The sequence below is a fragment of the Dermacentor silvarum genome, chromosome 5 (assembly GCF_013339745.2).
Source record: "Dermacentor silvarum isolate Dsil-2018 chromosome 5, BIME_Dsil_1.4, whole genome shotgun sequence".
Classification (NCBI taxonomy): Eukaryota; Metazoa; Arthropoda; class Arachnida; order Ixodida; family Ixodidae; genus Dermacentor; species Dermacentor silvarum.
Genome location: NC_051158.1, coordinates 57,191,186 through 57,257,952, shown reverse-complemented (window position 1 = coordinate 57,257,952; position 66,767 = coordinate 57,191,186). Strand labels below are relative to the sequence as shown.

Genomic DNA, 66,767 nt, shown 5'->3' with positions numbered 1-66,767 from the left:
ATAGTGCAGGTGGCCGCCGTCACTCTCGGTATCTATGGGTCGCAGCACCTTTACCCATTTCTCAGCGTGATTTTCCGCGAAAGTGCTTGTAAGACGAGCTTAAGTGATCAGGTGAATTTAAGTCCAAGCGTTGGTGGTCATGGAGTTTTTTTTGCAGTCACAGGGTAATTGTCGTTACGATGTAATTACAGGATAATTGAAAGACTAAATGGACAACTAGGAGTCATCATGAAGAAAGTCAGAGGAACACAGACAGTGAATTAGATGCAAACATCGGAAACAAATAGACCATAGGGATTTACAAAAATGGGAAGAAATAGAAGATAAAATGTGTACGATGACACGAAATGTACTGCTTTGCTAACTGACGCTAAGGACAGTCGCCTAAGGACATAAACATCCTGTAGCAAATATGCGCAAGAAGATGATGCATTCGCCTACTCCAATGAAAATACAGAAACACTCAGCACGTCATAATGGTGTGCGAAGCGATTCACCCAGTGAGACGCGTCAGTAAAATACACCTTCCACAAGCGGTTGGATTTAAAGTGGACTAAAGGATCAATCAGCCAGCAGTCGAGATAAGCAAGAGATGGTTAGAGTATCGGTGGACAAAAAATCTGGGGAGAGATTACCACGACCGGATCCGCTACAGGCATAGGTAGCGACACAAGGTACAAGAACAAGAAGGTTAAGGAGATGTATACAAAACTGCTAGAATGAAAAGCATGTATAGCATACCTGATTAACTCGAGCAGGCTTGGCGGCTATTTGTCACCGCCCGTTGGGAAAGGGCAGGCAAAAGAATGATCATCATCATTTTCATTCCTATGCAGCATAATAGGTGTTGAAACCTTGAGACAGACTGCCATGTTCACGGCTTTAGCAACAAACCTCATATTTTTATTCTCTTGGGATGGAAAATTCCAGGTATATTTACAAGTCATGCTGTCAAATGACGGTGCAGGCACGGTCTTATAAAAGTAATATCAGTAGATTCTGTGTTTTTTTTTGTTATTTTCTTGAGAATATTTTTAGAACGCCTCTAATTTTTCAGGCAGCGGTGTTACACACATAAATGAAAGAACATTATACATACGAGGAGAATTTTTGGTTCTCCGTGTTACTGATGATTGCTTACTTGTGGAACTTTTCAGTAGTAGTGATGGTAAGTACCATTTAGTGGATGCGCCTTTAGAAGGGCCTATCCTGTTTAATGTGAAATGGTAGCATTATAAAAGCATTCATTTCTTTTGTGTTAAAACCACTACTCTCTACATTGCCTGTTTAAATTGAAATGTTTTTATAACGAATGAAAGGTTTCGGTCATGCAATTTCATTATTTCCGGCTCCGCGATCTTATGCAGATAGTGTTTGCTTTCTTCTATTGTACAGAGATTTCAATGACCGGCATCCCAAATTTTATAGATTTTGTTCACCACTATGATAGGCGAGGTTACTTGGAGGCAGGAAGTGGTTGGTAATTATTCAGTACTACATCAGTTATTTTGATTGTAGGTCGCCTTCTTACAGACTAGGCTCATAGAAACAGCGTTTAGTTCAGCATGGGATGCACCTGGAGCTCCCCAGCTAGCTGTCACCTGCCAGTTCCTAGGTGTACTTGAGCTGAAAGGTGGGAAGGTACTCTAGCTTTCCTAATGTAAATAAAGTGTGCAAATAAGAAAATGTTATTGAAGACTGAAGCACTTTGTTTTGATAGATACATTTGCAATCATTCACAGAAATACCCAATTCACATCCTTTAACTAATTCAGTCACGAATACTTGAGCGTGAGAAACCACGCGAAGAGTGTATAATGGGCGAGGAAGAACTAAGCAATTACCTTTCGTCATAGATTATTTTTATTTCAGTTATCCTGAACAACAATATTGCTTTCGTATTCTTCCTGCGATACGTTTATGAAAGCTACCAACTTCTGGTCAACTGGATGAATAGGTTCGTGCAACGACTGAGCAAAACCAATCGTCATGATTTACGGGACCTAAAATAGTGAACGAACCTTAAGACACATGGTACAGTAAATAAATATGCGGATCCCACGCACTGTGGAAATCGATGTATGCGAAGCTTTCTATGATGTATGCTTATATTGACGATAAATATTTTATTGCGATAGCAATTATATGGACACTCAAAAGCAGATTTCTGCCGTCGGCGTCGCCGTTGCCGTCGCCGTCGCCGTGAGGTTCCGTATGACGTCAATGGAGATGAAATCGTCGCCGCGCGCCGAACGCTGTATCTGCGAGTGAAAGGGCGCGAGGGACGCGTGCTTTCACGGGGAGTGAACGCACGGCGGAGAACAAACGCGCTTTCTGCGCTGTGCTCCCTTAAGGGCTGCAGAAGTAGGCGTCTCTTTCCTCCTCTACAATCACCATATATGTAGAGCAAACGTGCCTTCTTCCGACGCACGAAAGGCCGTGGGGGGGGGGGGGGGGAGGGGGAGGGAAGGGAGGCGACGTTTACCTGCGGCACCAAGTGCCTATTTATATCAGAGGCTCCGGCAACAGTCACCAACGCCGCACGCATTTTCAGCGAACGCGGGCAAAACGCCGACGGCGTCGACAACAGTTCTGCGTGTTGCCGGTGCTGCTGCATGTCCAAGTTTATGCAGCTGATAAAGCTGCTATCATTACTCCGTATAGCTAGCTCTCTTCAAGTTTGCTATCGCAATTGATGCTTCGCCTTTCAGGTGAAACTGCGACAACTTTTTTTCTGCTTGTCGCGTCTGGTCGTGGTGCTCACCACGCTTGTCCTACATGGTAGCCACGCGTCGTTGCCTTTCCTCACGTCTTCCACCCAGCACAAATTCACGGTTTGCACCTTGTTTCGTTGCATAACGAAACGCTCCTGTTCCACGGAACGCTCCTTTCGGCCCTGGGTATCCTCGACGCTGTGTGCACGCTATGGAGCCATTTTTCTGGCGCTTGTTTACATGCTGCTTCTGCATATGTGGCCTGTACGCTGCTGAGGCGCTAGCTGCAAGCGCTCTCTTCAAGCTATGGACGATTGCAATGTTTAAGCCACGGCCGCTGGATAAAAACAAGGTGCGGCCTGCCACGTCGGGCGCGTTGCAATGGGAGCAAATGGAACAGCCGTAGTTGCATTGTCGGCTGCTTGACTGGGCCGAACGGCGCTAGCCATCGGCGATGGAACGCGTCGGCTTGCACGCGCGACGGCGTTCCAAGCGCGTTCCTGATGCATTTGCTATGCCGATGCGAGAAAACGGCCCCCGACGTGTGGCGCCGCGGCGGATCACACCGTTTTCGATGCACGTGGCCGGCCACACCTTTTTTTACCCAGCGGCCGTGTTTAAGCTATCACAGGCCAGCACGTGTCATCAAGAGCCCAGCACCTGCGTTTTTATGGCATTGGAAATTGAGGACAGCACGCGCCATACGCACAGACTGAAATGCTACCGCGGCGGCGCCGGCCGGCATGTTCGGCGGCGAGCGGCATCTGATGGTGTTGCAAGAAACTCAGCGGCACGCGCGGCAACGGAAGAAGAGGCCACCGAAGCTTCACTTTAAAAATGATTTATTAAAGGCAAATTAGTGTCCGCAGATCAAAGTTAGTGTACTTTGCTTATGATACGTATTCGATGCTGATTTCGACGCTCGATTCTAATGCATCCAACTAAATATCATTCATTAAACTCCAACGCTGCCGCCGAATGCAACTTTTCAGCACACGCGCCGGATGGAACTGGTTCCCACTTCAAGGGAATCCATCTGCTGCTCTCACCGCCTGGCCCCTGTTTACGAGCCGAAGCTGGTCTTCCAGGGTGGAACTGGACAGCAAGATCTTCCATCGCTCCCTAAGGGGTTGGATGGCATCGACTTCTTTGCATGTGTAGCGGTATTGCCATGAGACAGAATAATTCCGCAGTATTAGGCCGGCGCCGATGAAAAAGAAATAGAGGTTGTTCCTCGCCATCTTGGCTGCTGTTACGCCGGTGGTGGTCACCTTACTTATAAATATTTGTAAATATACGCTTTTTGTGCAACTTAAAGTAACCGCGCGGGTCTGGTACGAGACGCATGAGCACGATCTGACCAGCTGGGACCTAAACAAATAAAAAATAAGCAAGCCCCTGGGTGGTCAGCTAGCCGCTAAAAAAACTTGGCTCTCGCGCGCAGTCATCTACTGAATCCTACCTTTCGTATATTCAGGATAGTCTAGCGCTTTGCCGTAATGTTGACGGTAACATGTCCGAAGCCGATAAGATCGGGCACATACTCAAAGGTATCGCCGATGATGCAGTCAACCTCTTGGTATTTAGGAACTGTGTTACGGTGGAAACTTGTCATTCCTAAACGAAATCTCAACGCTAACATCTGAAGCCCCTTCAAATACTACGTACGCAGCAGGATTCATCAGCTTGTCTACGAGTGAATTCGAGAAAATGGTAGCCGTAGACCTTTTTCCTGCGCACGCTGATGAGCTTTGCCGTTTCTTGGCATCGTGCCGGGATATTTTTGACTTCCAGAACCGTCCACCTGGCCAGACAGCGGTTATAATGCATCGTATTGACAGCGGTGACGTAAACCTTAATCACCGACGTCCGTATCGCGTTTCTGAGACTGAACGGACGATTATACACAAAGAAGTCGACAAGATGGCCGAAAAAGACATTATAGAACCTCACAGTAGCCCATGGGCATCTCCAGTAGTTCTCGTCAAGAAAAAAAAGACGGCACCGGACGCTTTTGTGTCGATTGCAGACATCTGAACAAAATCACTAAGAAGGACGTATAACCGTTGCCAGGCATAGATGATGCCCTCGACTGCCTCCACGGAGCGAGTTATTTTTCGTCCATCGACCTGCGGTGTAGCTATTGGCAGGTTGCCGTAGATGCTATAGAAGACCGCATTCATAACACCTGACGGGCAATACCAATTTAAGTTATGCCCTTCGGTCTACGCACTGCGACAGCCACATTTGAACGTATGATCAATTCGCTCCTTCGAGGCTTCAAATGGCCGATCTGCTTATGTTACCTAGATGACGCTATTGTTTCTTCAACGACGTTTTCAAGCCATATTCAGCGGCTGTCGGCCATTCACCAGGTATTCCGCAGCGCCGGTCTTCAGCTCAACTCAGTCAAGTGACACTTTGGTCGCCGCCAAATAACAATGCTCTCTTGCCTTGTTAACTGTGTGGGGATCCGACCTGACCCAGAAAATGTTCGCGCCATGAAGCATTTCCCTGTACCTTCCTTAACCTAAGACGTTCGCTCCTTCAAGGGCTTGAGTTCTTACTTCCGTCGCTTTGTCAAAAATTTCGCTGACATCACTGTCCTGCTCACCGACCTTCTCAAGAAAGATAGGCCTTTCATATCGAGCCATAGAGAAGCGCATGCATTTTCTGTGCTTATCCACCTTATCACGACTTCTCCTCTGTTGGCGCACCTCGACCCATCTGCTCCTACGGAAAATCGGACATTTTTTCGCCGACAACAACGCACCAGACACCGCGACGACCCCACTTAGAGCCCAATCTACTTGGACTCCTGAACAAGAACAAGCCATAGAACTCGACCTATACCTCAAAACTGTTACTAAAGAAATTATAAGCCAATCCAAGACAGCTAAGCGACCTAAAAACATAACTTCATCACAGAATAGTATCATTTCAAATCTTAGTTGCCGGAACGACATTGTCATTAAGGAAGCAGATAAGGGTGGAAGTATAGTTATTTCGCCGATAGATAAGTACAAGCACGAGGCTTACAGACAGCTAAACAACCCTGAACATTACCGTAAGCTAGACAATGATCCGACGTTACCATACACACTGAAAATTACCAACAGGCTGAAATCACTTTTGGATGATGAATTGATAACACCGTCAGAATTCAAATTTCTTAAACCAAGCAACAAAGCTGCAGGACGCTTCTACCTCCTTCCGAAAATTCATAAAATTCCACCCACTGAACTTCACACCCCTAATATCCCAGGGCGTCCGATAGTATCGAACAACAACACCCCGACAGAAAGCCTCTCCACATTTCTTAACCACTTCCTTGGTGACTTTCCGAAAACACTTGCGTCATTTGTACAAGATACCCCCCATCTACTCAGAATTATAGAGGACATTAATACAAAAGGCACACTACCGCAAAACATAATTCTCGCAACACTAGACGTCACGGCCCTGTACACCAACATTCCAATCCCTGATGGTTTAAACTCGATAAAAGAAACGCTGTCCAAACAGAATGCACAACACTCTATTGAAGTATACTTGTCTCTTCTTGAACTAGTTATGACATATAATTACTTCGAATTTGAGGAAAATTACTATCTACAAATACATGGGACAAGTATGGGCACACCTTTTGCACCAACCTACGCCAACATATTTATGGGTACTCTAGAAACGGATTTCCTATCTCGTTGCACGCACAAGCCCCACACATACCTACGATACATAGACGATATATTCATAATATGGGAACATGGTCAGGAAAGTTTAGATAAATTTGTAACTTTCCTAAATTCTTTTCACACAACAATAAAATTCACATCGGAATCTTCAAATGAACGCATAAACTTTCTGGACACAACAATATATATTGATAATGGGACACTAAAGACAACGCTGTATAGAAAACCTTTTGATAAACAACAGTACCTAGACTATACAAGCCACCATCCCAGACATTGCAAACAAGGTATCTTTAAAGGCCAAGCCACACGACTTTGTCGCATTTGCGTTGAAAACCATGACTACATAGACAGACTCGATCACCTTCCGGAAACCCTATCAAGCAGGAACTACCCGAACACTGCCCTTCAGAAAGCCTACACCGCTGCAACCAAGCTTGATCGAGCCAAGGTCCTCAAACCCCGCCCTAAGATCACAAGGACAACAACGCCTCTTCTTACTACTAAATTCTCAAACGCACTCCCCAACGTGAACAATATCCTCAGGAAATACCACCCAATTCTCACCAGCAACCAGAAACTTAATAAGATCTTTCCCGACCCGCCCAGAGTAGCCTACAGACGGAACAGTAATTTCAAGGACATTCTTGTACACGCCAAACTAAGGACAAAGACGAAGCCAACATCCGGTCCCTGTGGCCGCTCAAGGTGTTCCACATGCAAACATATTCAATCTACTACTACAGTAAAAAGTACAGCGTCAGATTACATTCACAAGGTAACTGCGAATTTCACCTGCACGTCAAGCAACGTAGTCTACTGTCTAGAATGTGCCACTTGTAACAAGCAATACATAGGTGAGACTGGACAAGAAATGCACACGAGACTCAACGGCCATCGCGCAGATACAAAACACAATTTACCTAAAGCAGTAGCCAGCCACTTCAATGAGCACGGCCATATATTTGATGAAGCAAGACTCTATATACTACAAACAAATTTTCGTTCACCTCGCGAGAGAAAATATACAGAATCATACCTCATACACAAGTTTAAATGCCTGCACCCCACGGGGATGAATTTATCGCGTGGCAACTTAGAATCGCTAAAAGCAGTAACATAAACCTTAAATTGTTATACCATTAACAAACGCGCAAAACAAGTTAAACCTCCAGCTAATCTCGATGCTCAACCTCACCTATTCTTCCATTTCCAGTTCTTCACTGCATCTCCCCTACCACTCAATTTATTATCCTCCTCCATGCTTTTACTCATTGATAAACCATACGAACGCTTTTCCAGGTACACCTGTCCCCTCAGTGTTCATGTTTCAAATTATATTTCTTCCGCTGTCACTCACCTGTTCCGGTTTTTTTCCCCTCAACCTCACCTATTCTTCCATTTCCAGTTCTTCCCTGCATCTCCCCTACCACTCAATTGATTATCGTCGTCCATGCTTTTACGCATTGATCAACCATACGAGCGCTTTTCCAGGTACACCTGTCTCCCCCCCAGGTTTAAATTTCTAATTATATTTTTTCTACACTGTCACCCTCCTGCGCCGGCTTTTTTTTCTCAAACGCGCGTTTTCTTTTTTTTTCTTTTTTTGTTTTTTTTTTCTCCACACGAGATCCACACCGAGACAGTCCAAAATCCCAGACGCCAGGATACCTCTTTCGGCGCCTTGACCACACAAGGTCTCGCCAATTCTGTATACCGCCGCGACGACGCCTAGGGCGAACTAGTGAGGCTACCGTCCCTTGACGGACCAAGCTGCTCCCTGTCAACCACAAGATTACCCGATTCCTTGATGCTACGCTACTCAAGTCATGCTTTCAACTCGTATTGTGACCTGGGACCCCAAACGCACGCCGACCACGACTCCTCCGAACGCTCACTCGCCTCTCGCTCCCCCAACCCCTTCTGACGGTGTTTTTTTTTGTTTTTTTATATAATTTTTTTGCCACTTTCTCGCTCTCCCGCTCTTGTCCCCTCGTCTTAGAAACCGCGCCTAGCCAGTCAAGCGCCGGCGCTCATTTTCTTTTCAGTTTCTCCCTTTACAGACAGCCACAGCGGACATCGACGTGACGTCACTCCACTAACCCTTTAAAACTAACCCGCCGAGGATGACGAGGCCGCCTTTGACGAAAATAGGTCCTCCTATCGAAACGTTGGCCAGCCTTTCTGAGGCACCTTATCCCTGTTTATAATCCTTATTCCTCATTTGGAATGTTTTGTTTCACAGAATACAGGTCTTAGCGGTACTCTTCAATTACTATATACATGAAAAAAAAAACACTATACATTTGACGAACAGCACTCATATGGCCAAAGCCTTGGTGGTGGTTTATATGAAACGCTTGAAAACAGTGCAGCTTAGCGAAGGAGAAAACCGCTACAAAAGTTAGTGACAAATTGTTCACACCTGACCATTCACTGGCTCACAACACAACCACCTGAGGTTGAATATTATGGCGCAAGGGCGCCTTTGGCCAGAGAGTCCTATTCCACATATTAGTTTTACTTGCAGAAGGTGGGGTTAAAGACCCACTTTCCAAGCATTTCACCCCAGAGAAGCTGAGCCCCAGGCCAAGGCAAAGCTTGTACCTGTTGCATCATCGATGGGTACCTGGCGGCACAGGGGATAGAACTCCACACCTCCCGCATGCGAGGCGGCTGCTTAAACTACTAGGCCAGAGCTTTGGTAACAGAACCTGCTGAACACTTGGTAATGTTCTGAGTGAACGCATGTTTTGGACAATTCAGTGACAAGTAAATTGAGCACGAGTAATGTACCCTTTCAAATACTTTTACGTGAAAGGGACCTGGATTTTTGATAGATAGATAAATAAATAACTTTCAAATACTTTTACGTGAAAGAGACCTGGATTTTTGAAAGATAGACAGAACTTTAACTTATTGAAGACCGAGGGAGGAGAGCCGACTTTTACCCCGACCACCCTGCGGACCGCTCCCACGTTTGGACAGGCAGGGAGTACCTGCCCGCGGCATCGTGGGACCCTTGGATTGGGACCTGGATAGATAAAAAAAATTGTTGCCCCTTCCACTCCGTGAAGATGGATGCAAAGCTAAGCTTGTCTCTTTGTAAACCTAACCACCCCCTTTGCCATCAACATTATGTTTACTGGAGTGTGCCCATGGGATTAACGAGATGTGCATTGTGTGGATGCTGGTGACATCAATGAAGAAAAGCTGGCAGTGAAACACGTTTATTGAACATCAGAATATTCACCGGTCAATTTTGTGAAAGTGGGCAGAGTAGCCTTGTGATCACTGCGGTACACTGCAAGGGGTTCGGTCATCACGCGTCGCGCACAAATGAAAGCGCGGGAAACAGTCTCAGCAATGAGGTCATGAATGGGAACAGCCTTCGGCCAGCAAGTGAAATGGTTGACCGTGGTGAGTATATAACGGTAGCCTTGAGACACGGGTAGAGGGCCCACAATGTCGAGATGAACATGGTCGAAAGGATGCCCGGGTGGAAGGAAGGCATGGGAAGGCATGTTGGTATGACGGGAGACATTTGTCGTCTGGCAGGGCAGGCACATGCGCGTCCAAGCATGCACATCAGTGTTATTTCCGGGCCAGACATAGCGCTGGGTCAGAAGGCGCTGAGTAGCTCGAATGCCTGGGTGATATATGTCGTGGAGAGAGTGAAAAACAGTGCGACGTAATGAAGCCAGGACAAAGGGGCGGGGAAGGTCTGCTGAGACATCGCACCACAAGGGCTCAGGCAATCATGGATGTAGCCATCGTGCAGTGTAGTTGAGACGTGGCAGCGAGCACAGCCAAGCAGCAGCAGTGAGGGCGCCTGGGGAGCGTGCGTCAGCCATCGTGTAGTGGAGGTGAGACGTGGCAGCGGGCACAGAGGAGCAGCAGCAGTGAGGCGCGTGTGTCATCCATCGTGTAGTCGTGGTGAGAAATGGCAACGGGCACAGCCAAGCAGCAGCAGTGAGGGCGCCTGGGGAGCGTGCGACAGCCATTGTGTAGTGGAGTTGAGACGTGGCAGCGGGCACAGCCAAGCAGCAGCAGTGAGGGTGCCTCGGGAGCGTGTGTCATCCATCGTGTAGTCGAGGTGAGAAGTGGCATTGGGCACAGCCAAGCAGAAGCAGTGAGGGCGCCTAGGGAGCGTGCGTCAGCCATTCTGTAGTGGAGTTGAGACGTAGCATCGGGCACAGCCAAGCAGCAGCAGTGAGGGTGCCTGGGGAGCGTGCGTCAGTCCACTTGTAGTCGAGGGGAGACGTGGCAGGGAGCACAGTCAAGCAGCAGGAGTGAGGGAACCTGGGGAGCGTGCGTCAGCCATCGTGTAGTGGAGTTGAGACGTGGCATCGGGCACAGCAAAGCAGCAGCAGTGAGGGTGCCTGGGGAGCGTGTGTCATCCATTGTGTAGTCGAGGGGAGACGTGGCAGCGAGCACAGCCAAGCAGCAGGAGTGAGGTCGCCTGGGGAGCGTGCGTCAGCCATCGTGTAGTGGAGTGCAGACGTGGCAACCGGCACAGCAAAGCAGCAGCAGTGAGGGCGCCTGGTGAGCGTGTGTCATCGATCGTTTAGTCGAGGGGATACGTGGCAGCGAGCACAGCAAAGCAGCAGCAGTGAGGGCGCCTGGTGAGCGTGTGTCATCCATCGTGTAGTCGAGGAGGGACGTGGCAGCGAGCAGTCAAGCAGCAGCAGTGAGGGCGCCTGGCGAGCGTGCGTCAGCCATCGTGTAGTCGAGGGGAGACGTGGCAGCGAACACAGTCAAGCAGCAGCAGTGAGGGTGCCTGGGGAGCGTGCGTCAGTCCTCTTGTAGTCGAGGTGAGACGTGGCAGCGAGCACAGTCAAGCAGCAGCAGTGAGGGCGCCTGGTGAGCGTGTGTCATCCATCATGTAGTCGAAGTGAGTGGTGGCAACGGGCACAGCCAAGTAGCAGCAGTGAGGGTGCCTGGGGAGCGTGTGTCATCCATCGTGTAGTCGAGGTGAGAAGTGGCCACCGGCACAGCAAAGCAGCAGCAGTGAGGGCGCCTGGTGAGCGTGTGTCATCCATCGTGTAGTCGAGGGGAGACGTGGCAGCGAGCACAGTCAAGCAGCAGGAGTGAGGGCGCCTGGTGAGCGTGCGTCAGCCATCGTGTAGTGCAGTGCTGACGTGGCAACCGGCACAGCAAAGCAGCAGCAGTGAGGGTGCCTGGGGAGCGTGTGTCATCCATCGTGTAGTCGAGGTGAGAAGTGGCAACCGGCACAGCAAAGCAGCAGCAGTGAGGGCGCCTGGCGAGCGTGCGTCAGCCATTGTGTAGTCGAGGGGAGACGTGGCAGCGAGCACAGTCAAGCAGCAGCAGTGAGGGCGCCTGGGGAGCGTGCGTCAGTCCTCTTGCAGTCGAAGTGAGACGTGGCAGCGAGCACAGTCAAGCAGCAGCAGTGAGGGCGCCTGTGGAGCGTGCGTCAGTCCTCTTGTAGTCGAGGTGAGACGTGGCAGCGACCACAGTCAAGCAGCAGGAGTGAGGGCGCCTGGGGAGCGTGCGTCGGTCATCGTGTAGTGGAGTTCAGACGTGGCAACCGGCGCAGCAACGCAGCAGCAGTGAGGGCGCCTGGTGAGCGTGTGTCATCCATCGTGTAGTCGAGGTGAGTAGTGGCAATGGGCACAGCCAAGCAGCAGCAGTGAGGGTGCCTGGGGAGCGTGTGTCATCCATCGTGTAGTCGAGGTGAGAAGTGGCAACCGGCACAGCAAAGCAGCAGCAGTGAGGGCGCCTGGTGAGCGTGTGTCATCCATCGTGTAGTCGAGGGGAGACGGGGCAGCGAGCACAGTCAAGCAGCAGGAGTGAGGGCGCCTGGGGAGCGTGCGTCAGTCATCGTGTAGTCGAGGGGAGACGTGGCAGCGAGCACAGTCAAGCAGCAGCAGTGAGGGCGCCTGTGGAGCGTGCGTCATTCCTCTTGTAGTCGAGGTGAGACGTGGCAGCGACCACAGTCAAGCAGCAGGAGTGAGGGCGCCTGGGGAGCGTGCGTCAGCCATCGTGTAGTGCAGTTCTGACGTGGAAACCGGCACAGCAAAGCAGCAGCAGTGAGGGCGCTTGGTGAGCGTGTGTCATCCATCGGTTAGTCGAGGGGAGACGTGGCAGTGAGCACAGCAAAGCAGCAGCAGTGAGGTCGCCTGGGGAGCGTGCGTCAGTCATCGTGTAGTCGAGGGGAGACGTGGCAGCGAGCACAGTCAAGCAGCAGCAGTGAGGGCGCCTGTGGAGCGTGCGTCATTCCTCTTGTAGTCGAGGTGAGACGTGGCAGCGACCACAGTCAAGCAGCAGGAGTGAGGGCGCCTGGGGAGCGTGCGTCAGCCATCGTGTAGTGGAGTTCAGACGTGGCAACCGGCACAGCAACGCAGCAGCAGTGAGGGCGCCTGGTGAGCGTGTGTCATCCATCGTGTAGTGGAGGTGAGTAGTGGCAACGGGCACAGCCAAGCAGCAGCAGTGAGGGTGCCTGGGGAGCGTGTGTCATTCATCGTGTAGTCGAGGTGAGAAGTGGCAACGGGCACTGCCAAGCAGCAACAGTGAGGGCGCCTGGGGAGCATCCGTCAGCCATCGTGTAGTGGAGTTGAGACGTGGCAGCGGGCACAGCCAAGCAGCAGTAGTGAGGGTGCCTGAAGAGCGTGCGTCAGTCCTCTTATAGTCTAGGTGAGACGTGGCAGCGGGCACAGTCAAGCCCAACACTGCGGTGTTCCTCATAGTCCGCATGTTGCTTCATCAAGCGCCACAATTTAAAATAAAGGCCTAATTGCACTTGGCTTCACCCAGTGCACCATGTGATGCACTGCAATTTGTTCGTTAAGGGCAATAGGCTTGAGGAGGCGTTCAGACGGCTACCCAATCTTGACTTCGCTGCTTTAAGCTGGTACGATTTCATTCGTTACCCTGGAAAAGGCTCAACGCCTGAAAGCTCCGATTCAGACGTGCTGTTATCCCTTCCCAGGTTGAGGATGATTGGATACATCTGGTCACTAAAGCCACGCATCTCCCAGAAGTGTGTTTCGAGGCCCTTCACATGCTGCACAGCCTTGGCCCACTTCTCTGGTGTGGCTTTTTGCACTTCAGCAAGGAGAAGGTTGTATACATCCTTGGTCTTGAATGTGGTGTTCATACTGCAACTCCATCCCTAATCTGTGGCGAAATGAGTTCTATAGCGTTAAACTCAAAGTAATTTGGAGGGAACACAGCCAGCACTTTCAGCAGCAGCATCAACCCTGTACTTGATAAACTCGGTCTTGACGGTGGCCACAGTCTCAAGCAGCTGCACACAGTGTCCCGGCATGGCACGGGATCGCCTTCGAGGCTACCCAGTCGTGAATCTCGGCCTTCCGCCATGACTGCGGAAGGATTTCCTTCACGCGCCTGGAGTGGTACGACGCATTGTCCATGACAATGACGCTTCGCTGGGGCAGCCTATCGACAACCGAGCTGAACCATGTCTCCACATAGTTGCCGTCCATTTCCTCGTGGTAGTCACCTGCTTTCTTTGTCATGAACACATCTAGGCAACCATCAACAAATCCGTCCTCACTACCAACATGAGTCACTATCAGCCGCTGTCCATTTCCCGACGGCTGCTTAAGCCCCGTTGTCAAGCCGCGCAAGTACGCATCGCTTGACGACTTGACTGTCTTGTGAGCCCAGACTTTACTTACTGTGTGGCCAGCAGTGACCCACGTTCCATCAAGATAGAATATCTTGCGCTCTTCTTCCCTGTACTGAGCAATATCTTAAATATACTTGTGCTCGCACCGCAACAATACTTCGCGCTCGATGAGCAAGGAGTTCCTCCCATGTTTCTCGCTCTTGAAGCCGATGTCCAGGAGGAGGCGGCGCATGGTTCACGGCTGAAAGGTCGACATATCTTCTGTGTTAGCGGACGCTATTTCCGCAGCGATCTCTTGCATTGTGGAGATCTCGTTGCGGCGAAAAAAGCCGTGAACGCACTTTCTTAGTGCGGTCAGTGTGAAGCTATCATAAGTAGTGCAGGTGCCTCTTGCCACCTTCACTTCTAGGCCGCTTCCGTGGAGGCGTTCGTAGCTCTCCGTCCATATGGAAATTTTTAGATCTGAGAAGCACTGCCAAGAACATATGTTCTTGGCAGTGCTTCTCAGATCTAAAGATTTCCGTAAGCTTACACTGGTCAGTTCGCTCACCCTCTCGCATATCTGCGTGATCGCTACATCCTGTTGCTCTTGTCATGGCTTCATGTACACATTCAGCAAGATTTGCTGAACGGCACTGTAAAGGCATTGCCACTTGTGTTTCTCTTCAACAACTGACTCGGGGTCGTCGGAGTTGCCTGGCACGCCTGAGGTACACCTGATGACGGCGCAGTGGATGAAGGCGAACTCCATGACGCAGGAACGGCAGATGCGTTATCGTGCTCAGCCAGAAACGCTTCTCCAGGAGAGACGTCCATGTTGGAAACTGCAGTCTGACTGGAGTGTGTCTAAGCTCCAATTCGTTTTGTGCAGACAAATTCTTCGATAACATTGTAACCGATAATAATAATTATTGGATACAAACGTTTATTGTAAAACGTTACAGTATTTGCAACTTTGTACTAAACTGTGACAAATTGTGGCTTTTGCTTTTTGTGAAGATGTGTGCCGCGCGCCGGGTTTTTACGTGGCAAGCGTTTTATTTGACTTCAATAAAAATTTGGGTTTTCACCGTTCTACTATAATGGATGAGTGAAAACGTATAAAATTACGCGCTTATGCTTTTATTTTCGTAGTTTCCGTCTTATTTCGGTAAGAGGAAAAATTTGAAGTACGAACTATTGGCAGCCTCGCGGAGGAACCGTGACTGGCTATTATGAGGGCGTGGGCGGGGCTTCACTGCAGACTAAAGTTGTATCCGACTATACGCTGATTTTATAGGCTGACGGTACGAGGAGATAAAGTATTCTTGGAATGTTTCCAAGTTTGCAGAGTATTAACTTAGTTTTTTAGTGCTGCTGTGGATTAGGTAGTGCCGAGTAAGTGGCTCTAAGTACTGGCTCTCCTTGCACTGATTTGATTGCGGTATTCAAAGTACATGTATTTAAGCCAGTTTTCCGTTCCGTTGTACATGGTAAGGTTGTAGTACGGAATTTTATAAGTGCATTAGGACAAGTGTTTATATTGTTAGAATTAAAAATGAGTCTTACTGCCTTTCTTCGGACGTAATAAATTGTTCTTTAAAACTCAATGCGCTGTATTGGAGCTAGAAACTTGCTTGTGGGCCACAAAGGAGCTTTCAGTGCTCGCTTGAATTCATATTTTGTAAGAAAAGTCACCGCAGGTGATATTTACGCCTAAGAGCTAGGTGCTGTACGCATGAATAAAATTTGTTATTGAGATTATGGGACCGCCCATAATAATAAGTGGCTGGCAACCTAGATGTGTTCAGATGAGGTAGAATTGCTAAAACTATTTATTGTTGCCAATTTCCACACTGGTTTCCTTTTTTTCAGAAGAGAAAGTCTGCGTATTATGGACAACTGCTGAAAATATCGAGAACTCTGAAGGAAAATGTGTTGGTCTACATCAGTCATGTCAACGAGATATGCTAGATCTAACGGAACAGTTTAATAATTGCAAAGATTATGATGCTTCGGAAAAATACGCAGATGACAAAGCCAATGAGGAATTGTTAAATGAGCGTATTGGCGCTTCTAAACCGTAGTACATATTTGTGTTGGGCTGACTTTCTGGTCTAAAGCTGTATATTCGTTTGCGAGCACCAGCCTGAATTGGTCTGCGTTTGCCATTACTAAGTCTAGGTTGGACTGTTCTTGACTACCTTTACTCTTTCTCTCCTAAATTTGAGATAAATGCTGAATCCCACTAGCCTATGGTCACTGCACTTTACCCTACCTCTTGCATCTTGTTCTATGCTGGCATTGGTAGAAATTATGAAACCTATTTTATTTATTGTTTCTCTACTAGGCCTACTAGGTACACTTCCTGTTGCTACGCTTCCTGAAGTAACCATTCATTATTCGGAGCCTATTACTTTCCGCGAATTCTACCAACATATCACCTCTAGTGTTCCTAGAATCGATGCTGTAATTGCCAATTGCTTGCTCACCAGCCTGCTTTTCCCTAACTTTTGCATTGAAGTCGCCCATGACCACAGTATACTGAGTTTTCACTGTTCTTACCTCTAATTCAACATCTCCATAAAACTGTTCTAGTTCTTCATCATCGTGACTGGAGGTTGGGGCGTATAGGCTTGTACTGCCTTCATTCTATATCTCCTATGCAGCTTGATTACGACAACTGCTATCCTCACAATAAAGCTATCGAATTCGTCAATGTTGCCCGCTATGTCCGTAAGGACTAGAAACCCTGCCCCGAATTTTGTCTTACCTCGAAGACCTCTGCAGCAGAGGACGTAACCGTTAGTCAGCATGGTATGATCCTCACCAGTTCTTCTAATCTCACTAAGGACAATTATATCCCAAGCAATACCTGGTAATTCGTCAAACAGTCCGGCCAAGATAGCCTCTATCGAGAGGGTGCGCGTGTTGAACGTTGTAAGGTTCAGTTTCCAGTGGCAGCCTGTCCGGACCCAGATATTCTTAGCACCCTTGGCCGCGTCGCCGGTCTGACCGCTGCCTTGGTCCGGTGATCCAGCAGCCGCTGGGGACTGAGAGCCATGGGTATATTGCAGGAGTCATGAGGGAGGTAGTGGCCGAATGCTGCACCAGGCATGTCAATTCTTTTTCTGGTGAGGGAGTTCCTTTGTTTAAGCTTTGTTGAAGATAGGTAGATAGATAGGGTCAAAACACTTGATGTTGGTAACTAATTAAAATCACTACATTATGCGCCGTAAAATATATTGAGTAGCTGTGGTGCGGAGCCTAGCCTGACCTTAGTATTTCCTCAGCAAATATTATAGATAAAGTATGTGAGAATCTGTCTTATAACCCAAAGAAAGTTTCTGCAAAGAATGATTGATACGTTTTGATAGCGTCATGTTATTTTAAAAGAACTGCGCTTTAATACTCATTATCAGTGGAAAATCGAGGAATTTGATTATATTAAAAGCATCCTAAAAGAAATTACTGGTAAACGGTTATTAAAGTTTGAAGATGTATCAATATGACACTGAAAGCAATTTTATTCCAAGTTTCTTTAAGATAATAAACCACACACACAAAATTTTTGCCTTTGGTGGGTATTTGATACTCTAAAAACCTCCCTCATTGAGCAGGTTCTGTTGTCTAAGGCTGACCTTTACAAACGATAGGGGTCCCCTTGTAGAAACTAGGGGCCCTGGGTAACGGCAAAGTTTGAGGTGATTATTTCAATGTCAGTATCGAATAAAACAAAGAAGTGAAAATAAACTTCCACAGAACCTATCTCACGAATAATATTGAATGGAAATTTGACTACTTCCAAGCAATGTAGCGACACGCCGTAACGCCACCAGCCAAATGCGTCACGTGCGAGGCGTGTGTACAGCCTGGCTTTCCTCTCGCACTTCCCACTGGGGACGGCCTGCCATCTATCACTGCCGCCGGAAATATATTCAATCACTCTTGTCTGAAGAGACACAAAATTGTCTTAATATATTATCGCGATAGCAATGATATGGACACTCCAAGCGCATTCCTGCCGTCCCCGTCACCGTGAGGTTACGTATAAAGTCCAACGGCCACAAACTCGTCGCTGGGCGCCGTTAGGGTGTATGTGCGAGTGAAAGCACGTGAGGGACGCGCGCTTTCACGGAGAGCGAACGCAGGCCGAGAGCAAATACGACGTCTCTAGTCGTGCGAAAGGCCGTGGGGGGACAGGGGACGGAGGGAGGGGAGGCGACGTTTAGCTGTGGCACTAAATGTGTATCTTGCGCCTGGGCGCAAGGGGAACTGGCAACTCAATCTCCTACGCGAAAGGAGGAAAGCGGGAAGGCAGCGCGGGAGGGAGGGTGCTCGGCTTCTACTCTGCCGGGAATCGCGTAATTGTACTTTGCGCGGCTGAGGACTGTCGCGCGCACCGTATCTTGAAAGGGATCTCCACACGGCTCTGACCTTTGTATGCGCTGTATTTTCGCCCCTCAGTTTCCGTTGAAGCAATAGACCACACGAACCTTCGGTCACTGCTCCAACCACGCTTGCTCACGCCCGCATTTTGACAGTGCTTATCTACGGTCATCGAGTGAGATCGATTCATGTTTGCTTCAGCGCGCTGAAACTGTAGCGCCCACCGACGCCGCAGCGCGGAGCGCTTTGTTCGGCGCTCTCAGCCGGTGCCTTGGCGCCGGCTATCAAAGAAAGAAAAAAATAAAGAAGCGCAGCGCGTGCTCGAAGCGCAAGCTCGGCACGCGCAGTGTCGTTCTAAAAGCCAGCCACGCTGGTCGTCGCAGCCCCGTCGCTCGGCTCGCCGCCTTCGCCTTCTGAGTAGGGGACGACGGCACGGCTCGTACAGCCACCGTCACGTCTATCCTACATTGGTGACCCGGGAGAACGCGCGTTCCACCGAGCGACACGCTGCCATGGCTCACTGGCCGGAGCCGCAGTTCGACCCACCACTGCCTTCATTCTGGTCCAGCTACGTCGGCGCATAGTTCGCTCAGTTCGAGGCGGCTCTGGAGCTTAACCACATCTAGATCCAGGAGTTCAAGCACGCGGTACTCCTCGACGTCCTGCCGCTTGCTCTCCAGCTCCACCTCGGCGTTCCATTGCCTGGCCCGCGCCCGTACGACGAACTGCGGCAGCGCGTGCTCGACTTCTTCGGTGCTGTCTACCACCCTCTTCCAGAGGTAGACCGCGCGGTGCGCGAGTCATCTCTGCCGGCGCCCTCACCCCCAGCACCAGAATCGTCTGCTCCTGCGCCCGTTAGCCACCATCAGGCAAGCCTTCCTCCCTCAACTTGCCCCGATACCGTCTCGGCGACCACCCGATGCGCTACCGCACAGTCCCCGGCCTCCGGCTCTCTCCCGGGGTCTCTGTCGTGCGAGTACGCGCATCATGGCGTCGCCGAGGGTATCGTCGCGACCATGACACCGGCCACCTCATCGCCTTTCTCGCCCCCAATGATGGCGGGCGACAGTGGAGACATCACCGACCCAACGCCGGCTACCATGCCGCATGCCATCGGGCCTGTCTGCAATGCCATCGCTCCTGCAACAACGACACCCGAACCGTCCACGCGGTCCGCTGAGCCGGTCTCCGTGGCGGCGTGCGAGCTCGGCACCGCGCCGATTCCACTGCCTCCGACTCTGCCGGCTAACGCCACCGCGGACATGGGTCACGACCTTCTGCGACCCCCACTACATCCCACGTCAGGCATCCTCACCGAACCACCGGACGCTCCTGTGGCCCCTGAACCCACTTTGCCCTGCCGGCCAGTGGCTTCCTCACGATGCGCATCATCACCTGCTGCACTGGATGAATGTCGCCTCCCGACAAGGTATGCCACATCCCCGTGCAATGCACACGTCGTGGCCGGTTCAGCACTCCATCGCTCGGGCGCGCACCTTACACGCCACGCAACGGTGCGGTACGTGATACGGCGCCGACAACGCTCGCGCGGGTACCGCCGGCGCACCATTCGCCTCACAGGCCTCCCCGTTCCTCCTTCAAGACGCATGGGCCGATCACTATATCGTCGGTTGGACGCGCCCCTCCCAACAGCGTCCGTTCAGCGAGTCCCTCGACCCTTGCGGAGCTCCCAGTGCCGCCCGCCTGAATGGTGGCAGTGACCCGATGCCTTCACGTTGACGACTCGGACTGGCCACGGACGATTTTCAATCAGGACTCAACTGGCTCGCCATTTCGACGTTCCGTCTGGGCGTGGGGCCCTGTAGCGCCCACCGACGCCGCAGCGCGGAGCGCTTTGTTCGGCGCTCTCAGCCGGTGCCTTGGCGCCGGCTATCAAAGAAAGAAAAAAATAAAGAAGCGCAGCGCGTGCTCGAAGCGCAAGCTCGGCACGCGCAGTGTCGTTCCAAAAGCCAGCCACGCTGGTCGTCGCAGCCCCGTCGCTCGGCTCGCCGCCTTCGCCTTCTGAGTAGGGGACGACGGCACGGCTCGTACAGCCGCCGTCACGTCTCTCCTACAAAACCATGCTTGTTAATTCAGTTAGTAAGCCAATGTGACCAAGTTTATGCAGCCCATAAAACTACTATCCTTTATCCGTATACTGTACTAGTAAATTTTCTATTGCCATCGATGCTTCGCCTTTCGGGCGAAACTGCGACTTTTTGACGTCTTTAGGATTTCGCTGAGCACTTGGAAAACTAAATTTTTTTATCATCACAGAATTGGGCATACCCATCCACACAAACCCTGTGTCACATACCTGGTGACCCAAGTTGGCGTCACATATGTTCAGAGAAGAGTGGCACATACCAAGTAACACATGCGTAGAGACCCGAGTTGGCTTTTAAGATCCTCACTGAAGAGCGAATCATACCGACGGTCCCCATACCTGTCCATCCTTACCCAACGAGAAAACTTCCCGTCAGTGCGTCGGTCATTCCTGTAAGACGATCGTTTTCAAGATAGAGCCTGTAGCAGCGAGCGACTTTACCTTCGTGCTGCCTGTGGCTTCAACACGAATGAAGCGGCAAGAACGCAGCGCTCATGAATATCTCAGCGCAGCTTGCTCTTTCGCAGATCGCTTTGAAGATATGGACCTGCGCGTCTCTCTTTAACGTGAAGCGGAGAAAACATAGCGTGTGGAGCTACCAGCATTCGTCACTCTCTATCAGCTTCGCAGATCGTTTTCAAGATGCGCTCCGCGCGGCTATGCTATGGTACGTTTGATCAGTACGTGCTGCCACTGGAGTCATTTGAACACGGTTTATAATGGTTCGACACGGATGGACGAGGTTCTAAGAAGAGGTAAACTGCTTATGATGAACGGAACGCCCTCAGCACTCCTGGTACCACCATCTGCAGTAATTTGGTTGGGTTATCAATGCAGCTTCAGGAAGGGATATTCTACCATCAATTATGTCCATGTCATCAAACAGGTAACAGAGAAATCTGCGGAGTACAATCAACTCTCTATATGGCTTTCGTAGATTATGAAAATCATTTGATAGAGTAGAGATACCAGCAGTCATAGATGCATTGCGTAATTAAGGAGTATATGAGGCATACGTGAATATCTTGGCTAATATCTGTAATGATTGCATAGCAACCATGGTTTTCTACAAAAAAAGCAGCAAGTTACCTATCAAGAAAGGGGTCAGGCAAGGAGACACAGTCTCTGCAATGCTATTCACTGCATGCTTGGAAGAAATATTCAAGCTCTTAGACTGGGAAGGCTTAGGAGTGAGGATGAACGGCAAATATCTCAGCAACCTTTGGTTTGCAGTTGACATTGTCCTATTCAGCAACAATGGGGACGAATTGCAGTAAATGATTGAGGACCTTAACCGAGAAAGTCGAAGAGTGCGGTTGAAGATTAATATACAGGAGACAAACATAATATTCAATAGCCTTGCAAGGGAACAAGAATTCAGGATCACCAGTCAGCCTATAGAGTCTCTAAAGGAGAACGTTTATCTAGGTCGATTACTCACAGGAGACCCTGATCATCAGAAAGAAATTTACAGAAGAATAAAACTGGGTCGGAGTGCATACGGAAGGCATTGCCAAGTCCTGCCTGGGACCTTACCGCTGTCATTGAAAAGAAAAGTGTACAATCATTCCATTTTACCGGTGCTAACATATGGGGCAGAAACTTGGAGGTTAACAAAGAATCTCGAGAACAAGTTAAGGACCGCACAAGGAGCGATGGAACGAAAAATGTTACAACGTTATGAGACAGGAATAGAGTGGTGTTGATCAGACAGCAAGCGGGGCTAGCCGATATTGTAGTTGACATTAAGCGGAAGAAATGGAGCTGGGCAGGCCATGTAATGCGTAGGATGGATAAACGGTGGACCATTGGAGTTACAGATTGGATACCGAAGGAAGGGAAGCGCAGTCGAGGAGGCCAGAAAACCAGATGGGGTGATGAAGTTAGGAAATTTGCAGGCGCAAGTTGGAATACGCTAGCGCAAGACATGGGTAATTGGAGGTCGCAGGGAAAGGCCTTAGTCCTGCAGTGGACATAAAATATAGGCTGATGATGATGATGATGATGATTATGATGATGATCAATGCACCTTACTGCGCAGTCCACACCAGTTCGCGTCGCCGCAGCACTGTTGTTTGTCTTGGCTGGATCAAGTGTCATGACTAGAGACCGGATTTTAGGCAAATGCCTTTTTTGTTCCTTGCGCTCCTATCGCCCCACTTTGATATATGAGCATGAATTAGAGGTTAAGAAGGGCTTTTATACTGTTTTTATAGTGCCTATAAATGCCTATTTCGGCGTTTGTGCCTAAATGCCTATAAATGCCTATAAACGCCTATCTTCAATATCGGCGCCTATATGAACACTATTTAGCCTCAAGTTTCGCTTTCGAGTGCAGTTAGAGATCGTTATTTATGTTACCGGGCAACATTGACTGTTCGGAACTCTATAGGGTTCAACCTAGTTTTTTAGTTCAACCAACTCCCGGAAAAACTGCTAGCAGCATTGAAATGGGACGCGCCGGCCAGCATATGCCGCCGCGCTGACATCGCGCGAGCGGTTGGCGAATGCGAAACCACGGACAGCCGCCAGGAGAAAGGAGAGTGAAGAGCAAAAGAAGAAAGAAAAATATGATGTGCCCGCGGCTTTTGTTTTGCTTGTAATTTACTTTTTAAGGTGTTCACCGCCGTCGGGCGTTCCTTCTCAACTTACGAGATCATTCTCAGTGACCAGAGGCACAATTTTGAATCCAAAAATGTGGAGAAGCTGGTAGTTTGCTATTGTTTCCACAATCTTCACAGTGATTCTTAAACTACGTTCCGCGTACTCTCCAAATATATTTCTTCAAAAATGTGCACTTGAAATGGGCGGAAGTGTATTTGGCAGTGTTGGGACATCTGGCCTGTACTATTCGGATAATGTCATTGTATATGAGAAAATTGCGAAGAGATGTACCTAACAGTCCTCATGTAAGAACATGCTAATTTCTTAATAAATCGTAGTCTCTCTTGCATTTGTTATTTGTCTGTTTTTGTTGTGTCTTAATTTAATTGCGTCAGGCAGACATAAAGTATCAGTTTTTTTAATCAGTATTCCCAGCTGCGAAGTATTCTTTCTCATGCCTGTTTCACTATATGCGACGCTCGAGTACAGTGGCCATTCAACATGAATATGAGCAGTGTGCTTATTGAATGAAGCCAATTGATCGTCATTAGTCCAGCAGTTTTATGGGACAATTGCACGGCAATGTTCAACTGTTGGAGCCTTTGTGCCACCATAGACAATAACATTTCTTGTTTTCCTATCGTAGATATAGGCCGCGCACGTCTTCGTTTGAAATTATTTGTATTTATGTAAAAAATTCTTGTGCCTATATTTACGACGTTGGAGGTCTAAAACATTGTTTTGCCTGCCTAGTTTCCTCTGTGCTTCTCTGATTTCAAAAGAGGCCCAACCGATGTCACCCTGCACTGCCTCATTTGTAGTTTTTCGTGGGCTCCCAAGGCCAACCGGCCTATCGAGTTTTGGTTAATTTCAAACACCGACAAGATATCCGATTTTAAGCGTAGAATGGCATTTTCGAACGTTACCGCTACGACCATTACTACTTTCCAGATTCCCCGCACCACCCCACACTTATTAATTGGGCTAGCTTAAAAAGATGCTTATCACATTATGGTGCTGCGTATGCGGAGCTTAATTGAGGATGCATCTCTTCCCCTATACCACTTCCCGCCACAGACACACAGCCATCATTTCAATAAATTATTCTCTGTCTATCAGAATGTTGACGTAGTTAGTATTTTTTTGTTTAATTCTCTAATTCTACTCAGCAACGACCTCTTGTGGCGGGTGTTCTCTGCTGACGGTCTTCTGGGGCTTAATTAGCTCTTAGATGATTCCAGAAAACCTGTGTGTGTGACTATCTTTAAAGTTCTCAAGATTTATTAGCAACGTGCTTTTCAACATGTGTGGGATATGCACCCCGAGCTTTTTATGTATACAATTAGGCGCCTCTGTCCTTTTGAATATCAACGGCCGCTTGTTACGCAGCAAGTCTAGAGGAATCATATGAGAGGTTTTATATGACGATGAATTTATTTATATTAAAAACAGATTAAAAAGCAATGTGAGTGTGCTAGAGCGAGACAAACAAGTTCTTAGATTTACATGTACAATTATGTTCACTTTACTTAATTCTGTGTTGTTTTTCATTCCAGAGTTACAAAGTTTTCAATTTGATAGTTTCGCCTTCGGAAAACATGCAATTTAGTCAATTTTTATTAAACATTAACGACCTAAATGAAACATTTGCAACAGTCGCTACAGTTTAACAGTGGTTGGCGAGAAAAACGATTTGTCTTTTCCCATGTATTTAGATAGGAGGCCCCTAGCTCAAGCTTCTCAAACTAGCGATGACTTAACAGTCACTACTTGCGTTTTTGAACGACGCTCATCTTGCTCGGTCAATTGTCGGCAGCGAACAAGTGTCGATGTGCATTAAAAATGTTATCCTGTTCTCAGGCAACAGTATCGTACTGCGTGATCTGAAGAGACCTTCAATGTGCAACAAGTCTGCCTATCACATTACGATCTAAGGGAAACAGGTCATAAAGTACAATAAATGGATACGAGGCAATGCTAGAAGTCCCGGTAACGAGCGGCCTCATGAGCTGCCGAATGAGGTACGACTCCCGACTGATCTTCTCGCACCGGATACTATACGGCTAGTCCAGGAGTGGTAATGGTGCCGCCTCTAGGAACGTCGCAGAGAACACCACTTGGCTGCGATCATTGGACGGCACCGACTTTGTCCCCAGATGACTATCTCGAGGAGTAGAAGTCATTATAAACGCTTTAAGAGCAGGTCACTCCTTTAGAGACGCCATCACCATGTGTCAACGGAGATTGAAAGGAATCACCACGACCACCCGCAATAGCTTCCGCGAGTTAAATGTTATGCATTTTCAAGAGAGGGGCAACTTGAAATACTGATCACCTGTTGTGAGAAGGGGAAGCACTGAAAACATTACGGGATTTACTGGGCTATGGAGGGGACATTGTTCGGGGATTGGGTCCGAAAAAGAGCTAGTATAGCCCTTATGATATCTTAGAGGGTATGATACTGCGCTATTCAATCCTGGCCACGGCAGCCGCACTATATGGGGGTGGAATGTAAAAAAAAGCACACACGTGTACCTTGTATTGGCTGCACGTTCAGAACCTCAAGTACTCAAGAATATTGCGGAGTCCACCTCTGCAACGTGCCTCGTGATCAGATTGTGATTTTGGCACATAAACCCCCAGAATTGTTTTTATTGGGCTAGCACCAAGACAACAATTATCTCACTGTAGCAATGCGTGTGCGAAGCTTTGTTAGTGAGGAAACTTCTCTTCACCTCAATCACTTCTCCACACAGACCCATCTTTTACATAAATTATTCTCTCTCTGTCAGAATTTCGACATAGTGAGTACAATCTTTTCAGTTTATTAGTTACTCTAATCTTTTTTACTTTAGTTATCTGTGTGTACTCGGCAACAAGCTTGTCTGTCCGCTGTTTGTGGCAGACATTCTTATCGCGCCTAATTGGCCTGATAGATGATTCAAGAGGGCTTGCTGTGTGTGCTTTTCAACATATGTGGGATTTGCACATGTGCCTTTTATATATGCTGTTAAGAACCTTTGACCTCGTGAATATCAATGTCCGTTCTTAAGCAGCAAGCTTCGTAGAATCATCTCTTTGGTTTTATATGACTGCGAATTACCTCAATTTGAAAAAAAAGAAACGTATTAACGCCAAATACGAAAACAAGCCATTCAAGTACGACGCCACGTTGTTCACGTCGTTCTTACGCTGCTTAATTCACCTGGTAAGGTTGCGTGTTTCCGCACCATACGTGAGTTCCTAATCACAAGAAACCTTCTAAATTGTTTCACGAAGCTGGCAGGGCAACATCATATTCTTGGTCACAAGTTCATGGAAGCTTATATGGGTAGTGGGTGCACAATAAATACATTGTTTTGGCATGTGCCGACACGAAAACTGTTTTAAAACTGGCTCGAATGGGGAATCTCATCCCCCCCCCCCCCCCCCCGCACACACAAGCAGCAAATTTTCTGGAATGGACTACGAATATTTTGATTGTAACTTGTATTTTAGCGAAGAACGTGTAATCTTAACATAAGTTAAGCGGCGCAAGACCACCATGCTGTGCATATACCAAGAAATGCTATTGCTGATAACGCAAAGAGCCTGAATACACGAACAACTAAGACGGCGTGAGTTACCTGGTAATTCAGCCTAGATTTGTTTGGCCTTGAAACCACAGGAATGTGCTCAAAATTTACACGAAACTACTCCAATCAATGGTAAAGCCTGTTTTGCCAATCTGGGTACTTTGTTACGAATGGTCATTGTGAAAAGGTGTCAGTATGAAAAACGAAGCATGCAGTCTCCGGTTTCTGAGACGTAACTACTAAAACCAATTTAGGCTTATACCACATTGATGTTGAACATATTCAATTGTCTATCAACGTGCTGACGAATGTCTGGAGCATGTGCCTAGATTGAGTGCTGCTACGCGAGCACTTTCGATTAAAAATGTGCTCGTTACACAGCCAATAAATTGTGACCCAGCGTCTCGGTCACGATCATAGCCTCATATCTAAACAATCTTTTCTACGTGCAGCCAGTTTCTCCAGCGCTTCGGACTCGCTTAGAGAGTATTGGTACTCTAGAACTCACGCAAATTATTCAGTATTATTCGAAACTATACCAGTGATTATCAGCTATTGAAAAATTCAATCCTGATTAGGCTTAATTCGTAATTAAAAGTTTCCGTATAGCAGAAGTAATACGCTCCATGCTGCGTATTAGAAAACGAATTGCACAACAGAGATATTAAGGTCAATATAACCTAACATTTTGGAACCAGTCGCAATGCAAGCAACCGAAAATAAATATCTGTCGTCGTTATTGCCACATAACACTGTTTATGGTAATTTGGGAATATATTTTGGTGCATGACACTCATTAAAACACATCATTTTTGACACTACGCTGCCAGACCAAATATTTCAAAACACAACAGATCCGCCACAAGATAAAATATCGAGCGCGCGTTGAGCACGTATCAACCCTTGAGTGCAGGCAGCCACGAGCCCTCAGAGGCTCCTACACGCACAAGAACACAGGGTTTCGTTGATACCACTGTCGGCAATGATTTCCAGACAAAGTCAAATATATTCACAACAAATACCCCCACACCAGACTGACACAACACCGGCGGTAATGTAATATTGTACGCACGCGCACACAAGCAGGGAAACAAATAGCATGCCGAGAACGGTTCTGCGCAGCCATATATTGCATGTTTCTTTTTTTTTGCTCACGATGTACCAACTTTTGTTCCAAGAGGTCTTGTCCTACTCTTGAGAAAATTGAACAAATAGTTATGGCATACACCCAATGTTTACCATAACCAAACTATAAAACCAGGCAAAAAGGAGGCAGGAATCTTTGTAGCTTTGCCACTGCCAGCTAGCTCAGTGTGGGCTACTTATCGGCAGGCCGCTTGCGCGGCTTTTTCGAATCGCCCTTTATATGTCGTAAGTAATGACGGTTGTAAGCCGTGTTTGCAAATGTTGACAAAAAAAACGAAGCTTACTGGTGCATCTGAATCTAAGCGGTGCGTCGTGCTTACATCACCACGTATGACAGCCGTTCCTGCTTTGTAAATCATGTAATATACATCCGGTAATATGTCACAAGTGTCAGAACGTTACCAAACACGCACTTGAGCCATTGAGCGGCGTCAAACAGATTTTAGAAACGCGAAATTTGCGGCCAACTGCATACGGGAAGTCGAACGCTCTTTTGTACCTAGATCTCATTCTTTTGCGCATTTGTATGCGTGTTGTATGCGTGTAGGTAAAATTATGCATGCTGAAAAAAGGATTGTTATATGAAATGTAACGCATACATGCACTCATAGAGAGTGTGTAGTTGACTCGCCAAAACCACTGGGCCCATACTGACACCAGCCACATAAAGTATTAGCGCTGCAGTGATGCAGGCGCCACCATTTTCGCCTGTTTAACATGAAAGGTAAACCGAGTCTCTCGAAAGATAATATATATATATATATATATATATATATATACGTCGCATAAGATGCCTACGCATTCATCCACAAAAATGTGGTTGCAACTTATTCAGCAAAGCGCTGGCGATCAAGTGCAACCGATAGCCTTCGCGGGATCGGTTACATAGCCATTGTGGCACTTTGCTTGTTGCCGCTTCTGACTCCTTGTGTATGGGCTGTACAAAATATAATGGTTCGTTTAAAAATATAATTCACACCGGCTTGAACGTAACTTCAGCGGCTGCAGAAGGCTCACGTTAGCACATATAAGCTTCAGATAATTCGTTTCAATAATTATGAGCAGCACAAAGTAAAAATACAAGCATATTAAGTGCTTCGGTGATTTCGCTGTCGATGTGATGTGCTTTCTCTAAGTGGCTGATCCGGTCGAACGATGGTTGCCAGTTTTGTCGGCGTCAACCACACACAAACCTGTGCACTGGAAGCACTCGTGGTCGTCGGCTTGAGTCATCGTCGGACTTGCAGGACATTTTCCTTACCTGACATGACGTAGGAATTGTTTGTAACACGCGTGTAAGAATACAAAATCTTTATTTTTTAGTTGCCTAAATCTTCCATCGTATGGCTGTTGGAGCATATGCATAATAATTCCTGAGTTACTTGAATGAGACTTCTGTTGTAAAGGCCGCGATAAAAAGTGTTGAGAGAACATTCATAAGTCGTAATTGTGCTGGAAAGGTGCAGATAGGGCGTTTTGAGGAAACAGTATGTGTGGTGTTGGTGATACAATGGTGCCCAAGTAAAGTCACGAGGAACATTCAAGAGTCGTATTGCACTTGGAAAAGTGACACTAAAACTTTTGGGGTGCTTCTTTTTGTTCTTCTTTATTTTCCCTAAAGACCCCTAACTGCAGGGCTATTACATAAGAGGTGAGGTTTGCATATGTATGCCTATACAAAGGATATAAACATACGCCATGTAGTCATTTGTTTTCCTTTACGGCAGCCAATAAATATCGAAGGCATCTGCAAACGCGCATGGGCAAATGATTCACGCGATGTGATGTGACTGGCTGTTCGAATCTGTAGCTGTTCAAAAAATAGAGGCGGAAAAAGTGACGGAATGACAGCTGGGCGGGTGACTTGTAAAGGGTGTCCTGTGCGGCGGGAACAGCTTGCAGGTTATTTGGGGGTGGTGAAGTTGACTGTGACAAAACATGTGGGCACAAGAATGATATTGGCATTACAAGTGTTCCCATAAAAAGCGTGACGCCACTGCGTTTGTCTGTAGAGCAAGATCCCCACCAAATGTTTATTTAACTGTTTTTTTTTTTGGTACAGCAGTAGTGAAGGCGTTTTCTTCAAAGATGTCGCCTACCATGCCATGGAGGAGACACCGGAACCCACACCCCTCATGACCTACCAAGGAATTACACAACAATACAGGCTCAGTAGAAGAACACTCCCCGCAGGGCACCATAACTCACCAGGAGACCACACTCAGGTGATAAAAGACAAACACGATTCACCATCAATTCAGAATGCGCCTGCTATAAGCCACATATTTCAACGCCCAAGGTAAATTTCGCAATCAGGCAGGCACTCTCAGACACATCGTACGGGATTCTGTCTACGGAAACCTACCACTCTCTTCCCCTGACAGTGGGAGATGCTGCTGTCCAGCTTCCTACTTTAAGATCAACCCCTGCCTGCCGCAAGACCACTTTGTCCTCTGTGGTGTCTCCGGCCGCCACAAGTGCGGCTTTCCATTCCAGGAGTTACAAAGAAGTCCAACTTGCCAACTTGTGCCCTGAATCAAGCTGCGCTACATCTGCTGCATGATTCCTACTCTGATCAAATTCACATTTATACAGGTGGCTCTTCGACTCTGACCAGCTCTACTAGTGCGGTAGTTATTCCGTCGGCATCATTCTGCAAGGAGTTCAAGATAAGCCACGTCACAACATCAACAGGGTCTGAACTTGCCGCCCTCCATAGCGCAGTGCTTTATGTGCGTGAACAATCACCAAATAATTGGGCTATATTCTGTGATTCAAAGGCAGCCCTACAGTCACTTTTATAAGCTCTGCGCCGCAGCCCACAGGAACAATTGGTAGCAGAGATACGATTGCGCTACCATCAAGCGGTGGTCAGAGGCCACGACATTGTATTTAAGTGGCTACCTGGGCACTGCAACATCACTGGCAATGAATGTGCCGACACAGCTGCCCGTGGAGCACATGACGAATGTGAAAGAATCTCAATATGAATGTCAAGAACGGATGCATCGCGGCACCTCAGCAGTCTTGCCCATGCTGTAACTCTAAGAAAATGGAATACACCAGAGTTTACCAACCGGTGCCAGTATGCCATGGACCCACAGATGCAATTACAACTTTTACCCGGTTTTAAACAACAAGAACAAACCTTGCTGTGCCGCCTGCGAATAGGAGTTTTTTTTCACAAACTCCTATTCATTCCTAACTGGAATGGCGGACAGTGCCAACTGCAGCACATGTGGTGTTGAGGAAACCACCAGACATCTCTTATGTGACTTTCCCAGATACGAAGATGAGAGGATTGCCCTTCGGACGGCTTTGGGGCACTTAGACGACTGGCCTTTTACGGAGGAGCAGATCTTGGGCGCGTGGCCTTGTGCATCTGCTATGTGCAGGGTTACAAAGGTGCTGCTGCGTTTTTTGCTGCTGCGTTTTTTGAAGTGCAGAAGCCTGTATGACCGCCTGTGACGAAACTCAGCGATGAACGCTTGACTGTAAATGTGCAAGGTGTCAACTCTGAACTTCTCTTTTCCTTCTTCTCTTTCAATCCCTTCTCCCCCTTCTCCAGTGCAGGGTAGGCTACCGGGCTCAGCCTGGTTAACCGCCCTGCCTTTCCCTTATCACTTTTCTCTCTCTCTCTCTCTCCTGCTGGTCTAGGAGGTCCGTAGACCCAAGACGGCACATGGCTACCTGGAAAAAGGATCCGCCCCATAAACTCAACTGCTCAATAAATGTGTTTGTCTCTCTCTCTCTAAGCCAGGTGCCCGTCACTTGTGTCGTAGTGGGGCCTCTAGCGCATGAAAGGATGGCGCTTCGGATTTAGCTGCAGCAGATGTGACCTTCGTTCCCTGAGAACACACGAATCCCAAATAATCGTATGGTCACGTGAATCAACCCTAAATTAACACTTACTAAAAAAGTTGTCGCAGTTTCACCCGAAAGGCGAAGCATCAATTGCAATAGCAAATTTGCGGAGAGCTATACGGAGTAATGATAGTAGCTTTATCAGCTGTATAAGCTTGGAGATGCAGCAGCACTGGCAACACGCAGAACTAATGTCGACGCCGTCGGCGTTTTGCCCGCGTTCGCACAAAACGCGTGCGGCGTTAGTGACTGTTGCCGGAGCTTCTGGGGGCGGCTCGGAGGTTTTCGATGACATCAGAGCGGGACACTCGTCGAGCAGCGTCGGAAGTCTTTACCACCTTCTCGCCTCACAACGTTTTTATATAAATAGGCACTTGGTGCCGCAGCTAAACGTCGCCTCCCTTCCCTCCCCCTCCCCCCCCCCCCCCCCCTACGGCTTTTCGCGGGTCGGAAGTATGGCGCTGAGCCGTGCTCCCTCAAGGGCTGCAGAAGATAGCATCAACCTTTCCCTTTGGTGATTATAAAGGAGGAAAGAGACGCCTAGTTCTGCAGCCCTTAGGGAGCACGGCGAAGAACACGCGTTTGTTCTCCGCCGTGGGTTTGCTCCCCGTGAAAGCGCGCGTCCCTTGCGCCCTTTCACTCTCGCATACTGCGTTCGGCGCGCGGCGACGATTTCATCTCCATTGACGTCATACGGAACCTCACGGTGACGGCGTCGACGACGGCGACGCCGACTGCAGAAATCTGCTTTGGAGTGTCCATATAATTGCTATCGCAATAATAGATTGTACAGATTGTATATATTCAAATACTTTTAACGTTGCCTACATATCATCATTAGTGGACGTTTACTTTTGCCAAGCTGAAGCAAGGGGCCTCGTATAGTTGACAGAGAGCACCCTCTTAATGTCGTATAACAAAGCCCATGACTACACAGTCCTCACAAAACGTAAATAATGTAGTTTTTTTATTTGCAATATTTAACTACTGCAGATATTCCCATATATCCACAAGGTTTGCTGCAGCGAGGCGATGCTGGTTCGTAGAACATGAGGATACCATCCATGGGCGGACCCTGGAGGCAGCCCTGTATTTCAATAAAATTGAACTGTTTCTAAGACGAGCATGGACAACGGTCGAGCTGTGCCTGGTGGATGGAATGAACTGGCCAGTCGGGAGAGCGAACCCGAGCATGGTTCACAACATGGGCCTCGCCGGCCGTTGTTGAGGGTACGGATCCCGGCCCTATCGAATTCTCCAGGAGTATATAGGTAGCCGCTACCCATCCGTCGATGGCACTCATCACGTTCACCAAGCTTGGCACTGATGACAACATGGACAAGGGGCTCTAAGCTTTGCCCACTGCGGTCTCCGAGGAAATCACCGCGTCGCCTTGGCCGTCGAAACACCCCGGTAATTCTGTACTTTTGAAGTAATTCAGAGGCTCACTTTCCGCGTAGTTATCGGGCGTAATGAACTAAATACTTAGTGCAACTCTGTGACTCTGATCACGTCCCGTATATTTGTAGTTGCATGTTATGACCCTACTTTAGTCTGAGTTCTCATGTGTTGAACTTATAATTCCTTCCTTTTGGAGATAGCCTTGTGGCAATAGAGCGCGTTTGTGACACAATACCTGCCTATCGGAGCTAGCCACATAAAAAAGGTCCTAAAGAAGAGCGACGGGGATTAACGCTCATGTTTACCGCACCATATCATCCACTAGCTAATGGGCTAGCCGGGCAAGCTATTCTTGACACCAAACACTAGATACAAAAAAGTGCACACACTTCCCAGGTCCATGCAATTGCTGACTTGAAGCAGTGGTAGCTCGTCATAACCGGCCCTATGCAACTTTGAGGTGCACACCGCCTCCTTGGCGATACTGGGAACACAATACAAATAGGTTTCTAGGATTTAAAGCAATCATCCACCTGTGACGCCCAGTGCCCTTAGAGGATGAAAAGAAACTTCACCAAAAAACGAATCACATTGATACTATAATATTTATTTATTTATTTATTTATTTATTTATTTCAGTACCGTAAAGGCCCATAGGGAATTACATAGGGGGTATTTTTATACAATCATAATGTACAACAAAGTTGCAAATACAAATGAAAAAAAGCAAAATACAAAAAACAAAACAAAAAACAAATGGAGCGTTTACAAATCAAAGCAGGAAAGTACAAGAGATATCATCTTACAATCAAGAGGTATACGATATGAAATATCGACTTCATGCACATTGACGAGGTTAGGGTTGCTGCGTGTCAATTCTATCAAGATACATCAGCAATTCTGTCTTAAAGGGCGCTATATCAGTAAGGGTAACTATTTGTTCCGGCAGATCGTTCCACTGCTTTACTGACAATACAAATGGAAAGTTCTGATATTTCATCGTCCTTGCGAAAATTGGTTCAACTTTAAGAATATGATCTCTGCGTGAAGAGATATGATGCGCCGGAAGAATATTCGTAGTTGCAAAAGCCATTGCTGTGATACATGGAGTGAAAATATGACAAACGAGATATCCTGCGTCGTGTGTCAAGATTATGGAGACGAAGTCTTAGCTTCAACACCGTTAAACTTTGATAAGATGAATATAAAGATAAAATGAACCTGGCTGCCTTCTTCTGCACAGATTCAAGCTGGCTTGAAAGGTCAACGCTATTTGGATGCTATATTATAGAAGCTTATTCTAATGCTGACCTACTCACCGTTGTGTAGGCATGCAGCTTCGTTTCGGCAGTAGCAGTTGACAAACGGCGCTTTAAGAGACCTAGTTTTTTAATGGCTTTACTTGTTATATGCTCTATAAGAACGTTCCACGTTGGATTAGGCGAGAAGTGCACACCCAGATACTTAAAAGACTTTGTTTTTGCGATTATGCTGTTGTTAATTGAATAGATATTCGCAGCAGTATTAGTGAGCGTATAAAACCTCATCAGCTTTGTTTTGTCTGTGTTGATCTTCATTTTCCACAGTGTGCACCACTCATGGAAGCAGGTTATATCAGCCTGTAGGCGTGTTACGTCAAGCGGGTTAGTTATTTGTCTGTATATCACACAGTCGTCGGCGAAAAGGCGTATGCTAGAAGTTATGTTGTTAGCTATGCTATTTATGTAAATTAAAAAGAGAAGCGGCCCTAATACTGACCCCTGTGGCACGCCCGATATTACCGCAGTACAGCTAGAAATGTGATCTCTAATCTTGACGGGTTGAAAGCGGCTGCGCACGAATTCTACGTTCCAAAACGTGTTATTAGATGATTGGAATGCTGTTTCCTCGCCATACTGTCATATGGGGCGTAATGGGGTTCTCTCAAGCCGCTGCATGCGGCTTTTACCCTTACGTCCGCTCTCATAATGTATTCTGTGGAAAGAGAGAAATAAAGATTATATATATATATATATATATATATATATATATATATATATATTGTCGAGTTGCAGTTTACGAACCTTCTTATTTATTCTTCTGTGGGGCACCCGATCAAAAGCTTTTGATAAATCTACGAATATAGCATGAACGTAGTGCAAAGCATGCAATGAGTCATGAAGATCGCTTACTAGTTCAAATAACTGTTTGACAGGACTTTTTGTATCTAAATCCGTGTTGTTGTTCAAGCAGCAGATTGCTATCTTTTATGTGGGACATTACGTGCGCGTAAATGATACGTTTCAACAGCTTACACAAACCGAGGTCAGCGAGATAGGTCTATAATTGTTAGGACACGTGCTTACGCCTGACTAGAATATCGGAATGACGTGCGCTATCTTCAAGTCGTCGGGAAGACAAGCCGATTCCAAGGACTGCTGGAATATGAGTGCTAATAAAGTGGCTGACGTGTGGCATGTTAGTCTAAGTAGCTTACTGCTGATACCGTCAGGACCCGGACTCCTATTCTGTGGCAGTCTCTCGATGGCGCGTGCCACACCAGCTTCGCTTATTATAATCGATTGGCATTGGTGAATTATTACTGGGTTAGCGTCATCGGGTAACTCGCGTAGTGGAGCCTTTTTTAGAAATACTTGTGCAAAATGTTTGTTAAATAGTTCGCTTGTGGTTTCAGTAGACAGCACGTCACCGTTTTCATCCTTTAGCGTAGGTGTCTTGAATTCGGACCTGGGATTTATGTATTGCCAAAATTTTGCTGGCTTGTTTCTCAATAAACTGGGCAAAGTTTGGTTAAAAAACTCGTCTTTCGCTGCAATAATTTAAGCCTCAGCCTTAATTGAAGCCTCCTTGTAGTTTTCCCAGTCCCGATCTGCGTTTGTTTGCTTGGCCCAGCGGTATACTCTTTTCTTTCTATTTAGACACCTTTTTACTTCTTTCGTGAACCAAGGAGAATTGTCGCTTGTTTTAATTGTTAACTTTGGTATGCAGGAACACTCAATTTCTTTTAGTTTGTCACAAAACAGTAACAAGTTTTTATTAATTGTGAGGGTGAGGTAGGAATCTTCAAACGTCAGGCGAAATTCCTGCAACATACTATAATTTTACCGCAGTCGGCCCTAGAGTAGTTCAAAATTGTTTTTGTAGTAGTCGATATATCAGGACTCGGAGTTGGAAAAACGCAATGCACTACATTATGGTCACTCAGTTCCTCTAGCACGTGGGTTTCCGAATTATCAGGTAGATTTGTCAGCAACAGGTCTAATTTATCACTGCCACGTGTCGGGTTTTTGACAAGTTGATTGAGCTGATACATGCTTAATATATGTAGCAATCTGGAACACTCAGACTGATTTTCAGAAGAAGTGATGGACCGCGTGACCCAGTTAATACCCAGGTAGTTAAAATCGCCGCCTAAAATTATGATGCATTTTGGATATGTTTTAAGTATATCGTCAAGTGACTGCTGTAAATGATCAATAAAATCAGAAGAGCTTCTCGGAGGGCGGTACAATGCGCCCAGGACGTAGGTGATGCCCTTAAGTCGCATCATCACGCATATCAGCTCCAGTGGGGTGTCAACTGAAACCAAAGCTGGCTGATAATCACTTCTAATGGCAACCAATACACCACCTCCTCTACTGTCATTTCTATCTTTACGAAATATCGCAAAATCGTTAGGCAGAGATAGCTCGCTGTTTTCAACATCTGCAGAAAGCCACGTTTCAGTTCCAATGATGACATCCGCAGAACACGTGTTTATAATTGCGTTAACCATATCAGGTTTTGGGAGTATGCTGCGGAAGTTGGCGAGGATAATAGATACCTGTCTACAATTGTTTATTTCTATTTCTACTTTGCGCTGAATTTTCCGTCACTGATCATGACGCTTTCCCTGAGCGACTATCTCCTTTACACTTTGTGAAACCGCATCATATGTGTAGATCTTGCCATGAATATGCAGTTTGTTGTATCGAAGTGTAAAACGTGCTTTGTTCATGCGGTTTATTTTCGCAAAGTCTCTTAGTTTTTTACGTTCTAGTTGAATTTTTTGTGAAAAATCTTTCTCTAGCCACACTTTAGGTAGCACGTCCCTAAGTTTGGATGCATTTCTTAAAATTTGATCCTTGATTTTGTAATTGAGAAATTGAATTATAATAGGGCGCATGAAGTTGTTCCGGTGAGGGCCAATGCGATGAGCACGTTCGATGTCATTAACTTCCAAATTCAAATTAGTGTTTATAAAGCCTCGAACTTTCCTCTCAGTTGACACGTAGTCCTCTCCGTCCGAATCAGGCATGCCCTTTACAAGCCGGTTGTTTGGTCTTGATCTGTTGTTAAGGTCGTCAACCACGCCATTGAATTCCGTGTTCGTCTTTTGACACTGCTGATGTAACCTCGTTCACTGAACCCCTAACCGAAGACACATCGGTTTTTATTTCAGAAACACCATTCATGTTTTGCTCAATGAGGCCAACCTGGGCCCCTATTTTCTCAACGTCCTCTTTGATTTTTTTCAGAATGTCGTATGAATGTATGAATAGAGGTCGAAAGTTGGTGTTAGTGAGAAAAGGATTGTCAAGCTCCGCTTCAATCACAGAGGGTCGACCTAGGTTGTCAAAACAGCAAGCCAGGAAGGAAACCTAAAGTGTGTCTGGCATGTAAGCGCCAATGGCACCACGAAGCCAACGTCTGTAGCAGTGTTTTAGGTCTCATCCCAGGACGGATGAAAACAAGGGCGGGGGAATAAAGTGTGCTAAGAAGACGAGGCAGAATCCGCTCTAAGGAAGCTCAGGAGGGGGAGGGGGGAGGAGGACAATAAAGAACAAGGTTGAAATGGCCACATGACATTATTTTTTTTTCATTATGCGTGGGCTTGTTATTATAAAGTCGATCACGTGGTTTCGCTAGACTTATAAATGTTTATGGTGACGCATGTGTCTAAATATCGGTAGAAATACTTTATGTAAATGTGGTGAACGAATGACTGCCACTTGTTTGAATTAATTTAGTTCGTTCCTCCAGCATTAACAACTTGCAGATAAAGTACACCGGCTCTGAGTAGCTTCCACGAGGTGTGGGATGATGTATGTAAATTTCCTTATTGAATTGCAATGCACCTATCTCGAAGACATTAAAAACACAGGCACCACTACACTGACATCAAACTTATAGCAAATTTCTGAGTGTGTGGTCACTGAGTGAATTTGTTGCGATATTTCTTTAGGAAACAACACGTCCTCTATCGGGACCAAAGTTGGTAAGCTTTAATTACGTACTTCAGAAGGACTGAGTGTTGAGCTAGTTTGTGTTGCGCAGTAGAGCACTGCACGGGCTCGGGCTTACCCAAAATCCCGGGCCCTGACCGGCCCGTGGGCCGGGTAGGGCCGGGTAGGGCAGTTTTTTCACGGGCTCCTTCCGGGCTGGGGCACGGCATGGGGTTTTTCACCCCGAGCCCGGGCCGTGTATTTCGACGCGGACCCGGGCCGGGCTCGGACATTCTGGTGGTGCATGTAACGTCCAGCGAGTTATGCTCACGCGTCTCGACTCTGAAAAACATGTTGCCATGGCGCAGCTGGAAGCTAGCAGTGTTACTCCTGCGTACTTCCCTTTTCTTCTTCCATCATATTGTTACGGCCTCGGGAGATGGTTAAGGGAGCGTTTAATGATTGAGGGACAAAGATGTAGCTCCTTGGGCTATTCTGGCTGGTATCAATCGTAGGAGCAACGTCGTCTGCCTCTTTCTCTTCCTTCGCTTCCCTCACTTTTCACTGGCAGTGACACGGTGTAACATTATTTTGCGTTGTTTCAACACAATGTAAAAGTCCAGAAAGACTGAAGTCGCCTTAAACCAAAGGATGCCATTGTAGTCCTTACCTAAATCAATGTAATTAATGCTTTCAGGGCGGTGTAAGCGCGTTCGCCACTTGCTGATTCTTCCAAGGCGAATTGGTGAAACGATGACTGGTAAGGTAAGATAATTCGTCGCGCGGCTGAAATATGGCATTGCGTCCATCCATGATTGCACGCATGTTCTTAACCAGCCGCCTAGCAGCAGCTCATGGAGGAACCGGAAGCTGCCTTTCTCCATTTACTCCATCCATGCGCTGCGCTCACGACCTGTCGTGGCTGCGCTTCGGCTAGAGTGTACTACAATACGGTTGAGTGGGACGAGCGGCTGGGGCGTCGCATGCTTTGCAGTGAGGCGCCCGAGGTGGAAAAATACTGTGGCGGCGTGGCGATAGAAGTGGATTGGGTGGTATCAAAGTCGCGCCGTTGGAAACTGCTGGCGATACTGCTCGGCAGGGTCATTCGTACAACTTCGCGTGCTGGTATTAGCGTTCAGACCGCTCAAATTGTGTTCATAATTGCATATTACATGTATTTATGCCTTAAGAATAAATTCCTTTCATTCTCTTCTTTATTTTATTTTTTAATGCCACTCGGTGGTCTTTTTCGGTGTCGGGCCGGGTTCGGGCCCGTTTCGAGCCGGTCTAGGGCCGGGCTCGGGCCTAAGGTAAAGGGGTGGCGGGCCGGGCCGGGCGGGTAACGTAGATTATTTCCGGGCCCGGGCCAGGCCCGGGTCTCGCCATAAAACTTTTGGTCGGGCTCGGGCGGGCCGCCCGATGTAAAATCGGGCCCGGGCCGGGCGCGGGCTGAAAAAGTCGGCCCGTGCAGTTCTCTATTGCACAGCAACTATGGCACATCAGCGAAGAATACTAATCGACATAAAGAACTAAACGGACAACGAGGAGCTCTTAGGATACAGAAGGCAAGGAAGGCGTGGACAAGGAAGTTGCCGTCCTGCTCCATTTTGCTCTTTGTGCGCGTTATGAATTTGCGCTAATCTACCATAGTTTAATCATATAGCTCTGTGCTCAGCAGTTTATACCATTTTTCACTGTGGTTAAGCAATGCTCAGGAAACAAAACAAGCAGGTTCGATGCACGTAAATGTAACAGATTGAAAAGAAAAAAAAACTACTGACGGAAATAAAAATCATTTTGACAACGTGTATCTAAATGTATTATGCTAGTCTGCACACTGAAATTTACAGGAAGCATGAAGTTCTATTTGGAGAAAAATGGGAAAAGTAAAAAATATGCAGCACTATATACGAATTGCTAAGCACATGTCAGACAGAGGTGAGCTTATAGTTGTAATTAGGCTAGACCTTGTAATTTAAATTGTATTTCCCATCGAGAAATGATACAAATATGGTCACTTGGATTCTACTCAAAGATGACTTTTGCTGCCTGTCAAAGCAGGGGCAAAAATGGTTATCAACAACAATGCACAATTGGGTGGAAGCAAATAATCATCTCGGATACAGAGGGAACTTTCGCTCATTGATGGTTCTGATTACAAAGGACCACGAAATGAAAGAATGCAGGTTGGTCCGCACGTAATTTAAACTGGCGACATAATGATTGCACAGATGGACCGAATACCCAAGACTTGCGCTGCACCCTTCATTATATTGTCCGAACTGAAAAATCAGCTACAATAACTTTTCATCTTAAAGCGCTGAGCATGCCAATCACAAATATAGACATATTCTAAACTTATACAATGATAGCTTTCTGTCTATTCTTGCTTTCTTTTTTCTTTGCCAGGCATTTTGTTCGCATGTTCCTTCGATTTATTTCCTGCCCATTCTTCAGTTTAAGCTATGTTTTTTTTTTCCTGGGCTTTCACCAAATGATCTGTTTGCTGCCTTTCCATAATTTACAGAACAAAAAATTACAGATTTTTTTCCCACTAGGAGAGTAATACACTCCCTTGATGACTGCAGCTTTCATGCAGAACGAGTCAAATGCTGGCACACGGTTCTAAGAGATCGCACATGCGGCACGCTGCATAGGACATATGAGGTGGAACCACTGGCAAGGCATCAGGCCTCAATACACTCAACAATACGCGACATATCAAAGTATCCACTCTTCGTTTATATATAGCCATGTTCTCAGCGGCATGACTCGACCTGATTGTAGCTGTATCTTGTGCAGAAAGTAAGACCAATGGTCTCCCACATACAACATTTATCTGCCTACAGTTGCGTGGCTAGTAAAGCTGAACACAAATTGTAATTGATTGTAAAAAGAGAAGAGCAAAGCATTTCACTCAAGGAAAATCTGTCGTCAGCCATACAAAGAAAAAAAAAATCAATATTTATAAAAAAGTATTCTGCGTTTGTTGCATTGAAAAAAGGTTCCGTAGTTAAAATAGAACTTTTCCGGGGTTTCTTTGTTTTTTCACAAATGGTTTTTACAGGAAATATATCGTTGTTGTCAATATGTCGTTTTTGTGAGCAATTTTTGAATGCTGCAAAATTGTGCCTATCTCGAAGCCAGTTGGAACTAAAGTAGTTTTATGATCGTAACTTTTTAACCGAGTTTTTTTTTTCAGTGCCATTTTGCATTGATACCGATAACTTCTTGTGAACAATGTATGTGATATTACTACAGTGGGATTTTCACATCTTGGTATTGGAGCATTGGTTTCAAAGTCGAGGCATACATTGTCATGTCTTAATGTCGCCTTAGTGAACCATGAGCTTGTAGTTCATACCTAACAGTTTTTCGGCACTCATATAATGCAAAAATGCGTTTGCTATCACCTTTCTCACTCCCACTCATTTCTTTAATTTCTACTCCTAACCCCGTTCCCCTCGCCTAGGGTAGCAACCCAGAAGTGCGCCCGGTTGACCGCCCTCCCTTTTCTTCCTCCTTTTCCTCTTCCTCCACTGCATTACAACTTACGATAGTGGACATAATCCTGCTCTTCTTTAACGGTCATATGAAGTTAGGACGAATAATTTCGCAGGCGAATTATTTACACTGCCATAGCCTTCTCGTATTTGAAAATATATGGGCAGTCGACATATAGATACCGGACACTATCGAGGTTTCTTGAGATGTGGCACCACATCTTAAAGCAGACATCGAAAAGCGCAAATATCAAACTTTATTATCAACCCGGTAAGCGAGCCGATGCGGTAAAATGGCTACGATGCCAAAGTCAGAACAGCCATGTTGCATTTATGATGTCAGCTGCCACCGCAGGTTTTTGTCAGCAAACCGATTTCGCTAAAAACCGAGGCATTCAATTTTTTTCTGGAGCTACGCATGCAATAATTGCGTCTATTATATCACCAATTCTTCACAGACAAAAATAGATGTGGGAATTTGTTTACACTAAAACTATTTCTTTCGCACTTCAAATAAGCGAACGTTTCATGGTTTGTATTGCTTCGATAGTTAGGATCAGCTCCCTTTGAGGTTGGTAGCAGCGAGAAGAAAAAAAAGTTGTCGCAGTTTCACCTGAAAGGCGAAGCATCAATTGCGATAGCAAATTTGTAGAGAGCTATATGGAGTAATGATATTAGCTTTATCAGCTGTATAAACTTGGACATGCAGCAGCACCGGCAACACGCAGAACTGTTGTCGACGCCATCGGCGTTTTGCCCGCGTTCGATCAAAATGCGTGCGGCGTTGGTGACTGTTGCCGGAGCCTCTGATATAAATAGGCACTTGGTGTCGCAGCTAAACGTCGCCTCCCTTCCCTCCCCCTCCCTCCCCCTCCCCCACGGCCTCTCGCGCGTCGGAAGAAGGCGCGTTTGCTCTACATATATGGTGATTGTAAAGGAGGAAAGAGACGCCTACTTCTGCAGCCCTTAAGCGAGCACGGCGCAGAACGCGCGTTTGTTCTCCGCCGTGCGTTCACTCCCCGTGAAAGCGCGCGCCCCTCGCGAACTTTCACTCGCACACACAGCGTTCGGCGGTTGGCGCTGAGCCGTGCTCCCTCAAGGGCTGCAGAAGATAGCGCCAACCTTTCCCTTTCCCTCAAGAACCACTTATCATCATCGACGACGATTTCATCTCCATTGACGTCATACGGAACCTCACGGCGACGGCGACGACGACGGCGACGCCGACGGCAGAAATCTGCTTTTGAGTGTCCATATAATTGCTATCGCAATAATAAAACCACACATTGTTTTGCGGTAAGGTGCCATACTGCGTCATTTTGCTGAATCCATTGATATTGTTTTTACTGGCCTTGCAGAACTTAATTTGAGGCATAAAAAGGATGGCAATGGAAGCACCTCTGATGATTATGCTGATTGCTTCCATGATATCACCTCTCATCGGATGTAAGTTTTATTCTTACGAAATATCATTATTCTATCCAACTTAGAAGTCATTACTGTATACCTTCATAAATTTAATATTCGAATTGTCGCTTCACGAACACTGCGTTGACCATTGACTACAACATACTACTAAAGCAGGTGTAAAAGCAGATTATCTTACCAGGGAGCTGTTGCGCGCTAATTCGTTTAACACACACTAAAAAAAAAAAGAAATGACAGAAATAGAGCCCATGTTTAAAGCATACTTGAATTTAGTACACTGCGTATCATCACAATTATCGCTGGCAAAGGTCGATATGGAACCTCTAAATAAAATAAAAAAACGTTCTGCACGACAAACATAAGATAACAAGCTGGTTAAACGTCAAATAAAGCATTTTTTTTCATTTTCATGCATAGGTACCTCGCTAAACTTTCGGAGGGTAAATGCGCTCTATTGCGACTTCAAAATTCTGCCTAGTTAGGGCCTCACATGAAGAAGTAATGATGATGAAACCAGGCAGGAGTTTTGTGGCGTGTAAAAACTTATGAACTGAAACTGCCTGATGCATTATACAGGGTTATCAGTTTTCAGTTTTCCGCAATTCTTAAACATCGCCTGTTGCAGATAACATAACTCTAGTGCTTGAGCTGGATTATTCAGAGAGATAGACATTACTTGCACGAGAAATCGATACACATATTCAACTAATCAAAAATTTACAACTCAGCTTCCTAATTAATTACTTTAGGGCACATATTGCAATTTAGGAATTCTGATCGGTGCGTTGGCCAAGGCGTGTATACTCAGAATTAATTTCAACAATGGCACCTGTTTGGAGAAATGGTCCATCAAACTCGCCGTAGAAATTCTTTGTTCTTCCAGTTACTTTTTTTCAAAAATACAATCTGTCATGTATTGCAGTACAAAATGAAGTGGAAGGCCAATTTATTTGGCACAAGACTTCGGGAAACAATATCTCAGAACTGGTGGCACCTTGGAAATTAATTTCAAGCTTATTCGTATTGCACGTTCACTGGCTACAACTTACAAATTACAATATGTGCCTTAAATAATTTATTACGAAGATAAAAATTTTTGTGTATGAGCTGAATATGTGTTTCGATTTTTGTCCTAGTAATAATCCACCTCTTCGAATAATCCTGCTCAAGGACATGAAACATTCTGTGTGACATTTAAATATACCGTGAAACCGTAAAAAATGCGCTACAACATATCTCACTGTGATTGTCGACAGAAATGCGTTGGCACTGAATCGATATATCTACTCCAGGCATGGCCACCATCGAAATTAGTTATGTATGAGGCGTGTTCTGCAGTGGGAGTCTTTTTTCGCGCTTTCCTAACAAGTCTCGCAACATTCTAGCGCCGCCAGCGAGAAGCCTGCGCGTCACTTCGGAAATGTACGGCGGGGCGGTGCATGCTAACGTTGAAAAGCACGTCATGCTACAACCAGGCTCCTCTCTCGCAGTGAGACTTCTACTGGGGCTAGGTGGTATGGCATCCTTCTGTTGACTGTACTATACTATTTCACAAAAGACGAAAAATCCTGTGTTTCAGTCCCTTTTTTTTTCGTCCTTTGTAAAACAGTATGGTGCAGTCAACAGAAGGACACTCTTCGCGCTTCTTTCTAGGCACGCTGCTCCATATTGTGGCGTTACCGAGTTGTTCGCGCTAGAGTTACCTTATATGCTCCCTACGGGAGCAGAGTGGCGCATAGGTGCACCATCTTGCCCGCCGATGCATCCGTGTCAAGCTGAAAAGCCACTCCTCTGGAATGCAGGATGCGGCGTGGCTCAGCTGCCGACTGTGCTTGCTCCTCCTTTCCGCGAAGGCAAAGGGGGCGCGGCGTGCGGCAGCGCACAGAGGCTCGCGACGACGATGGCGCGGTGGGCGGCAGTGCAGGCCACACAAACTCTATCGTGCAGGCGCAGCCGTGAAGTTAGCTTTGCCTCAAACGATTTTTTTTTTCATGTGACCATATTTGGCGAATAGGGGCGCGATCGGTGCGTTCAATCAAATGCGCCACTCTGCTCCGGAAGGGGAGCATATACAGTAGCTCTAGTTCGAGCGTGGCCTCCGAGGCGACAAGAGTGGCGTGCCGGTGCCTGCGAAAGCTGATAATTGTTCCCTCGCTTGTCGCCCACTCAGCGCTCATACATACTGACAAAAGTGTTTTAAACGTTCACTGAAGAGCGGCTAATACATAATGCATTCATGGTGCAGCTCGCTCAAGCAATGGAGTGAAAGGCGTTCCTTTAAAACCGGCACATACCAAGTGAATTTGTGGCGTAGCCAACAAATGCCCCGCGTTGCTGCCCCTGAGAAGCACTTGTGACGTGAGTTCGATTCCGCTTGGAATCGAAGGGATTTAAGAGATATTTTTCGTCATTGTACGGTGTCACACATTTAGTGGCACGTACCTAATTACCGAAGTTGGCGTCAAATACGTTCATTGAAGAGCTGCACACACTCACTCGCCTATACCGAATGACACAAGTTGGAATCTAATCGGTTTATTAGTGGCCCGAGCATCGAGTGACACTCTTGTTTCTTGCGAAGCACTTCCGGTTCACCTCCTGAGAAAACCAGCGACGAAATTCAATTTAAATGAGAAAAAAATAGAAAAGCAATAGTACTGTTCAAAATTCATGATATGATATTAGAGCATAAGTTTCGTTGCAAGTTGAGTTACTGAAGTGCCTGGTATTATTAGAATTGATTAGAAATCAGTGACTACCCGGGAGGAAATTGAAGTTACGTCGGGAATAAATAGAAAAAAAAATAGTAAAGTACAACATTTGTGGGTTTTATTATACGTTATCAGATCATTAGTTTCGTCACAAGTGGAGTTACTGCAGTGTGTGAGATAACTATAAATAATCAGAAATCACTCATTACCGGGGACAAAATTCAATATTAGTCAGAAAAAAATTTTGAAAAATACTACAGTACACAATTCGTGGGTTTTTTATAGCCATGATATAAGAGGATCAATTTAGTTACAAGTTGAGTTACTGAAGTGTCTGCAATAACTAGAATTGATTAGAAATTACTGATTACGGGGGAGGAACCTCAAACTAAATCAGCAAAAACTGAAAAAAATTGTTCAGTACAAATTTAAGGCGTTTCCTTAAACAGAGGATATTGGGCATAAGTTTAGTTAATAATTCAATTACGGAAGTGTCGCGAATAATAATTATTAATTAGAAATCAATGATTACCGGCGACGAAATCCAAAACAAATCAACAGTTCCCTGGCATAGACTGAACATCTGCCTTGAAGAGTGGTTGTGACGTCACTCCCTTCTCTCTCGCATCTTCTCTCCCGGCGCGCACCTGCTCGATCGCTTGCTCGCAACAGATGCGGGCGCGCGCTCGTTACGTCCTTTGACGTCAGCACCGTAGTCGGTATCAGCACTGGTTTGCTTTGTGCGCCGCTCACTAAGGGGTTACGCCTGGCCAGGTGGCGCGAGCTGAGCGTCCTCCTCGTTTTCCCTCACTCCTCGCCCGCATATCGTGCCACAGGAAAGACGTTCACTCGCTTGCGCCTCCGAATTCGGTTCGTGCGTTGCGTTCGCCGTGGATGTGGTCGACGAGGAAGCCGCTGGACCAAGCACAGCCTACCCACCAGAGAAAAAAAGTTGCAGTGGCTTAGCTCGGCTATGCCAGGATATACGTAGCGTTAGCAAAGGTTCAGCTGATTATTCTTAGCTTTCCTGGTTGTCTAGATTGTCAAGGATTAGCTTGATTGTCATGCTTACTGCTGCTCTAATGACACACACGCGGTATACGTATTATGTGGCACATGTATATAGCCTTCTTCTGTTCATTCCTCCTACGCTTTACCGCTAATTGCCAGGCAACTACTTCGGGATCCGATGAGTCAAGCTTCTCCGTTCTTCTGCGCTGTTGAGCAGCATTTGCGCTCTCCTTCTCCATGGCTATACCTCACTGGCAAACGCCAGTCAGAAGCGCAGCGGCTCCAGCGCAGTGTCAGACGGCGACTGCACAGCGAGCGCGCGCCGGCGCCAGTGCGCCTACTACTGCTACGACGTCACTCCTCTGGAATGCGCAGACCGGCGGCGGTGAGTCGCGCGCGGCGGCGGCGGAGTGCGCGAGAGGTGCCGGCTCCGGTGGCTCCGGTGCGCAAGCCGTGTGACATCACTGATCCTTGCGCATGCGCAGCACGGCTCTTGATGTGCCGCGCGAAACGGGCTTGGCTAGGCCAGTGTAGCTAACGCTACAAAAAGTTGCAGTGGCTTAGCTCGGCTATGCCAGGATATACGTAGCGTTAGCAAAGGTTCAGCTGATTATTAGGTAGTCTTGGCAAACATTCTCCTCTTTACGTTCACCACTATGCACTTATCGTCCGCCAAGCCGCGAGGCAACTGCTTTAGCATCTCGTCCGTGTCTACCGGCACGTTCACCACGGGTTCCTTAATGCCAAACTGACCATTTCTCCAGTTCATTAGACGACGGATCTGAACGAAGGGAATGCGTGGCGAAAGTAAAAAGTTCGGCCACATCGTTCAGAACCGGTAGACCGGCCGGCATGGCCGGGTAACGATACCCATTGGTAACGCTAAAGAGTGGAATCTTCTGCTTAACGAGAAAGTTCTTCCATGTTGTACAAACCCGCGCCACGGTTTCAGCCCACTGAGGCGCCGCCGCTAAACTCAACGTTTCACGCATGGCACTACTCAGCGGCGTCAAGTCTTTCATGTGCCATAGTCTTTCGCACACGTCGCACACATATCCAAACGGATTGTTTACGAAGTCCGTCTAGAAGGTCCGAGTCGCACTGGCGCTTTCGCCGAGTTTCACAGTATATTCAGTCGATCGGCGAGCCTTGACGTCATCGACGGCGTTTTGTTGTTGCTGCAGGGGTGGTCGGGCACGTCGCTCAGCCTCCTGGCGACGCCGCTTTGCTAGACGTTCGTCCCTTTGCTCCAGTGTCTCCGCAGCCCGTTTAGCCTTCTTCTGTTCATTCCTCCTACGCTCAACCGCTAATTGCCAGGCAACTACTTCGGGATCCGATGAGTCAAGCTTCTCCGTTCTTCTGCGCTGTTGAGCAGCATTTGCGCTCTCCTTCTCCATGGGTATACCACACTGGCAAACGCCAGTCAGAAGCGCAGCGGCTCCAGCGCAGTGTCAGACGGCGACTGCACAGCGAGCGCGCGCCAGCGCCAGTACGTCTACCACGGCTACGACGTCACTCCTCTGGAATGCGCAGACCGGCGGCGGCGGAGTGCGCGAGAGGTGCCGGCTCCGGTGGCTCTGGTGCGCAAGCCGTGTGACATCACTGATCCTTGCGTATGCGGAGCACGGCTCTTGATGTGCCGCGCGAAACGGGCTTGGCTAGGCCAGTGTAGCTAACGCTACAAAAGAAAGACCTGCAGACGATGGTAAGCTGTGTCTGTGTCGTTCTTTCAAAACATACGTACAAAAAGTTAACCTAAATAGGAAGCCGCTGGACCAAGCACAGCCTACCCACCAGAGAAAAAAGAAAGACCTGCAGACGATGGTAAGCTGTGTCTGTGTCGTTCTTTCAAAACACACGTACAAAAAGTTCACCTAAAGAAGACCAATGCCCAGGTGCGAGGGCTGCTAAGAGACACCTAAGTCAAAAATTAGGGTCGCGTACCTTTATTTGGAGACCAGCACCGACTGAGTGGGCCATACCGTAGTGTTCCAAGCGGATTCAAATAGTTTCTTCTAACAGCAGTACACACCCAGTCCCGCGTCTGCTGAGTAGAGCACTGCACGAGCCGATTTTTTCAGCCCGGGTCCGGCCTGGGCCCGTTTGTACGTTGGGCTGCCCGCCTGAGCCCGACCAAAAGTTTTATGACAAGACCCGGTCCCGAAAATAATCTACTTTACCCGCCCGGCCCAGCCCGACACCCCTTTACCTTAGGCCCAAGCCCAGCCCGAACCCGGCCCGAGACCGAAAAAGGTCACCGAGCGCCATTAAAAAAATAATAAAGAAGACAATGAAAGGAATTTATTCTTAAGGCATAAATACATGTCATATGCAATTATGAACATCATTTGAGCGGTCTAAACGCAAATACCAGGGAGCGGAGTAGTACGAATGACCCAGCCGAGCAGTATAGCCAGCAGTTTCCAACGGCGCGACCTTGATGCGGCCCAATCCACTTCTATCGCAGTGCCGCCACAGTATTTTTCCACGTCGGGCGCTTCACTGCAAAGCATGCGCCACTCATGCCGCTCGTCCCCCTCAACCGTATTCTAGTACACTATAGCCGAAGCGCAGCCACGACCGGTCGTGAGCGCAGCGCATGGATAGAGTAAATGGAGAAAGAAAGCTTCTCGTTCCTCTATGGTGCAGCGTAATGCGCTGCTCCTAGGCGCCTGGTTGAGAACATGCTTACAATCATGGATGGACGCAGTGCCATATTTCAGCCGCGCGACGAATTATCTTATCTTACCAGTCATCTTCTTACCAATTCGCCTTTGAAGAATCAGCAAGTCGCGAACGCGCTGGCACCGCGCTGAAAGCATTAATTACATTGATTATGGTAAGGAATACAATGGCATGCTTTGGTTTGGGGACACTTAATTCGGTGTTTCTGGACTTTTACATTCTGTCCAAACAGCGCAAAATACGACGGAAGAAGAAAAGGGAAGTATACAGGAGTAGCACTGCTATAGCTTCCAGCTGCGCCGGGGTCAACAGGCTTTTCAGAGTCGAGACGCGCGAGGTTAACTCGCTGCACATCTCATGCACACCACCAGAATGTCCGAGCCCGGACCGGGCCCGCGTCAAAATACTCGAGCCTTACCGGGCCCGGGTCAAAAAGCACATGCCGTGCCCGAGCCCGGCCCGAGCCCGCGAAAAAACTGCCCTATCCGGCCCGGCCCGGCCCACGGGCCGGGCCAGGCCCGTGCAGTGCTCTACTGCATAGACCCGTGTCGGCGACTAAGAGGTTCGTTGAAGAGCGGCGAGTAGGTACCCACTGCCACATAGTCAGTGAGGCAAATTGGTCCGATGATTGGTTTCAAACCCTGTTACCCCTGCAGAGCAGCCCGATATGCTACCCTTCCGGCCACGAAATTCCCAGATATCTAGGGTACGAACACGGTTATACACAAACATAGTAGATAGGTATCCCCCGTAATGTGAGTGAGGTACCAAAAGGATGCTAATACATACAAAATGAGCACCCTGTAAATAGCAACAGGACCCCGTGCGCCAGCGAGCCTTCACTTTCCCTGTTTCCATCCCAGGCCCGCTTCCTCTTGCACCTATGTTGGACAGAACTTCAATGTTCAGGAGCAATTCAGGCCCCACTTTGTTAAGCTGGTAGTGCAGGTTAGCTCTGATGTTAACGTATCATTAGTGTCCTTCTGCATCGTTCACTGGTCAACGCCGTACCACGCCCTTGGCGATGTCTGTGGCCCGCGAAGGTCTCGAACAAAGCACATCACTGAAAACCGAACCATACTAAGGGTCGAGTACATATGTAAGTTATGAAAGCTATGCCTCTCAAGCAACTATTTTTCTTCCAAAGGAAAGTTTTTCAAGCAGAATACCGGGATTAGATGGGCGTTCCCATGTTCTTTACAGTCACCACACTCAAAATGGACCACATTGAAGAGCGGGTGCTGGGCTAGTTTAAATCAAAAACAAAGATGTTTGTTAGCTAAGTTGACAAATGCTTCGGCGTACTAAAGACTGCAGAAATCCACAACCTTTCTCCTCTCTACATTCTACTGAAACTTCTATACAGTGGAGCATGGAGCATGAACTGGCCAGATGAATTCCGGTAATGCACACATTCGTAAAACGAAACAGTTCAGAACTTCAATTCTCTGTTTAAAGAAAGGCGACACACACTGGAGGATAGCTTTATTCGAATCTCTGTCACATGGCCACGAATAATCAGTAATATAACTTCAATTTAGAGACCTAAAAGGTTCTGCTCATCACAAACAATACCCGGTTTAGCCCTTCATCCAACCAAGGCTTTGATCCGTCTTGTTATCCGTCATCGGAACAAGGAAAGCACGTACGCAGCGCCGCGCCCCATCCCCAGTGGCGCCATCGCGTTTGCTCGCGCTACCTTAATGGCGTAAGCGCGAAGCTGATACATTCTTTGGAAGGAGGGGCAGACGCCTTTCACAAGCTTCTTTCAACGTACGATCCCTGCTTTCCGCTCACAAAATGCTGTTTACCTACTCACAAAGCACTTGGGATTATTTACAAGGTCCCTTGTTCTGATTGGTAATGACCGTACATCGGCCTCACGAAAAACATTCTGGAGCCCTCTGCCAGCATACCAACGATATTCGGAACTTTGGTCATGCACGCAGCGGGGTACCGAGAACTTGTAAATGATGAACCACATAATGGACCCAGGCGCTGAAGAGGAGAGAAGTGCAGCAATCTTCAAAGCAGAGTTAAATCCTACAAGACCCTCTTTTCAGTAGTCTTGGAGTACACGGATTAAAAGACGAAACTTTAACTTGTCCTTAGAGACCTTCCACTGTTTGCACGCTGATGGACTTGGTGGCGTCAAGCAGAGCTAGAACGGTCATGAAAAAAAAAAAGTATAACAATCGCACTGCTGCCTCTTCAAAGCTTAGCCGTGAAGAACCAGCTGGTCTGGCTTTTAAATGTCTGGAATATTAAAAGTACGATCTTTTGGCTGGGGCCACACTTCGTCCTATGAATTAGTTATTCAGAACCACACAGACAGCTGTCGAATGTTAAATTTAAAAGCGAAGCTTTTCTTTGCGAACCTCACCAGGTTTCGCGAGTGTGACGGCGGCCTGGCTATTCCCTGGCCAAATAAGTCAACCATTCACAAAGGAGCAGGGGCCACTAGGTGTCTTGCAGCACCAACGGATGGCGGTGGCCTGCGCGCAACCGCGGCGTCAGTCATGCGGGGGAAAACCAGAAAGCTCGCCGTCGTTCATCCGTGGCTTCACGGTAATGCGGAAGTAAACGTTCCTCACGGATAGAAGTAATTCGAATTAGGCTACGTTCGTATGCACACGCTGCTTCTGAAACTATGCTGAGTTCAAGGCGCCCATTCCACACGCTAGTAAAAAAATTAAATACTGGGGTTTTACGTGCCAAAACCACGATCTGATTATGAGGCACGCTGTAGTGTGGACTCCGGAAATTTTGACCACCTAGGGTTTCTTAACGTGCACCTAAATCTAAGCGTCGCACTCGCTAGTTGTCAGCGACTACGATTAACCAAAGGATTGGTATAATTTTTGTCCGTGCGCGTGTATAAACGTGTGTCGACTCTCTAGGCACCCACACAAAGCTTCGCTGTATATACATTCCAACTAATTGGATCTGCTCCAATTCTTCATATTTAAATTTACTAGCGGCCTTCCTGCGATCTGCTGGCAGGTTCCTCCAGCAGCTGGAAATAACTTTCCTTGACAGACGGCTTACTATCAATTTGAATGAGAAAACATTACATGCCCCTTTACGCGAAAATTTGGCGTCGTCGGTAGCGGCGTGACCAAGCGATGGTACTAAAAATGATCGACTGCGTAGTGTAAAAACACGGGAAAAGTGCTTGGTCTGATGTCAGATTTCTGAAAGAGGTTCTGGTAAACAATGTAAATTGGTTGTCCTGAAAAGAAAATTTGGTACATTTCTGTCTGGGGGGGGGGGGGGGGAATCAAACGCAGGCCTCCAAAGTGGAAGACGAGCACGCTTCCCCGTCACTCGGCAAGTGCAACATCAATTGAATATCATCATTTCACACGTCACAGGTGTGGCCTCTAGTGCGTGCGCCATTGAGAGCGTGAAAACATCAATTCAAAACATTTCACCAATCATTTCATCATTACACCATACCATGTATTTTTGTTGTATGACGCGAAGGGACACGGACGAGTACTAGAAGCAGACAGGATGGTAGAACATAGGGGCGGTAGAAGAAAAAAATTATTACAGTGTTAGGCACGCGTCTTCATTTTCACTTTGTAGCACTGGCATACAAAAATGACTTCTTGGGCGAGTTGCTGCTGAGATTTTCTAGGTAAACTTGACTGCGGCGCGAAATACATTTCCTGAAAAGGGGACAGAATTTTCTGAAAGGGGACAGTGAAGCGCCAAACTACCAACTGTTTAATGACAGCGTCAAAACATACAGAAAAAAAGGTCATTTCTTATGCTTCAGCGCGTGCGCAGAGAGCCAAGGTATGACATACAACTTTATGGTCAGGATAACATATTTTCAAGAAAGCACATTTCTGCAGAATACAATGTGATAGATGTATCGCTAACACAATCTGACCTTTTTTTCTCTATGTTCTGACGCTGTCATTAAACAGTTGGTAGTTTGCCGCTTCACTGTCTCCTTTCTTCTGTCCCCTTTTCACGAAATGTATTTCGCACCACAGTCAAGTTTACCTAGAAAGCACTGGTATGGTTTATGAAATTTCACTCTTCTGCACGAAATCTTAAATTGTACAGAGCGCTACGGGTCTCAATAGCAGACTAAAATAACACAATAACTTACTTAACAATCCTCATACGTCACATCTAGCGTCCCATTGTTTCAGTTACGGTTGTGCACTTTTGTTCGTGGACACAAAAGTCATCTCAAGAAACAAACGCTCTACTACACGCGAAATTATTGTGACCTTTCACGCTGAAAGATTGGGGGAGACTTGCGCTAGCCAGGCATCAATATCACTGTTAGACAGTGAACAGGATTAACTTATCAGCACGTGTGTTCATCTCGACTATGTCTTTTACTGATTTAGGTTATATGGGTTCACCACTTTTGTTTTGTTTATCTGCTTTACTGATTTTTTTCGACCATGTGATGTTTCTGTGCTTAGGTTCTTGCAATCACATATATTGGTGATCAATTCAGTAGAAAATCACTTGAGAGTTAGCGCTCGTCCTACCTGTTCCCAGTTTTCGTCCGCCTCTCTTCTTGCCATAGTACAAAAATATGTTACCGTACCAACTCGGCCAACTTTCCAGCCATTTGGACTAGAATACTTTTGCCTTCCCACAGCTAAGCAGTCTTAAGTGTATCTCCCAAATTTCTTTTAAGGAGAAGTAGTTTTACTATATGTGTTATCATTTATTGTTGGAGTTCCTAGGCTAATTCGCACTGCAAGCTGACTGTTTATTGACCGGCATCAGACCAATTATTGCGATAGCGATCAAATGGACACTCTTGCGACACTTCAACCGTTGTCCCCGTCAGGATTGACATCTCCAATAGACAGTTTTAGCAGAGCGCCGCTTACGCTCCGCTTCGCTCAGATTTCACGCTCTGAGATACTGCAGGGAACTGCGTAGATTTCGCATTTGATAAGTGTGTCTAGCCGAGACGCGAGCGACGCGCTATCATCTCGGCTGCAAAACGGCGAAGAGGCCAAGTAGGCACGCTGTCACGCACCGCTCAGTCAGCTTTGAAGCGGAGCGAGGGATGGTGTCTTCGTTCCGCGGCCGGTATGAGCGTTGTGCGCAAGCGCAATAGCGTTCCCGCTAAGTGGTTGTGTGACATTTGCTAGCATATGCCGGTCTGAGGGGAGCAGACAGCAAGCGCTCAGCTAAAACACTCTATTGACAAGTTGTGTATAACGTCATGTAACGTCATGACGTCATGTTGCGTATAAAGTCGAAGTCCGATAACATTGTGGCCGCGCGCCGTGTGTTGTAGCTGCGAGTGAAAGCGTGCGAGGGGTAGCCGAGGATAGTGCCTTGATCTCACGCACGCAAGGGAGGAAGTCGAGGAAGGAAGCAAGCCGTCTTCCAGCGCGCGCAGGGCACCGCCGGGCGTTCTAATCCAGCGGCGGTAGCCTATGGCACGGACGAGTGCGGCCACGCGGGCCTTATCTCGAAAGCAATCTCCGATGCGTGCAGATTCTAGGTTCGCCGAAGTCTTCGTGTGCGCTGTGGTCTCGCCGCTTATTTCACGTTGAAGCGAGCGGGAACACCAAGGTTACTGCACACGTCATGTTGCAGCCCTCGGGCTGACTAAAGGTGTGGCCTAGTGCCTGCGTCATCGGCCACTTGAAAACATCAATCGACAACCTGTCACCAAAGGGAATATAAAGCTTTCGCATTCGCACGCACAAGCGGTCATAAGTGTCTTTTCCATTTTTCAAGGAGAAATAGTTTTCACTCTATATATTATCACTTATTGGTGCTGTTCCTACGCTAATTGCGCTAATTCGCTCGCTTCTGGTGCCGCTCTTACTCGTGCCAGCGTTTTCACAGCGAGTGTCGGCGCTTATCGAGTGAGATGTGTTTATGTTTGCCTGTGTGCACGTGACACCATATTTGATCATTTATTTAGTAAGCGATTGTTTACGAGTTTATCCGGCCGATAAAACTACTATCCTTAATTCGTATGGCTGCCTACTAGTTTGATATCACCATCAATGTTTCGCCTTTCAGGCGAAACTGGCTTTTGTTTGTCAGGATTACTGTGATAGCCTTTGAGCAGCAGCTCTGTTTATAACCACTTTAGACAACGCTACAACGCTGTGATGCAACAACCGCAAGTTTAATACTACTAGCATTTGTAGTGGGCGCATGTCTCTTACGGCCTGGGAATTTTTTTTCTACTCATCCTACTCATCCTACTCATTCCATTTCTTTCTTGCTCAGCATGCCCGGAAAATACCGCTGCAGTGTTCTGCAATGGAGCTGACTTCGCCCCGCAAGTTTATTGCAATGATGTCGATCCTAATAACTATCAGTGCACAAAGAAGCATAATGTATGGTGTGGGTGCAGTGCTGGGTTCGCCCGTGCAAAGAACGACGCATGTGTGCCTATATCACAGTGCGGTAAGTGATTAAACCTTTATATGGTTTGCACAAATGTAAAAGCTATATAACTTTCACACACTCATGCAACCACTTGAGCATAATTTGATGTGGTCAATTTCAAATATATACCACTTTCTGTGAATTTATCATTACTTTCTAATAGTACGCACGAGTGGGCTGTTGTAGAATTTTAGGGTTTTAAATATTTTCGGAGGTTGCTTATTTTTTAAAATTTTCCCGGCCCATGCTGGGTTATACCTTGGATGAAAATATACAAATTGAAATGCGAAATTTTCATTGGGCGGAAATTAAATCATCCATCACAGAGCACTCAATTAGGACGCTTACATAACTGCGTTATAAAGCTGTTTGTATGTGCGTGCACTTAAGCACTGCGTTCAAAGACGAAAGCCAACTATATCATAGGACAATATGGGAAGTTGACTAAGTTTAGTCGCATTAATAAATATTCATTTTTTATATTTAGAGTTGTATTTTGACTAAAGAAACGGCATGGCACGTCTTGTGCATGTGGTAGAGAGTAATCGCTGAGATGATGCACCGCGGGCTCTTTCTCGTGCGATCGTGGTTTTTCCATGTTCTTGGAGAGAAGACTTTATAAAATTTTTCGAAATCTTTTTGGCGTGTGAGAGTTAGTCTGAAGATTACTTCTTTTTATGGCTTTTATGTTCAGTGTCGCCACGAGGACAAGCGGCAAAGTTAAAGCAGATATATTATGGATGTATAACTCGCAAAAGAGCCTGTTTTACAGAATTCAAAATAAATTCAGGGGTTTTACGTTCCAAAACTACGACATGAATATTAGACACGCCGTAGTAATTGACTGCTGAATAATTTTGTCCAACTTGGATTGTTGAACTCGCACCTAATGAACAGTACAGGGCGCTTTTGCATTTCGCCCCCAAGGAAATGTGGCTTTCCGGGATTTGGTCCCACGCCCTTTGGTATAGCAGCGCCACGGGAAACGCTCTACGCCACCATGGCGGGTTAAACAATATGCAAGCATTGGTTAAGAACCATGGGTATGAAACGATGATTTGCTATTGTTATATCACATATCACTTCACTGAAGTTTCTATACCTCACAGAGCGTATGAAGTACATTGATAACTATGCAAGGCAGAGGAAATTTGAAAGCTGTAAGTGAATAACACTAGTACAACAAGACGTTGCTCAGGAGGCAGCGTTTCGACATGCAGCCCTAATGAAGACAATTATCCCTGTTGACACCGCCAGCGCTGACACATCCCAAACAAACGTATACAAAGTCAGCCTGCAACAGAAATGCTACTTGCTGTGACCAAAAAAGCACTGACTTATTAACGAAGAAATGTGAGCCCATCGAACACATCGGTGAGCTTGAGCAGCCATGCGCATGCCGTAAAATATTGTTTTTCTTCTGCTCTAAAATGCGTATGCGCAAAGTTTACCTTCTATTTTTGCTTTCACACATATCTATATATTTTGGCTTACATTGCTCATAACCCTGGTTTTTATACAGACATTAGAAATGATGTTCGAATAATATATCCACTCGCAATAAAACCTGAATCAGAAGGGAATCAGAAAGACCAAGATGAGCAAGGAACAAATAGTGAGCTCAGCGAACTTGGTAAAAAAGTTTTAGAGGTAAGAAATATTATATATACTCGTTTATTTATTTATTTATTTATTTATTTATTTATTTATTTATTTATTATGCTTCGGCGCGTGCTCCTAATTTGAGACATTGTTCGCGGACGCACTCTGCTATCTACGCACTGTGGACAGATTTGAATAATATCGCACTAGGATGCTTGCTTTCTGAATTTTCCAATGACATCTAGTAATATCGCCTAGCGCGAAGCGTTACCTAACGGCATTGAAAACAGTAGGAGCAAAAAACTGACTTTTTGGCTGTATTACTCTCCGTTGCACTGCTTTTCCGGCAATACTGTTCAAGATAACAAAATGAAGTTTGCTGGGCCTTTAAATGAAATGTTATACAATGTTTCTATGAAGATATATTGCGTCTAAAGCAAATGGAAATTTATATAGGATTCAATGAAAATAGCCAAAACAAAAGATGTTTATGAAATATTATCTTTTTTTAACGCAGACCAAGAATATTTAGTGGTTTTCCAGGTTACAGTCTACTTATCATCTATGCGAAGTTGTTTTTTCTTCTGATCAAAATTTCATGAGTTATTATTTAAAATTGGCAATTTATGGCAGTACTTGTTCACGCATTACTAAAGAAGCGACAAAACTATTCAAGCTGTAAATCTGAAATTTTATTTACCTGCGTAATTCCTGCACTCGCATAATGCTCCCACCCCTACATTTCCCACTTTTTTTTTTCAAGTACTCATCGTACCTTCGAAAATTACTGCAGTGATTGCCGTCTGCATCTTGCGGTGCAGTGCAGCCGATCGATCAGCGTTTTCCGCCATTTCTTTTTGCGAAGCTTTTCCGCCATTGTATGCGCTCGAAAGCGCCCGAATTCAGCAGAAACAAAGAAAAGAAACAGCCGGGACAGCGCAAAGAAGACATCAGTCCACAATTCCCGCTGTATAGACGGATGACTTTTAGAAAAAAAGTTCTTGTGGCAAATAATCTGTTTATGCACTTTCGGCTTTTGTAGAGCCTGTCATCTTATTCCCAAGGTCAATGTGAGGACTTGGCATTGGACGCCTGTGTCATGGGGAGGTTGAGAAACTGTCCTTTGCGAAAGCAAGGAAAACGGATGTCGGCGAAACTTGGAAATCGTCTGAGGTCTGTGCGCAAGGCTATCCGCGAGTGCTAGCGATGGCCATCGTGATCACAACGCTTGCGCGATGAGTGCTAACGGTGCTGCCGTCTGCGCTTTGTCCGTGGGTCGCCCAGACCGATAAATCTCGGCTATTTATCACATCTGTATTCTGGCGCCCGAGCACTGCAAATACTGATGACAAGCATTGCAATGGCTTTGTTCATCTTCAACACTACGACGAGTGCCAAAAACCGTTCGGTCGGCTCGTGGGGCAATAGGAAACACGACGCTTTCCGAAAAGGGGCGAAGTCAACTTCCCTTAGTAAGCGCGAGACACATGGTGTGATTTTGCGTGTGTTCTGTCGTACGGCGCGTTGGAGTCCCTTCATCTTTCTTTAGCTTTTGATGTTTTTTTGGTGATCACGAATTACTGTTAGTGTGGAGGAAGGGGACATCACTCGCCACCGTTGCCGTAACTGTATCGTACAAGGTGATCATTTGAGCGATTCCACGCAGGTGGAGCTATCTTCCGTTGACGTTCCCTCTCATGTACTACCGCAGATCAGCGGTTCTTATTTTCGGTGATTGCAGGAGGCGGCACTCTTTCACCAAAATATCGCCAATGGCCTCAGAACATTTGTTCGCCACCCTAATCCCCATTCGTGTTCATGCAGTTTGCAAACAGTGCGAAAAAAATGTGGCTCCCCTTACATAAAAAACATCTGTTTTTGGGATTCATGAGGCTAGTGCTTTAGTTTGCTACACGCAAAGCCTTTCCGTCGCGAATGCACCCTTTTTGGCACTCAGCAAGGCGTGCAAAAGGGGCTCTGCGTATTGTAAGCACAGAAGTAATGGAAACACCTTGCTGGGGGGCTTCTGAACCTAGCGAAATAGGCATCAGGTCACGCGGTAGAAACAAAACTGGTGTCAGCAGTGCACACAACTCTAATTTCTATGCATATGCATGTGGTCTGGGTTACAAGAGCACTGCGACTTCTTCGAGCAGTCGGGCCGCGCCACCTGGCTGTTCCCCGTGACCTAACAGTGCCGGTGGGCGGGGCCGCTGACAAACTTTCGCGAGGAAGTCACTCCACAAACTTTTTTTTCTCTTTACGTAGTCGCTCTCTTGTAAATATTACGTTTTTACTCTATACTCTACCAACGTTACTCTACCCTACTCTTTTATCGCCACCCTTCCTCCCCTGCGGACCGCTGTTAGGATGGCCACCCTAGCCACCCTACCACAGCGGACTGTGCTAGGCAGTTACTGCGGTTCCTAGCAATTGCCTTCCCTTTACTTTATTTATCAATTTATCTATGCGTTCATAGGCACAACGCTATATTTACCATTTCAAGCCTAGCACTTTCGTTTAGCGGGCCCGTACGTTGCAGAATGCTAAAAAAAGAAAAGCTGACGCTAGGAAGAAAAAGAAACAAAGTTTTTTCGCGATCGACGGCACTCAAGGTTCTGCAGTGAGTACTGCAGTCAGCAAGTCATCGACCGAGACGCTTTTCGAAGCAGCAGCCCCCACTCACAAGACACCCACGTTGAAAGTGGCAGTGACGAACCTCTTGCCACATCTACAGCCACCATCAGAAGCACTGACCATTTCACATGAGAAAGGTTCGACCGAGCCATTGTTGAAAGTATCAGTAGGGAGAAGGCTACCACGCGCAGGTACAAAACAACAAAGGTGCGCAGGCATAACGTCTACTGAAAAGAAGGGGGCATTTTCCTCAACTACTGCAGAACACAAGTCGCAGCGTCAAACAGGGACCGACCCCAGCATGCTGCGACGGCGAAGAGCAGATTTCTCCCTCTTTTTCCAAACCTGACCGAGTGGCGTCGTTTGGTGGGGGAATCTGATCACTCGCAAGATGGCGGCCGTGATACCATCACCTCAAGCAGGAGTGCGTTTTACAGAATGCGATACAGTCCAACAAAATATTTCAACCTATAGGTACGTAGGTAGTATACTTCACTGAGGTCCTGCAGAAGTCACACCCTCCCCCCCCCCCTTGTTTTTATGGAGGGAGGACCGTGGACCGCTCCCACGTCGGGACGGGAAGGCCAAGTCTCATCGCCGCATCGTGGACCTTCTGGACTTCCTGGAGTTGATGGAACCGGTCGTGACTCTTGATCAGTGAATAAAAGGTCTCTTGCGAGATCCCTTGATCCGTGTGGTGCTGTAAAGAGGGGCACTCCCAGAGCATCTGGTTAAAATCCCTGTATCCCCCGCAGTCGGGACACGAAGGGGAAACCTCCACGAAACGACTATAGATCGAGCGGCTGGAATAGAAGTGCGTTTGTAATAGCCTAAGCGTAACTGATTGAGGCCGTGATAGGTTTCGGTGGGGCAAGGGAAATGCCCTGCGAGCAGGTTGATAATGCTCTGTGACTTCGTGAAAGGTGGATAGTAGGTCCCTAAAGCGGGGGCGTTCCGTCTCCGCCACCATCGGACCAGACCCGTCACGGGCACCACCTGGGGCACCGGCCCCGGCGAGCCCAGCGCGGCAACCGAGACCTCGCGCCCGAGCATGGGCCAATTCGTTGGCATTCACAAGCCCCCCTACTTTCGACCCTACGTGGGCCGAGAACCAGGTGATGGTGTGATGAGCAAGTACTTTTCCTTCGAGTATCTTGACGACTTCCTTACAGACCGCGCCAGATGCGAATGCTCTGGCTGCAGATCTCGATTCTGTGTAGACTTCAGTTTTGCTTGGATCTAACAGCGCTAATGCTATGGCTAGCTGTTCTGCCCTACCGGGTGACGAGGTAATGATTGATGCAGCCGAAAGTACCAGGCCCTTGGTGTCAACGGAGACGACCACAAAGTGGGAGGTGTTGCTGGCGCAACAATCGTATTGAGCGGCATCGACGAAACATGCGTCCGACGTGTGTGCGTGTCAAAAGTGCAGAGGCCCTAGCCAACCTTCTGTCTGTATTGTGTTGTGGGTGTACGTTCCTCGGCAGTGGAGAAACCTTAATGTGAGATCTCGTGTGATTTTTCAGCTGCGTGTTGCGTTCCATCGCAAAAATCGGGTTTATGTTACCACCTTCAAAGAATTTTCGCCCCGCGATGGTGGACGAAAGTCTAGCAAGCTTCGCCGTCTGCTGCGCTTATATGACTTCCGCGGTGACGTGTCTATTGAGGAAGTTTCAGTCGTGTGTGGTTGTGTTTGGGCTCCGGTAAGTTGTCACCACCGATCATAACCCGTTCTCTAATTATAACTTTGACTAACTCTGGCGAACTGTCTATAACTTTGACTAATAACTAACTGGCTCCATCGGTATAATTTCACCATCCACCATCGCAAATGTAGACCATCCTGGTGACGGAGATGCCATGTCTAGACTACTTAAAGGGGTCCTGAACCACCCCTTGGGCTTGGCGAAAAAGCACAGTCCGCGGACAACATACTCTGTTGTGACCATCTGAGCTAAGTTTGGCAGTCGTGGGCGGCGCATGGATTTCGCAATCGGAGCTGGAAATCACCTATCTCTCAAATGCTCTCTTTCCAACAGAAGCGTCGGCTCCTCAGTGTTTTCTTGATGCTTTATTTCGTAACGTTGCAGATTCCTGTACGCGGCAGCTATTGTTCAATATCTGACATCAATCAAGACGGGTGTTTGGATCAGTGCGCTTCTTCCTTCTGGTAAATAAATAATATGGGGTTTTACGTGCCACAACCACGGTTTAATTATGAGGCACGCCATAGTGGGGGACTCCAGAATAATTTGAATAACCTGGGATTCTTTAACGAGCACTTAAAACTAAGTACATGGATGTTTACCACTCGCCCCCATCGAATTCGAAATGTCAACACCGTGGCCGGGATTTGATCGCGCGACCTGATGCTTAGCTGCCCAAAACCATATCCACTGAGTAACCATGGCTGTTTGTTCTACTTGTGGTGAAAGACGACGACGATGGCAGCTACATATGCGACGCGACGCGGCAAATAAGAGAGCACGAGGGTTGGTGGCAGAGGAAAAGGAAGAAGAAGACACGAGCGAACGGGCAGCTGCGGCCACGAGGGCCGATCGAACGAGGGCCGAGGAAGCTTTGTGGAAGCAGTCCGGAGAGGGCTACCCGGGTGTATCGCTGGGCAGCCTCGTGACGGGTCGCAAGCCACCGAACCGAGGTCGTGCCCGTGTCCCGTGCCTGGCAGGTTCCTGAGATCTGGCAGTTCTTGTGCTCTCGGGAGTCTGCTGCGTTCGCAGTTCCGGCGTCAGAATCCTGAGCCACCAACCAAGTGGCTGTCGCCGCGTCACCACCACTGCCTACCCAAGCCACCTCCGACGCATTCGGCGTGTCAAGGAAGGTTACGACCACACGTGAGCGACCACTGGGGGGCCGTATACCGCGACGCTCGGACTTTGCGCGTTAGTGGGCTAGGGACTGAACTTAGTAGTCTGCCGCGTAGGGCTTCATACGCTAGCAAATAATAGGTGTTAGAGAATCTTACTTGTGTCTGTGTAAAATAATAGTGTGAACTATATGTGTGTCTGTGCAACCCGTGCCAATATCGCCTTCGAGTCTTTCCTCACCGCACCGCACGTCAACAAACTCGAAACAAACTCGGTCCACATTATTCCTTTACATTATCTGGCGTCCGCGAACAGGACTAAACTTTCGTAACACCTTTGAGAGTCTCACTTTGTTCGCGTGCGGTGGTTGAGGATGGATGCCGAAAAACTGATAGGTCTCGGTAAAGAGTTGGGACTCACAGGCACGGCACTCCAGCAGTGGATGGATGTGGAGCGTAGCAGAGAAAGAGAACGCCGTTCACAAGAGCGTGAGGCTGCCAAAGAGGACCATGCACGAGAGTTGGAGCGGCAAGCTGGAGAACGCCAGTTGTTGGAAATACGGCTGCGCGTGCAAGAATCGCAACAGCCAAGTCAAGCAGTCACAGCCGACTCAAGGGATCGGGAAGCGAGTAATCAAGGTTTCCGAAGCCCGCACAAGTTGATTCCAGCGTTCAATGAAGCTCGGGATGAGCTTGACGCATGCATTCAGAGGTTCGAACGAGTGGCCAGAGACCAAGGGTAGCCTAGCGACAAGTGGGCCCTATCTTTGAGTTTGTGTTTAACGGGGGAGGCACTCAGTGTCGTCGGGCGCATGTCCGCTGAAGACGTGACTGATTTTGCTAAGCTTAAGGCAACATTGCTCCACAGGTTTCGATTCACGGAAGAGGCCTATCGAATCAAGTTTCGAGAGGTCAAGCCGGACAATGGCGAAACAGGTCGCCAATTTGAAGGCAGGTTGCTTGGGTATTTTGATCACTGGCAAGAGTTGGCCAAAACTGAAAAGACGTATGACGCCTTGAGAAACAAGGTTGTCTCCGAACAATTCTTGCGACGATGTGATCAGAAGCTTGCCATCTTTTTGAAGGAGCGAGGTTGCAAAGGTCTGGACAGTTTAGCAGAAACAGTGGATCACTATCTCGAAGCGCAAGGCCTGACAAATCTGGCTAGAGGTCGAGAAGAAAAGGTGTATATGAAGAGTGGAACGCAAGCTAATGAGCCATCAAGCGGTCAAGCGAAGCCCCATTGCTTCATATGCAACAAGCGAGGACACAAGCCGTCGGACTGCTGGTCTAGGACTAGCGGATCTAAAGCTGCGACAGGTTGGAAAGGGAAGAAGCCTGGCCTTGGTTCGGAAGGCAAGAACCGCAAGGACCGCAACGAGGCTTCGTGTTCTCTTTCTGAACGCCACCAACCAACCGAAGAAGATGGGCGGCAAGAACAGAGCACACATGCTGCAAACACTGAAGACCGCAGTTCTGAAAAGATTGGTTCAGGTGCGCAAGCACCGTTGGGCCGAAACTACGAACAGAAGGAATGCCGACAGCAAAAGGGCGTCTAGAAGGCCAACCCGTAACTGTTTTGAGAGATACCGGTTGCGACACTGTCGTAGTAAAGCGCTCTCTTGTGCCAGCAAACAAGTTTACTGTGGAAACGCGCACTGTCTATTTATTAGATAGTTCGGCACGATACCTTCCCGAAGCTGAAGTCCAAGTTGACTGTCCGTTCTTTAGAGGCACTGTGCGTGCCATATGCATGGAGCGTCCATTGTATGATGTTGTTCTGGGCAGTGTTAATGGTGCTTGCCCCTCTCTCGAGTTACCTGGAGGCACAGATGCGAAGATGGAGCCTACCGCACTGCATTGCCAAGAAAGTACTGAGGGTGGGCCGCACGACAACGAGAAAACCTACCCAGTTCAAGATACTACTATGGTTGCTGCGTCAAGGCTGCCAGTAGCCCTTGTAAACCCGCTAAACGTCACTCCCGATGCTTTGGCAAAGTTACAGAAGGAAGATCGAAGTCTCAGTGGTTGCTTCGCGGACGTAGGCAAGATCAAAACTACGCGATCGGCCACTGTTACATTTATACTACTGAATGATATTCTCTTCCGGCGTTATAAATATGCGACAAAAAGAGAAATCGAACAGCTTGTTGTTCCGAGAGATCTTCGGGGTTCCGTCCTGAAGATAGCGCATGAAGGGATCCTCTCTGGCCATCAACGGACAAAGAGAACGGCCGACAGGGTCTCAGAAGAATTCTACTGGCCTGGCGTCCAAGCAGATGTCACCCGGTTCGTGAAATCATGCGACATTTGTCAGAGGACCGTCCCAAAACACCTGGTAGGACGTGTACCTCTTGGAAACATGCCGATAATCAATACTCCTTTCCAGCGAGTCGCTATTGATATTATCGGACCCCTTTCCCCTACTTCCGCTAATGGTAACCGATTTGCTCTTACCATGGTGGACTTCGCAACGCGTTACCAAGACGCAGTTGCTTTACCGAGCATTGACACGGAAAGAATTGCCGAGGCATTGCTTGCGATGTTTTCCCGCGTTGGAATCCCACGGGAAATAGTTACCGACCGAGGTGCACAATTCACCTCACAACTCATGAAAGAGCTAAGCCGCCTGCTTTCCTTTAAACGGCTACCCAATACTCCATATCATCAAATGACAAACGGCTTAGTGGAACGTTTTAACGGTACGTTGAAGCAGATGATTCGGCGAATGTGTCAAGAAAGCCCCAAAAATTGGGATCGATACTTGGCACCACTGCTTTTCGCGTACAGAGAAGTCCCACAGACAAGCTTGGGTTTCTCACCGTTTGATCTCCTTTATGGCCGTTACGTACGAGGACCGATGACTATCCTGAAGGAGCTTTGGTCAAGGAAACATTTGGACGAAGAGACCAAAACGACTTACGGCTACGTAGTAGAGCTGTAGGAACGACTGCAGCAGACATGTCAACTAGCCCACGAGGAGCTTCGAAAAGCGAAAATTACACAAAAACAATATTATGATCGCAAGGCAAAGGCGCGACACATTGCCGTGGGAGACAAAGTATTATTGTTGCTACCATCTGAGAACAACAAATTGGTCCTAACGTGGAAGGGACCATTCACCGTCATTGAAAAGAGAAGCGACCTTGATTACGTCGTTGACTTGGGCACGCGAAGAAGTGCATTTCATATAAACTTACTTAAAAAGTATGAGGAAAGATGTTCCTTACGATCGGCTGAACACCAAGCTGCTGTAGCGGTCAACACCCAAGAAGATGAAGGGAACGACCCGCCATTTATTGTATTGAAGAAGAAAGAAACTTACCGAGACGTCAAGATTGCCACTGAATTTCTTGATGAGCAAGCTGGTGAAGCAAAGGAAACGTCTACGTTCCAGGACATATTCTCGGACGTATCTGAAAAAAACCCATCTCGTAGAGTGCCAGTTAAAAACGACAACGGACACGCCGGTGCACGTCCGGCAATACCCGGTACCTTTTGCAATTGAAAAAGCTGTAGAAGATGAAGTCCAGGAAATGCTAAATCAAGGAATTATAGAACCGTCGAACTCGGCATACCAATCCCCGGTGGTGGTCGTGAAGAAGAAAGACGGCAGCATGCGCTTGTGCATTGATTTTAGACAGCTAAATCGTGTGGTCATCATGGATAACCAA

General features: G+C 47.2%; 1 protein-coding gene and 1 long non-coding RNA gene across 2 annotated transcripts; both read left to right on the top strand.

Moving 5' to 3' along the window:
* Positions 1-19,405: 19,405 nt before the first annotated feature.
* Positions 19,406-34,345, top strand: LOC119454130 (platelet glycoprotein Ib alpha chain-like). Its single transcript, XM_049667942.1, has 2 exons — positions 19,406-19,818; positions 34,330-34,345. Exons 1-2 carry the CDS (start codon positions 19,406-19,408, stop codon positions 34,343-34,345), a joined length of 429 nt encoding a protein of 142 aa, XP_049523899.1.
* An 8,803-nt stretch (positions 34,346-43,148) lies between these two features.
* Positions 43,149-57,676, top strand: LOC125945359 (uncharacterized). The gene is made up of 3 exons (XR_007466846.1): positions 43,149-43,239; positions 55,869-56,048; positions 57,553-57,676. It is a non-coding gene; the product is annotated as an uncharacterized LOC125945359 (long non-coding RNA).
* The last annotated feature ends 9,091 nt before the right edge of the window (positions 57,677-66,767 follow it).

Coding starts and splice junctions, on each gene's coding strand:
- LOC119454130 (XM_049667942.1), top strand. CDS start 19,406: ATGACACCGGCCACCTCATCGCCTTTCTCGCCCCCAATGATGGCGGGC.